This window comes from Humulus lupulus, chromosome 6, assembly GCF_963169125.1.
Source record: "Humulus lupulus chromosome 6, drHumLupu1.1, whole genome shotgun sequence".
NCBI lineage: Eukaryota > Viridiplantae > Streptophyta > Magnoliopsida > Rosales > Cannabaceae > Humulus > Humulus lupulus.
In genome coordinates, this window is record NC_084798.1 from 185,510,092 (window position 1) to 185,582,180 (window position 72,089).

Sequence of the window (72,089 nt, forward strand, 5' to 3'; positions counted from 1 at the left end):
TAATATCCCCAGACGTCGTTTCGTCCGGGGCGGGACGAGCCTTGGGCTTGGTCCCTTTTTTAATATACCCCCGGACACCATTTCGTTCGGGGCGGGACGAGCCTTGGCTAGGTCCCTTTTATTATATACCCCCGGACATCGTTCGTCCGGGGTGGGACCGGCCTTGGGCTCGGTCCTCTTTTTTAATATCCCCGGACGTCGTTTCGTCCGGGGCGGGACGAGCCTTGGGCTTGGTCCCTTTTTTAATATACCCCCGGACACCATTTCGTCCGGGGCGGGACGAGCCTTGGCTTGGTCCCTTTTATTATATACCCCCGGGCATCGTTCGTTCGGGGTGGGACCGGCCTTGGGCTCGGTCCTCTTTTTTAATATCCCCGGACGTCGTTTCGTCCGGGGCAGGACGAGCCTTGGGCTTGGTCCCTTTTTTAATATACCCCCGGACACCATTTCGTCTGGGGCGGGACGAGCCTTGGCTTGGTCCCTTTTATTATATACCCCCGGACATCGTTCGTCCGGGTTGGGACCGACCTTGGGCTCGGTCCTCTTTTTTAATATCCCCGGACGTCGTTTCGTCCGGGGCGGGACGAGCCTTGGGCTTGGTCCCTTTTTTAATATACCTCCGGACACCATTTCGTCCGGGGCAGGACGAGCCTTGGCTTGGTCCCTTTTATTATATACCCCCGGACATCGTTCGTCCGGGATGGGACCGGCCTTGGGCTCGGTCCTCTTTTTTAATATCCCCGAACGTCGTTTCGTCCGGGGCGGGACGAGCCTTGGGCTTGGTCCCTTTTTTAATATACCCCCGGACACCATTTCGTCCGAGGCGGGACGAGCCTTGGGCTCGGTCCTCTTTTTCGAATGTGCCTGGGATGATACCCCCCACAAGTGAGCGGAGACGGGACTGGGGTCACTTGGGAAAGAAATTCGAAAGGAATTCGCCCTGCGGCGTACATTTTCTTGGTGACGATAGCCCTTTACGACGTTTTACACACGTCGTTTTCATTGTTCAAAAGGGAATTAGCCCTGAGGCGTACATTGCTTACAATGTAAATACTAAACTGGGACAAGTCCTAGGACTACTGGTAGTATTTGCGGAGATGCTCCGCATTCCAAGCTCGCGGAACCTCGGAACCATCGAGCCGCTTCAAGCGGTACGTTCCGGGGCAGACCTCGTGCTGGATCTCATACGGCCCTTCCCAATTAGGGCCCAGAACCCCTACTCCCGGATCCTGAGTGGCAGGGAAGACCCTCCGCAGGACTAGATCGCCGGTTTTGAACTTGCGATTCTTGACTTTGGAGTTGAAATGCGGCGCGATCTTGCCCTGGTACATCTTCAACTGCACTTGCGATTCCTCCCGGATCTCCTCGATAAGATCCAGCGATTCCTGGAGGAAGGCGTGGTTCTGGGCAGGATCATATGTGTCGCGTCGATGGGACGGGACGGTCGTTTCAATTGGGATGATGGCTTCGCATCCATAAACCATTGAGTAGGGGGTGTGCCCGGTTGACGTCCTTTCGGTCGTCCGGTAGGCCCACAATACGCGTGGGAGTTCCTCAGGCCATTTGCTCTTACAGGCCTGGAGCTTTTTCTTCAGCGTCCCTTTTAGGATTTTGTTCACGGCTTCGGCCTGCCCGTTCGCTTGCGGTCTGGCGACTGCCGAGAAACTCTTCACTATACCATGTCTTTCGCAAAAATCCGTGAAGTGGAAGCTGTCAAACTGCTTCCCGTTGTCGGACACGATTTTGTAGGGGAGGCCATATCGACACACTATGTTGTTGACGACGAAATCTAGGGCCTTTTTGGATGTGATCGTGTTCATGGGCTCCGCCTCGACCCATTTCGTGAAATAGTCTACCGCCACAATGGCATATTTTACCCCTCCCTTCCCGGTCGGGAGAGATCCCACAAGATCGATCCCCCACACTGCAAACGGCCAGGGACTGTTCATCAAGGTTATCTCTGTCGGGGGGGCCCGAGGGATCTTCGCGTACCTCTGGCACTGCTCGAACTTACGGATGTAGTCTATGCAGTCTTTCTTCATGGTGGGCCAGAAGTATCCTTGGCGCAGAATCTTCTCGGACAGACTGGGCCCGGCCGCGTGATCTTCGCAAAAGCCTTCGTGGACCTCATGCATAATGGCTCCCAGTTCGGTCCCGGACACGCACCTGAGGTAAGGCATAGACAGTCCCCGGCGATAGAGTTTCCCGTCCATCATGACGTACCGGTGGGCCTGGTAGAGGAGTTTCCTGGCCGTGGCTCGATCATTCGGAACTTCCCCGGTGGACAGGTATCGGATCAGCGGCCCCATCCAGGAAGCGGAGTGGTCGACCGTATTGACGGTGGGAGCCCTGATGCTTGGGACGGGGAGATGGTTGACGGGAACCAGTCCGGCCAGTTCGGCCTCTACGTCGGTTGCCAGCTTCGCTAATGTATCCACGAACACGTTCTTCTCCCGGGGAATCTGGCGGATGGAATGCGCCACGAAGGTTTGGAGCATCTCCCTCGTTTGAGTCATGTATGCCGCCATCCGTTCTCCCTTGGTTTGATATTCCCCCGAAATCTGTCTGACTACCAGCTGAGAATCACTGTAAATTTCGAGGTTCGTTGCCCCTACTTCCCGGGCCAGACGCAGGCCGGCTAGGACAGCTTCATGCTCCGCCTCGTTGTTCGAGGCTTTGAACTGGAAACGGAGGGCATTTTGTAGCTGGTGCCCCTGCGGTGACACCAAGATGATCCCGGCGCCGATCCCGTTCTCGTTCGAGGCTCCGTCCACGAAGATTTTCCAAACGGGCGCCGCGGAAGATGCGGGGAGACTCTCTTCTGAGGGGATCCCGGAACATTCGACGATGAAATCGGCCAGGGCCTGTCCCTTAATGGACACCCGGGGCACGTAGGATATATCAAATTGGCTCAGCTCCATTGCCCATTTCAGGAGTCTCCCCGACGACTCAGGTTTCTGCAACACCTGCCGCAGGGGATGGTTGGTTAAGACCTTTATGGCGTGAGCCTGGAAGTAGGGTCGAAGCTTCTGGGATGTCATCAATAGGCAGAAAGTCATCTTTTCGATCAGCGAGTACCTAGATTCGGCGTCTAGTAGCCGCTTGCTCACGTAGTATACCGGGAGTTGTGTCCTTTCCTCTTCTCGTACCAACGCGGCGCTGATGGCATGCTCGGTCACGGCCAGGTATAGGTACAAAGGCTCTCCCTCGACTGGTTTCGCCAGGATGGGGGCCTTGGCCAAGTGTTCTTTCAGCTTCTGGAAGACTTCTTCGCACTCGGGTGACCATTCGAACCGCTGGCTTCCCTGAAGGACGTTGAAAAAAGGGACGCACTTGTCCGTGGCCTTGGAAACGAAACGGCTCAGGGCGGCCACTCGCCCCGTCAGGCTTTGAACGTCCTTGTGCTTCCGGGGAGAGGCCATGTCGATCAGTGCCTTGATCTTCTCTAGGTTGGCTTCGATCCCTCGGAAGCTCACTATGAAGCCCAGGAACTTCCCAGAAGCTACGCCGAAAGTGCACTTCTTAGGGTTCAGCTTCATTCCGTACTTACGGATAACCGCGAAAGCCTCCGCCAAATCCTCCGAATGGTCCCCCGACGTCTTGGACTTGACCAGCATATCGTCGATGTATACTTCCATGTTTCGCCCTAGCTGGGCCCGAAACATTCGATTGACGAGCCTCTGGTAAGTTGCTCCAGCATTTTTGAGTCCGAAAGGCATGACTATGTAGCAATAGATGCCCTTGTCGGTTTGGAAACTGGTGTGCTCCTGATCCGCCACGTGCATGGAGATCTGGTTGTAGCCCGAGTAGGCGTCCATGAAACTTAAGATCTCGTAACCGGACGTAGCGTCCACCATTTGATCTATTCGGGGGAGCGGGAAACAGTCCTTCGGGCACGCTTTGTTGAGGTCCGTGAAGTCGATGCAAGTTCTCCAGGTCCCGTTAGGTTTCGGCACCAAGACCGGATTGGCCAGCCACACGGGGTATACCACTTCGCGGATGAAATTGATGGAAGACAACTTCTCCACCTCCAGCTTGAGGGCCTCGGCCCTTTCCGTCCCCAAAGGTCTGCGTTTCTGGCGGACTGGATCGCGTTTGGGTCAATACTTAACGTGTGGCAGATGATATTGCGGTCGATCCCGGTCATATCGGAGTGGGACCACGCCAGAAGATCCTGGTTTTCCCGGACTCGGGCGATAATGGCGGCCCGAATGTCTGCCGGTAGGCTCTTTCCCACTTGGATGACCCTGGTCGGGTCGGTTTCGCTGATGCATACCTCTTCTATTTCATCCATTGGCTCCAGGACACGCTCGTCCCCTATTCGCGGGTCTAGATTGTCCTCATCCTGGACCACTTGCTCAACTGGGCGGAGGGCCGGCTCGACGGGCTCTTCCCGGACCATATATACGGGACGGGCAGAGACATGGTAACACTTACGAGCGCTTTTTTGGTCTCCGCGGACAGTCCCTATTCCTCCATTGCTGCACGGGAACTTCATGCATAGATGGCGGATGGAGGTGATGGCCCCGAACTCGACCAGGGCGGGTCGGCCAAAGATGACGTTGTAAGCGGTTGGGCAATCCACCACAACAAAGGTGCAGAACTTGAACGAGTGCTGCAACTCATCCCTCAGCGTCACCGGCAGCTGGACCTTTCCCATGGGGAGAAGCGCGTCTCCGTTGAAGCCGTAGATTTGGGTCGGGCAGGACGCCAAATCAGCCTCCGTCAGGCCAATGGCGGCAAAGGCAGGTTTGAACAGCAAGTTGACGGAGCTTCCGTCGTCCACCAACACGCGGGATACCAGCTTGTTGGAAATTTGGGCATCTACGACCAGCGGGTCGTGGTGCGGAAAATGGACGTTGCGGGCGTCGTCCTCCGTGAACGTGATGGGGAGGTTCATCAGTTTAGGGCGCTGAGCCGGGACCTGGACAAGGGCGCAAACTTCTTGGTCGTGGTCCAGCTCGCTCAGATAGCGCTTTTGGTCATTCTTCGTAGGTCCTCCTAGGTGGGGTCCGCCCGATATGGTCGCCACGTGCCCGTTCGCTCGAGGGGGCGCTGCTCCGGTAGGTTAGGGCATTCCAGGGCCGGGGGCCTGCGCGGCGATGGTCCCCTGAGGGGCCTGCGCTGAGGGTCCTGGTGCATACCCTCCCTGGGGCAGGTATGCACGAGTCGTCACCGGCGCCGTGGAATGTCCGGGGATTGCTGACACGCCCGGGACGCCCACGGGCACCCTTACCCACTGATGGAGGTGCCCCAGCTTGATGAGGTTCTCAATCTCATCTTTGAGCTGTCGACACTCGTCGGTGGTGTGACCCACATCTTTGTGATAGGCGCACTGTTTGCTGGTATCTCTGGGATTCCTTCCCCCCTTAAACATGGGGCTAGGCTTCCGGTAGTGGACTGCTCTTTCCGTAGCCAGGTAGATGTTTTCCCGGGTGTCCACCAAGTTGGTGTATTCTGAATATTGGGGCTCGTATCCCTTCTTCCCTTTTTTGGCCAGCTCTGTCCGGTTCTGGCCTTTGCCGGACCGCTTCCCCCGGGAGGGATTCACGCTTGCCTCAGTTACTCCAGTTTGCGATTGCTGGGCTACGATGGGGGCCATACTGTGCCCCGCCGGCGCGACGCCATAACCAGAGAAATGCGCTGATTGGGCCGGTGCGTACCCCGAAGCAGCAGGGTCGTATACCGTAGGCATGTAACTGGCACCGAGCGCAACAGCCATCCCCGGGACTATGGGGGGCGTTGCGTAGGACTGCGCAGGGAACTGCCCCGCACCACTCGGAATCTTCTGAGGGATGGGGTGAGGAGCCAGCGGCCATCCGAAGGCCTGGATCTGAGCTTCCTCCCAGTTGATGAATCCTTGGGCTCTCCTGATGAATTCTTCCAGAGTGGTGGCTTTACTGCGCTGCATGTCATCCCAGAGTGGGGACCCGGCCCGGATCCCAGACTGCAGCGCCACCAGGCGCTGTCCGTCATCGACCTTGGTCTTGGAGGCTTCTTCAGTGAAGCGCTGGATATAGGCTCTCAACGTCTCCGCGGGTAGTTGCTTAATATTGGCGAGGGCGCTGCTTTGCATGTCCATCCTCATGGCGGCCACGAATTGCTTCCGGAACGCCGACTGTAGCCCGGACCATGTTTGGATGGACCCCGGTTTAAGCCTTTTCCACCACTCTTCGGCGGGACCGCCCAACGTGATGGAGAAGCAGAGGCATTTTCCGTCGTCGCTGACGTGGGCCACGGTCATGAGTCGGTTGTACCGGGACAAATGATCCCTAGGATCCGTGCTTCCAGTGTAGGCGGTGAGGCTTGGCATCTTGAACCCCTTGGGCAGTACGGCGTCCAGGATGTGCCTCGCGCATGGCTCTTTATCCTCTTCGTCAGAGTCAGTGTCCGCGCATTCCTGCTTGCGGACCAAGCGGTCAGTGACCTTTTTTAATGCGGCCATTTGCTCCATGAGCTGCTTGGCCGTGCTATCATCCAGGGGGATTCTCTCGTTCCTCCTGTCATTAATGTCGTTCCTGAGGTCGCCGTCTCGAGGAAGGATTTTTTCCTTGCGGGCCCGCTCTTTCCGGGCATTCAGTCCGTCACGTAGATCTACCCGGGAAGTGTCGTCCCCTGAACTGAGAGCGTGGCGATCCTCGTGGCGAGACTTGTCCCGGCGGTTCTTGTTGACCGAGGCACTTGGATGCAAAGATCTTTCCCGCCCGTTCGCCCCTGGGGCGTGCCGGGGTTGATTGTTCCACGGCCGCTCTCCCTGCGGATTGATTGGGTGGCCTCGTCCTGGGACAGGGCGCACCTTCTCTTTCCTAGGTAACGGCCGTGAACGTGCCCCGGCTTTATTGACGGGGGTGGTCTTTTTCCGGGTCGTCCGTCGCTCCTTGTCCGGGACTTTCGTAGCCGTGTCGGGAAAAGGCTCTGGGGGACGGATCGGGCTGGCACCCCTGGGGCCCCCGGCTTGCGCTTGGGGAGCGGGTTGTTGCGTCTCTGGTTGCGGGCCAGCTGTGGGGTTGGCTGCCGGGCCCTGCTCGGCCATTAGTGCTTGCAGGGCTCGCAGAGACTCTTGCACCCGGCGGTGCGCCTCCGCCTGCTCAGCCATCCTGGCTTCCTGATCCAGGATCTGCTGCCTCAGTCTAGTCACCTCCGAGTCTTGCTGATCGTCGTGAGGGACCCCGGGGTCCGCGGCTTCGTCGTGATACATTCCCTCGTTCTCCTCCTCGTAGTACTCTTCTTCGTTTTCTACTTCATACTCTGCCTCACCCTCGTAGTCTTGCGACTCATCTTGGTGAGATGTCTGAGGAGGCACGTCTTCAGGCAGGTCTTGAGGAATGTGCTGAGAAGGCAGCGGGTCTCCGTTACCTTGCTCTGGGTTGGTAGGGTCGAAGGTGGTGTGACGCGTGTTCACCATCGTAGTAAAAGGCCTGACGTTGGCGCTAGCTTCCTTCAGCTCTCAATGAAAGCACCAAACTGTTAACCGAGATTTTCGGCAACTATATTAATGAATGATATTTACTAGTAATAATAACGAAAATGGAAGATCGACACGAGGTTTTTACGTGGTTGGGGCGTTAACTAGCCTTAGTCCACGAGTCCATATATTAGAGCTAGAAGAAGCTTTTACAATGGAGTTCTCTAATTATATCTGAACAAAGTTTCTGCCTTCTCCCTCCCCCCCTTTTACGTTGTTCTACAACTTATATTTATAAGCTGAGGGGGACACCGGGTCTGGGCCGGATCCGACCTGGGCCCATCAGAGGAATGTGCACCAGGGGCTTTTCTAGCGGAGGCCCAATATAAAAAGGTATACAATACACAAAATTCAAACCAGCTAAGGCCCAATTAGTTGATCTGTGACACAAGCCTTCGCCCGACAAAACGGCGCTTTGGCTCTGACCACTTCGAGTCACGAGGTCGATTCAGGAGATAAGACCGGTCAGGGTACTTGGCTGCGCAGTCCTGACACACTAGTGGGCAATCCCGAGGTGACCTTTTCTGTAGGCGAAAAGTGGGGGACAATGCCCACGCGAAATGAGGCGGTTTAAGGATTCTGGACGCCTGGCCCTTCAACTGGGGAGGAGGTGATCCAGGTCCGTTTACCATCGGCCCGCTCCGTTTACCTCGGGCCCGGACCATACCATGCTCCGGGATAGGGACGCATAGGCCGCGACGGTCAGGGCGCTCTGGACATCTCCGGGATCGTTCAAGGTGACGACGAACCCGGAGGTACGTCCCGGACCCCTCCAGATGGGCCCAGTCTAGAGTCCCCGGTACGTACCAATTCCCTTGGGCGATACTCAGACCAAGGGACCTTGGGCTAGGCCCATATGCCGAGTCGGACCTCTGACCGTGGGCCAGGGCGAAGGCCCAAAGCCCTTCCAGGAAATGGGGATAACAGTTATATATATAGAATACTCTGAAACCATCTTTCATTTATATATTAAAGTGGTACCAGAATCATAACTATATTACAATTTTCAAGCTTACAATTTTTAAAAAGAAAAGAAGTCCAGTTTTTATTAATTTTTAATAATATAAAATTAATTTATGAAAACAGATACAAACAATATAATTAAAAAATATTGCTTACTTGATAACAATAGTAAAGATTCTTCTAATAACTGTCATACTTATTATATTTCTAATAAAGATTGTGAGATAAATAAGTTAGCTAAATCTCAAAATCTTATGCAAGATAAGATCTATTATATTATAAGAATAATAAAAAAAAAATTTATAAAGATTAATAAAACTATTAAACCTAGTCTTAAAGACCAAGAGTTTCAAAATAAAATATTAGATAATCTATATATTAAAAAACAAATAACTAATACAAATAATAAAATATTTTGTTATTATTGTTTTGATTCAAATATTATGTTGATAAAAAAAAACAATGTTATTAAGTTTTACATTGGCGGGTCATGTTTGTATATAATTAATATATCTTCATCGAAGGCCTAATTTACACTATCATTATTATTTTAATCGGTATATATATATACTAGTTAATAGGTACGTGCCTACCCGGTAATTTAAAAAAAAAAAATTGTTAATTATTATTTTTTAATATATTTGTATTAGAAAATTGTCATTTTTATTTGTTTAGATTATATTAATTTAATTTTAATTCAATTTTTGAAAATGAGAAATTATAACAAACAAAATAAGTAATTATCTAAATAAATAATTAGCAATTCAATTATTACAATTTTTTCATGTTATTATTGATTTTATCTATTTATCATCTTTTATTATTAGTGTATTACTTATACTAATTACAAAATATATTATTCAAAATGTATATATCTCAAGTGTAAAGAATCAAAAATGTAATCACTTTATAATAAATTAGTAATGTAATTTATTAGGATATCTCTAATTTAATATTCAAATTATATAAAAAAACCTAAAAAATACTGGATAATAAAATGTAAAGTTTGTTGAATAATATATATTATACCATTATTTTAAATTTGGAATCAAAATGGTTAGTATTTTATAATTTTGTTCCCAGGATTTGAATTTGTTAATTGTTGTTGACATTTACTACCGTAATAAATATAAATCTAGGGTATATATATAATATATGACTCAGTACTCCATCAATCTCCAATAAAAAAAACAAAAAGCAAAAAATATAGAAAACAAAGTTAAAATGAAACAAATAATAATAATAAATCATATTTATTTTTCTATTTTGTTATAATTGGTATTATGTAGTCCACAACTTCATTCAAGCTAAGGATAATTATAACAGTCGATAAGGATAATGTGTGTTTACTAAAATTCCGTTCATCTACGAAAAATAGAAAACTAAATAAAAGGCACAGATAGCATAATAATAATAATCTAGAGAGAGATGGGTTCCAATTGGTGGCAGAAAAAGACAAAATAAGATAGGGAATATTCTTACTATATTGAACATCACGGCTTATATATATTACTATAGATATATATATTTCTTCTCTATTTATGTATATAATTATTTTATTAGTTGACTTTATAAAGAAAATAAAATTAGCGTGCATCAAGGTTCAAAATGCTTTTCAAAAGATGTAGACAGTACTAGTTTATAAAATGAACTCATTTTTACATCTATCCACGAACAAAATCATCATTCATGCAAAAAAAAGTTCTGTCTCTCATATCCAGTAGTTGTTTTATAACTCATCAAAATGACGGTACGTACGTACTATTATTAATTGATTAGCTATGCTTAGTTTTTCTCATCTTTTATTCTTCGTCATCAGCTCATGCATGCATATAATTAATACTACGTATAATAATGCATTTACGTATCTATCAGTATACATAAATATGATAATTTTGTATATATATTATATCTGTCCAGAAAACTAAGATGGTTATGAAGGTGAATATGACCCACTGTGAAAAGTGTAGAATTAAGGCCATGAAGACAGCATCTGATGGAACAGGTACAAAGATTATTATTCTATCGTTTGTAATTAAGGAGTATAGTATCCGTACGTCAATGTATTAATATGTATATGTTTATCTATATATATAATATAGGTGTGAGCTCTGTGAAGATATCAGATGGGGAGAAGATGGAAGTGATTGGAGAAGGGATCGATCCAGTTTGTATAACTCGTTCGCTAAGGAAAAAGTTTAGCTTAGTGAGGTTAGAAAGTGTGGAAGAAGTTAAAGATGAAGAGAAGAAGAAGAAGGAAGAAGAAGAGAAGAGGAAGAAAGAAGAAGAAGAACGTTTGAAATTTTGTCAAAAATTATGGAATGATTCTCCTATTTCTGACGTCTCTTACTATTATACTCCACACGATCAGAGTGGCTGCTCCATTATGTGATATTAATTTTGATATGTAATTTTGTTATTATTGTTTTTATTATAGGTTCGTTATATATGAACCTTTTAATGAGTACTTGCAATGGTGATCTTTTTCTATAATAGTCATCCATATATATATATGTTAATTATATAAATAATACCCTTTTACTTATTGTGCATGCAAGGTTTTTAATAAATAATTGTTCTTTCTTTTGAAAACTTAATTGACTAAAAAGAATAATAATAATAATAATAATAATCTCAATAACCCTATATACTTACATATGATATATACATACACTAGTGTCAGAATCACTCAAATTATATAGACAAGTAAACTAAGTACATAAGATATATAGAGAGCCAAAGCTCAAATCATTTTGATTTTTGTTTTCCATTTTTAGAAAGGTATGTGTATATATATAGAGGATTTTTCAACTCATAGATGGATAATTATGATGATGTGGCAATATAGTGACTTGGTATAACAAGTCACTGACAGATGAATATTTTTTTTCTACATTAATTTCAAATTTAGTTATTTTTTTTATCATAATAAATGTTGTTTCCAACTAAATGAGAGACACTAACTATGGTGCTGTTTGGTAACCATTAAAAAAAACAGTTTTTTGTTTAATTAATTAAAAATTTGACAATTAAACATAAAATAGTGTTTGGTAACTCTATTTTTTTTTTTTTTAAATTTTAAACAAAATTTATTAAATTATGAAAATAGAAAATTTTCACTTTCAAAATTTTTTTAAATTGTTTTCAACTTTTAGTTTTTTTTTCTAACAAAACATAAAAATAAAAGTTATCAAACGCATTTATTATTTTTTATTTTTAAAAACAAAAAACAAAAATAGTTATCAAACATATTTTTATTTTTTAAAAATAAAAAACAAAAATAAAAATAATATTTCCATTTTTGTGTTTAAAAAATTCAAAAATAAAAATTTTACCAAACACAACCTATATTTTCGAAATTGACATGCATTTGAAAAAAAAAAAGTTTACAATATTATATTTTCATAATAAATACACGTTTTTCATCAAGTAACCCTTCCAAAAATTTGAAAAAATCAAAATTTATTTTTAAAAATATTAATTAACAACTATAAATATGAACCATTAATTTTAATTCAATAGTTAATATTAATGTAATCATCAGGATAATAATTATTAAAAATACACTCATATATATATTAAGTAACCAGGACGAGTGCAATCATATATATTAAGTACTTAATTACCGCTTACTTAATCTTGTAAAAAGAAAAAAATTATAAATATCCACGGATCTTGATTCAAATAATAGTGATATATACAGAAGTATATATGATAAGTTTTTCATAACTTGCTGTATGGGATGGGGCATATTTTCACTTTCTGTATCAATTTCTCAGTGGAAAATGTTTACGAAACATACATATATATATTATATATATAAATGAAAGAATAATGATGTTCATATGTGGTCGTCAACATATACGACTTGGCCAAAGTCATCGTCGTATTTGACGAGAGTTCTTGTGGTGTGTAGTGATATATTGGACTTTTATTTTGGACTAAATGTTGCCGTGGTTGTAATGGCAATTATTTTGGACTTTTATTCCTATTTTTTTTCTTTTTTTTCTTTCTTCGGTTCTTTACTTAATTTCCACTTATGTTCCTACATCTATTTTGTCCTCTATGCAGCATTCGATTTATTAATTATAAAATAATGTGAATAATACTTTAACTAATTTGTTTAGACTAGAGCTGTCAAATTGAGTAGTCCTCCCTTAGGGTTAGGGTTAGCAAGATATAGATATACAGTAGTTAGTGTATATATATTGCTAGGACAAAAATATTGCATAATTAATTATAGGTGTTGTCTATAATATTATTTTAATAAATACACAATAATGTTCATTTGATACATATCATTTTGTATATTGAATTATATTATTCCATATATATATATATATATATCTTTTGAAACCTTTAAATGTAACTATAGTCTCCTCCCTGGACGGGTCTGAGGAAAGGACTACATCCTATCTCTTGAAAAAGCCTATGATATATAGTATATAGAGAAGAATTAATAATAAAAAAATAAAAGTAATTTGTACAATTAATCATAAGATTATATACACTCAATTATATATTAGCCATACGATAGTTATTATATATAGACCCGATATAGGGCTAGCACGTGGTTTCTACGTCTCTCTCCTTGTGTTTCGTACATTTCTTTTGATTTTTGAATCTATTTTTTTTCCTAAAACATATAATAAAAATTCCAATAAGCTAATTATTATCTTTAGAAGTGTCAAAATAGACTACACTAGACATATGGTAGAATTAATAAATTTAAGAGAAGTTGGTGGAAATAGATTCCTTTTATAGTGTATTTTGCACAATAACCTACTTTCAAAACATTTTAGTTAAATGACTTTTTTATTAATGAATTTTTTGTATTACTTATTTTACCCTTAAAATAAAATAATAATAAATTAAAATAAAAACCCTAATAACTATCATCTTATTCCTCTCACCCATCCACCCACACCCATCCACAACCACCCACTATCATCCCCCGCCGCCGCCGCCAACGACGACCACTGCCCCCTACTGCCGGCGAACACTGCTCATCACCAGATGCTGCCATGTCTCCACAAATCCAGCCACCACTCATTCAAAAAGTTATTGGTTTATAAATATTTTTTATATATATAAAATTGAGATTTTTTATATTGTTTTTGTAGATTTGAAATGCAAAATGATTATTTTAGTATATTGAAAGTATAAGTAAGGATTTAAGTTTATTTATGGTGTTTTATGGAGGTTAAAGCTTGAAAATCTGAAGAAAAAAAAATAATGGTGGTTTCAGCTATTTTCTAGATAGAGAAATCCATAATTTTTTGAAAGCTTGTCTAATTTTTCGACAATGAGTTTAATATTTTAGACCAGTTGTCTAAATTTCAGACCAGTAGTCGAATTTTTTCGACCACTTGTCTAAATTTTAGATCATCTGTCAAATTTAGACAGGTAGTCTAATTTTTAGACAGATCGTCATATATTTTCAACCACCTGTCGTTTGATTAATTTTGAACGAGTTATATAATTGTAATTGCTTTATGCATTTTGAAAAATAACCTACTTTCAAAGCTGTTCTACCCTACATCCATCTTCTCCTTGTAGTACAATATTCATGTATCAAACTCTTATAGTATGACTTGTATTGGATATTTATTAGCAAAGGCAATGGAATGGTATTTTGTTTATGTATCAAACTCTTATACTATGACTTGTATTGGATATTTATTAGCAAAGGAAATGGAATGGTATTTTGTTTATGTATAAAACTGTTCTGGTATACCACAAACTGTTATAGACTACTTCTGTTGGATGTTTCTGTTTTAGACCTCTTTGTGTTATATTTCGACAGCTTGTCTAAAACTTTCGACAGCTAGTCTGAAATTTCGACTGCCCGTCTAAAACTTTCGACGGCTAGTCTGAAATTTTGATTGCTTGTTTCAACATTTCGACAGCTAGTCTCTAATTTTGACGGCCTGTCTAAAACTTTCGATAGCGAGTCTAAAATTTCGTCTGCCTGTCTAAAAATTTCAACAGCTAGTGTGGAATTTCGACTGCTTGTCTAAAAATTTCGATATTTAGTCTAAAATTTTGATTGCCAGTCTAAAATTTTGACTGCCAGTTTAAAACTTTCGACAACTAGTCTCAAATTTCGACAAGTTGTCTAAAATGTTTGAAATGTCTAAAAAGGCTCCAATAACACAATAAAAGAACATATATCTCAATTAACATTTTATAAAGTTAAACAAGACTTAATATTTATGAGATTATGATGATTACAGATTGACTGGTACATATTTCAATCAAACTACTATGATGATCAATGATTGAGTGGTAGATAATCTATTAAGGTACTATTATGATGATTATGTTTATAGTATAAGAACAACACTTTATCATATAGAACACTTTATCATGTAGAATTGAATCTTAATTAATTATACTTTTTTGACAATTAGTCGTGAGTTTCGACAAATTGTTTAAAAATTTATAAAGTTAAACAAAACTTAATCTTTATGAGATTATGATGATTACAGATTGAGTGGTACATATTTCAATCAAACTACTATGATGATCAAGGATTGAGTGGTAGATAATCTATTGAGGTACTATTATGATGATTATGTTTATAGTATAAGAACAACACTTTATCATGTAGAATTGGATCTTAGTTAACATTTGTAGTAGAATCAATATTAGTAACAAGTTTATCCTTAATGAGCACATTTTCCATCTTCTTGATCAAACCAACACATAATGGAACCAAATCACGCTCTTGCCATGTAAAGAAACTAACAATGTCTCTACTATTTATTATAGCAATTGGTTCAATCTCCATCATTGTCGTTATCTTGTAAGTTAATTCTATATCGAAGAGGTTGCGATCAATTTCTGTAACTTCATAAATATGGTCAACTAACTCCTCATAAGTTAGGTTAGTTTGTACCAAACTTGATCTTGATCGTGAGCTATTTGAAATCCATTTCCACGAGTCCTCATCTTTTTTCACATTCAATCACATAATATTACAATATTTTTTAATGACATCTGAAAAAAAAATACAATAAACAAATATAAATTATTGGTATTACTTTGATTAAAAAGTTATATAAAAAAATGAAAATCAAGTTGAAAATCTAGAAATTCGACAACCCGTCTAAAAATTCGACAGGTGATTGAAAATATATGAAGATATGTCTAAATATTAGACTACCTGTCTAAATTTGACAGATGGTCTAAAATTTAGACAGGTGGTCGAAAAAATACGACTACTGGTTTGAAATTTAGACAACTGGTCTAAAGTATTAGATTCATTGTCGAAACATTAGACAAGCTGTCAAAAAATTCTGGATTTCTCTATCTCGAAAATAGCCGAAACCATCATTAATTTTTTCAGATTTTCAAGCTTGAACCTCCATAAAAACCCAGAAATAAACTTAAATCTTTATTACTTATACTTTCAATATACTAAAACAATCATTTTGCATTTTAAATCTACAAAAACAATATAAAAAATCTCATATTATATATATATAAAATATTTATAAACCAACCTTTTGAATGAGTAGTGGCTGGATTTGTGGAGACATAGCAGCATCCGGTGATGAGCAGTGTTCGCCGGCGATAGGGGGCAGTGCTCGCTAGTGGTGGTGGTGGCGGCGGGGGATGATAGTGGGTGGTTGTGGGTGAATGGGTGAGAGGAAGAAGATGATAGTTATTAGGGTTTTTATTTTAATTTAAGAGTAAAATGAGTAATACAAAAAATTCATTAATAAAAGAGCCCATTTAGCTGAAAATTATTGAAACTATGCCAAAATATAAATTGCACTATAAAAAAGGCCATTTTGCCAAGGACTTCTAAATTTAAATCTTAATTCAAGTGCCAAAAATAGATACTGATTAGTGTGAACCAAAATTCCTCATCAGGAAATTAATAAAAGAACTTGTTGTGATAATCGAAATCAAGTGGTCATCAATGGTGGATAGTCTAGTCTCCTTTTATATTATCTGCCAAACATGACATAAATATGTTATATATTTTCGTGTGAAAATTACATTTTATATGGGTTTTTCAATAAAGTTTTTTTTTTTATGAACAAAGAATTATATTGAAACACAAAAACAATTACAAAAACCAGCTCAAAAAGAGCCCCTCAATCCGAGGATTACAAGAGATTAAGCTTCTCAAGAAAAACTAAATCTTTACTTTTCAGCTTAGCTCTAGACAAATTAACAACTCTAGCTTTTAAACAACTTTGCACCTGAGAAACAACTTTGTTAACAGAAACAGAAAAGTAATTAAACAAACACTGATTCCTGTTCCACCAAACCAGATAGACTGAAGCTGCTAAACCAGCAGTTAAAACCTTCTACTGGATACCCTTCGGCTTCCCCACCATCCACTCAACCCAGTCATGAAATTGCACAGGCCAGACATTTCTGTCCAGCCAAGCAACAATTTGATTTCTCACTTGTTGAGAGAAATGACATTGAAAAAACAAATGTTCATGACACTCCTGCTGTAACTCACAAATTGGACAGAGGACAGAAGGCAACTGCAGATGACATCTTAATAAATTGTCTCTGGTTAACAAATGCCTCAAAGTAGCTTGCCAAAGTATAAATCTATGTTTAGGCAAGGTCAAATTGCACCAAACAACATGAGCAAAAGGAACTCTTTCCTTATTAACCAACTGAATATAAAGATTGCTGGTCCTCACCTTGTTGTTCACCAATGCTTTGTCTAACATCTCACCATTGATGACAGATTTCAGCTTAATTAGTTTGCGCCACTACCAGCTCATATCAGACTGAAGATTGTACTCCCAAATAGATTTCCCTTTAAGATAAACGACATCAATCCATTTCACCCAAAGAATATCCTGCTTAGTAGAAACAGCCCAGATATATTTAGCTAGAAGCACCATATTCCATTTGGCCCCTTCCCTGAAACCAATACCCCCCAAATGCTTAGGAAGGCAAACTTGATCCCAAGCCGTGAGGTAAAGTTTACTCCTGTTTTCATTCCAGCTGCTGGTCCCCCACAGAAACTTCCTACACATGTGATCAATCTCAGTAATAACACTCTTAGGGAGAAGAAAAATACTCATCCAAACGCTCTAATTCCCAATAAAGCAGAGTGTATAAGTTAAGCTTTTCCAGTAAAGGAAAGATGACGATTGGACCAATGATGTAATTTCAATTGAATCTTCTTTATTATATTAGCACAATCCCCTGCTTTCCATTTGGTAGGTCTCAGTGGGACTCCAAGATATTTTAGAGGGAATTCACCTTCAACAAAATGCAAATCCTTTAGGATATCTTTGGTCTCTGTCTCAGTTAAACCTCCAAAATACAATCAGGACTTCTCCAAATTGGCTGTTAAACCAGAAACAGCACTAAATGCTTGAAAGCACTCTTGAATAACCTGAACAGAAGCATTATTTCCCTTGCAAAAAATCACCAAGTCATCCGCAAAACATAGGCTCACCAAATTCAGATTTTTACATCTACGATGAAATTTAAAATCCTTATTCTGAGTAGCTTGAATGAACATCCTAGTAAAAAACTTTATAACAAGAACAAACAATAGAGGGGAAATCGGGTCCCCTTGTTTCAGCCCCCTCCTACTAGTAAAGCAACCATGCACTCTACCATTCATCAAAATTGAATAAGATGAATCTTTTAAACACATCATAATCCAGTTAATAAACTGGTTCGGGAAACAAAAGGCAGCAAGAATATCCTCTAAACAGTTCCAATCAATGGAATCATATGCCTTGCTTAGATCAATTTTCATCACACATCTAGGGGAAATATGCTTCCTCTTGTATCCTTTAAGGATATCCTGAAAAATAAGTATGTTATGAGCTAAAAGTCTATCCTTAATAAAAGCCCATTGATTTTGGTGTATTAACAGAGGAAGGACCACTTTCAATCTACCACACATCATCTTAGAAATACATTTATATAATGTATTGCAGCAAGCTATGGGCCTATAATCCACTGCCTTAGTTGGATTTGCAACTTTAGGAATCAAAGACAATATAACATTATTTAGGCCTTTAGGAAGAATACCTTGCTGAAAGAAACCCAATACAACAGCTGAAATATCATCACCAATCTCATTCTACATTGATTTGAAGAAACCCGCACCATACCCATCTGGACCTGGACTCTTGATTGACCTAATGCTAAACATAGCATTCTTTACATCCTTCTTAGTAAATGGTTTTATTAAAGCCAGCTGATGCTCTAAAGAAAGGATATTACCATGTATAAAGCAATCCTTAGGAATAGAACCCGAAGCCTTACTTTGGCTGCCCAAAACACTTCTAAAATGAAATAAAAAGTGAGCCACAACCTCCTCATAATTCTCAACTATCTGACCATTATCAGTCACAAACGAAGCTATTCGATTAACTTCCTTCCGCTGTTTCAAACAAGCATGGAAAAAAGATGTATTATCATCCCCAAACCTGAGCCAATTGACCTTGCTTTTTTGTCTCAGGAAACTGTCATATACTCTGGAATTCTGAATCAGATTATCAAGAGCTTGCTTTTCCTCAGCTTGAAAATCAGTAGAGTGAGGAGCTTGTTGAAGCTGAATTTGAGCCTGATTATAATTTTCCTTAGCCATCTGAAACTTTCGCTCAACATCACCTATCTCAGTCTTATTAAAGTACCTCAAAACGTGGCTAAGTCTCTTAAGTTTCACCAAAATACCATCAAACCCCTGAACAGAAACTGCTTTATTCCAACTTTGCATAACAGTGGGTTTGAACCTTTCATGTTCCATCCACATGTTGAAGAATCTAAAAGGCTTAAACCCAATATTCACCTCGCGGATTACCTTAATAAGGCAGTAGCAATGATCTGAGAATATGTCCCATTGTTTAACAGCAACCGAATCCGGGAAAACGTCTATCCACTCTTCATTTTTAAAAACACGATCTAATTTAGAGTAAATTCTAGCCCCATCAAATTGGTTATTAGTCCATGTAAAATGAGAACCAATCGATCTAAGCTCATCAGCCAAACCATATGCTTTCCACCGTTGAGCATCAACCAATTCAGCAGCAGCAACTGGACGACCCCGACATCTATCAGTACTTTCAAACACTGAGTTGAAGTCTCCTGCCATTAACCAAGGAGCAACTAGAAAATTAAGGCAAGATAAATCATGCCATAACTGAACTCTTTCAAGAACTGTGTTTCTCCCATAAACAAATGTCACACAATACTCCTTTTTAGACTGTAACTCCTTAATAAGAGTGTGAATATATTGGTCAATCTCTTGTAAAATATCCACAAACAAAAAATTACTCTTCCAAACCAGCAAGATTTTACCCTCATTATGAAATCCCTTATAATAGCTCCATCCATCAAAAAATCTGCCCATCATTTCCTCCACTTTCTCACCCCTTAATTTGGTCTCAAGAAAAGCACCCAAACCAATTTTATTAATCCTACAAAAAACACTGAGGGACCTCTGTTTTTCCCTCTTATTCAAACCTCGAACATTCCAGCTAAGAATTTGGAACTCCCCCATTTGATTTTTTGTTTGCACTGAAGTCCAATTTCGAACCATCCAGTCTCTTGTCCTGTAAGACATTATAAGTGTTTTTTAATTTGTTCTGAGCCTTGGTAGCCAACAAATTCTTCCCACCCACTTTCCTAGGGGTGACCCAGTCCCCCTCACGATCTAAATTGCTGTCTAAAACTTCTCTGTCAACAGCCACCTGATCTATCTTGGACACTTGATTAGTAGCTACATCAATAATATTTGTTTTCAGCTGATCATTTGAATTCTCCAGAGTATTATTAGTCGGTTTAGTCTTGAAACCAGATTCAATAGCTTGCTCTGAAGAACTTGCACCCTTCTGCATCTCCAATTTTCCCAGATTTGCTCCTTCAGCAGATTTATCTAAGTTAGCTCCTTCAGAGTTCTGTTCTTTTGGTCTCCAAATCACCTCCTTTTTCTTATTACAAGAAGATTCAGTATGGCCATACACCTTGCAGACCTTACACTGTGTTGGAAGCCATTCAAACTCAACAAATTGCTCCATCAATTGCCCTCTTTCATTCAAAAGCTGAATAGATTTCGGGACCTCATCAGCTATGTCAATCTCCACTAAAACCCTTGCAAATTGCATCATAGATCTATCCTTTGTAACCTTATCTACAAGAATTGGTTTCCCAAGAGTGCTAACCAAAGCACTCAAACACTTGGTTCCCCAATACTGTAACCCCAACCCAGGTAGTCTCACCCACACCGGTACAGATTTAACTAACCTCATATGATCTAATTCAGTGGTCCATGGTCTCACAATGACTGGTTTTCTATCAAAATGCAAAACCCCATTTTCTAACACCAAGTCTCTAGTAGCTTCATCTCTGAATTTAACCAGAGTATGACCTGCATTTAATCTCGCAATCCTCTCGATACCCAGTTTACCCCACATTCTCTTTATGAACCCTTCAAAGACTGTAAAAGGGGGATTAGCTCCTAAAACCATACATACCACAGCTGAGTTCCATATAGAAGCTTCAACAGCAATTTCTTCCAAATCCACTTGAGCAATTCGATGGCCATCTTGAATTAATGGTTCTTCAAATTGCAGTCGAGCACCCCCTTGTTTCGGCAACAAATCTTTAAACGATGACCACTTATCCTTGGCTTGATTTAGAAAATCGTTGTTGCACTCTTCTTGCTCACTCCATTTAAAACCAGAACGAGAAACCCCCGACCTATCCATGTTCAAATCCCCTTTCAACGAACCTCCAATCTCAGGGAAATCAGCCATGGTATCTTTGAAAATGTCCTCCATCTCAGTTGAAGGTTCTTCATTCTCAATTACCAGCGATTCTCCAACCACTTCCTCAGTCCCTAAATCTTCCCTACCCTTGTCAATCGTAGTAGGCTTCTGGTGGACTCTCTTACGTCTCGCCATGGAGCAGCTAGAGAGAACCCTCACGCCTCCAGATGAGCATTAATGGTTTTTCAAATAAAATATGGCTTTTTTTTACAAGTATTATTTTATGGCTTTTTAAAATTTGTATTCCCTTCTGTGGGATTTTTTTCCCATACTTTTGTAAAAAAATCATTATTATGCCATATTTTTTTTCCCATAATCTGTTTTTTTTTTTAATTAAATTTGTTCATACAAACCAAAAAAAGTTTAATTACCATATTTTTGCATATTAATGGCTAAAAATCCATATTTTCTTTCTCTTATTGGTAAAAGAGGAATGATATTGTGCAAATTAAAGTTGAAGAAAAATTATACTCCATATGTCCTTTTGATTTTTTTCTCATACTTCGTAGTTTTAACTCTTCTCTTATATTTATTCAAGAAGAATTTTAGAAGATTAATTAATACTGATTTTTTTTAAATAACTGTATATCAAGTTATTTTTGATAAATTAATTGTTATTTCATTTATAAGACGGGTAAAATATATAATGTTTTCAAAATGCTCTACTATACTTAAACTTTTTTTTATACTAAAAGTACTCAAATTTTTTAAAATGTAGTATTTGAAAACCTAAACTTGTATAGCTTAAGAAAAGGAAGACACATGAGTTGGTTATATTGTAGAGGCCATTCTGCATATTTAAATACAAATTTTATTTGTTTTGGACAACATAATATATTTAATCAGCAAAGATATTATATAATGTATAGAATTATGGAGCTAACGTTGCAACACGTCACATGTAAAAAAAAATCTTCGGATAAGTAACTAAATATATAAAGAATCATATGAACAATTAATTGGAGTTATTAACATTGATGATCATCATCTCACTCTTAATTCCACAAGTCTCCCACAAAAAATAATGGGCCCGTTTGGTAAAATTTTTGTTTTTGAATTTTTTAAACACAAAAATAGAAATTTTATTTTATTTTTATTTTTTATTTTTAAAAAATAAAAATATGTTTGGTAACTATTTTTGTTTTTTGTTTTTAAAAATAATAAACGCGTTTGATAACTTTTATTTTTATTTTGTTTAACAATATGAGGTGTTGATTTGAAAAAGAGAAGAAAAAAAAGAAAAATTGAAAACTATTCCAAAAAAATTTGAAAATGAAAAAAATTATATTTTCAAAATTTAATTATAATTTTAAAAAATAAAATAAAAATAGAGTTACCAAACACATTTTATGTTTAATTTTCAAATTTTTAATTAATTAAATAAAAACTATTTTTTTAAGTGTTGCCAAACAACACCAATAATGTTACAAACTGTATTTATTTAATTAATATTCTAATGTTCCAAGCTATGATTATTCTTCCATTATTATACCACACATTATTTGAAATAAAACACCAATCATGAAACATATTAAGGAATACGGCGCCCAAATTCCTATCCTTAACCCTAGTCTCTAGGAGTCTAACCAAACCAACTTCCCTAGTCAAAATAAGTTTTTTTTTTACTTCATATTGCTTCTGAGTTTGGTTCAAACCCCTCACATTCCACGAGAGAACACTACTACAAAAAAGGGCAATTGTGTCAGTCAGACGCGTCAGTCAACGCAGTTGACTGACGCTGTTGACCAAAAATTAACATTTGTGACAGTTAGTCACTGCCACAAATGATGGGGCCATTGCGTCATAACATACACTGACGCTGTTTAATGGGGCCGTTTGCGTCAGTGCCCCACTGACGCAAACGGGCCGTTAACAGCGTCAGTGAGGCACTGACGGTAACGACCTGTTTGCGTCATTGGGGCACTGACGCAAACGCCTAAGTGAAACGCGCGTTTCACTATGGAGCGTTTGCGTCAGTGCCCCATTGACGCAAACAGGCCGTTACCATCAGTGGGGCACTAACGCAAATGACCCGAATAACCTAAATAAACCCTCATCGTCCCGTGTACAGACCCATTTACCTAATGTTCAGAAACGAAAATGCTTGAAAAACCAGAGAAACCAGCGGCGCCTCCTTCCACATTTGCTCACCTAGGTACGTTTTTATCAATTTTTTTTTTTCAATTTTAATGTAAAAATAGTGATTTATATATGTTTATGTAACTTATATATAGTTTTTTTTTTAATTTTTTGTATAGATTTTGTATTTTTGAAGATTGTAGTTTGAAAACCCATAAACTTTCTTGGTTTTTTTGGGTTTTCTACATCAAGAACCCACATTGCTCAATTACCACAAGTAAGTGCAATTTTATTAATTTTTGTGATTTAAATTTAATTTTTGTGATTTTTTTTTATAAATTGACATAATTTCATATTTTTTAATTTTTGGATAGTTTTATATTAATGATTATGTAATTGTTTTAGGTTTAAACTTTGCATTTTAATATTTGATATTTTTAGAATTTTTTTATTATAATTTATTTTATTTTTATTAACTTTTTTTTTAAAATTTAATTTAATTTCGAATTTACTTATATAAATGAGTGTATATATATATTAACGAATATATTTTGTATAACTTTCATTTTGTTAATTGTTTAGTTTGATTATTATTAGTAAATTTTTGTTTATATTTTGTTAACTTTTTAAATTTATTTTTAAATTTTGGGTTTAATTGGTTAAATATGTATATATTAAAATTGTTTGTTTTTTTAAGTTATATTTTATTATTGATTTAGTTAGGATATTTATAGTCAATTTTTCTTTATGTGATTTGTTAAATTTTTTTTAAAAAAAAAACTTTATTTCTGCTTTAAGTATATAAATGAGTACATATAACAAATTATTTTTTTTCTTTAAGCACGTTATTGTTTATTTAGTTACAATATAGCTTTAATATAATTTTCTTTATATTTTGTTAACTTTTTTATTATTTTTTTGTTTATTGTTATATTTGAGTAGGTATTTTGTTGACAACTTTGTTGGTGAGATCAAGCTTTTGGAGGATTTTATATTAGAGGTAATATTTTAAACCTTAATGTATAATTAAGATATTGAACTTAGTAGATTGTACGAATTATAAAATAGTGGAGATAGGATCTGGGACTGTGTGCTGCGGTGATATAAGGTTGTAATTGTGCATGTTTGATTGATTACTTGATTTGTTGTATTTATGTGATGAATATAGGTTTATTTAATTTTTGGGAAATATGATAGAAATAAGAGAAATGCTGCCCAATTTTTTGTAAGATTTAGTAATTTGAGCAAGTTGGTGAGGAAATTTTAGTTTAAGTAGGTTTAATACATAGAAATTTAGAACACACAAGAGTACATATATTAACTTTGATATCTGAATTACTTTTATAGTTTTGATCACAAATGTTAACTCTAGATAAATGTTTTAAAAAAATTATATTGTTGTTTTTCTGTTCATACTGCTGTTTTTCTGTTTCTGCTGCTGTTTTTTTGTTTCTGGTGCTGATTTTTTTTTTTTTATCAAAATAGGCCAGGGAAATTGGCATAAACATTTGCAATTTCCCTGGTTAATACTTTATGTGAGAGTGCCCAACTGACGCAAAAAATACTCATTTTTAACATTTGTAGCAGTGCCCCACTGTCGCAAACCAGAGTTTCATTTGCGTCAGTGGGGCACTGCCACAAACTGGCATTTGTGGCAGTGCCCCACTGACGCAAATGACACTCTGGTTTGCGTCATGGGCAATTGCGTCACATATCAAACTGACGCAAAAAATCAATTATGGCAGTTATAAACTGACGCAAATGACCTTTTTTGTTGTAGTGGAATTTTATCCATTCACCATAGGAGGATCTCCCCCTCCTCAGTGACAGCAATCTCTTGATCTTCATTATTTGCCCACTTATTTGATTCTCCCAAGACTTGAAAAGTATTGGTCAGATCTTCAGGCGGTTTCTCCTTGTATCCATCATTTCCAAATCCTTTTCTCCCTTTTCCTTTGACTACACAGAACCCCTCTGCATCTACAATAACTTGTTTGCTAGCTGTTTTAACTTGATCCTTAGGTATCGAAACCTCAGACCCCAGTTGTTTCTTGCACATAAGTGTCTCATGCCCCAACCCTTTGCACTGTAAACAGATAATCAATTTCCATTCATAATGCACCATCACATCCATTTGTCTGTCCTTCTCATTGATAAAACTGATAATGCTAGGAAAGGATTGTGTGATAGAAACCTCAATCATTATCCTTGCAAAATTAAGTTTCTCCTTTGTTTTTGTAACTAGATCTACTTTTAGAGGTTTCCCGATTTGAGACACTAGCTTGTACAATGTCTTCTAGCCCCCCAATACTTCAATTCTAAATTTGTTAACTGAATCCAAATGGGCACTCTCTACATGTCTTCTCTTTGAAATTCTTCATGAGCATTCCAAGGTTTCATGATAAGCGGTTTCTTGTCAAATAACATAATTCCATTACTCAGAACAATATCCCTCTGTTCAACCGAATTAAACCTCACTATAAAGCTCTCTCTATAAATTATTTCTGGGCACTAGACACATTTCTTATATTTTATTTAGCTCTAAAAAATCTTCTCAATATTATTCTTTGAGTGTTAGACGAGTTAACGAAAAAAACAAACTAACATAAATAATTAAAAAAAATTAAAATATGATATTTTTTAGATATTTTACAATGCTAATTATTTAAAAATAATAAATAAATAATGAAATAAATTAAAATATGATATTTTTGAGATATTTTACAATGATAATTATTTAAAAATAATAAAATCATATGTTTTATAACTTAAATAAAATTTAATTAAACTTAAACTTATAAGAATAATATCATATTAAACATACAATATGATCTATTGTCAACTTGCAATAAGTTGCTTTAAAAAAAACTAGCAAGAAACATAAATTTAAAATTCACGTATAATATTTAATATTACATTAAACATATAATATATACTTTCTTGTTGTCACTCTCATATTAAAAAATTAGAACAAACATAAACTTACACAAAATAAATAAATTATTTAATTAAAATAGGATATTTATTTAAAATTTATATGACATTAATATAAATTTAATAAAAATAATTAATAAATTCTATAAATAAAACTAAGGAAATGTACATTGCACCTTAGTTGTATCTAGTATAAAGAAATATGTGTATAACCCTCGAATTAATTTCAATATGTATGCATATATATATAAACTATAAATTCTAACAACTAAAATATTCAAAACATATATATGAACAAAAATATAATCAAACATACTAAAATAGTAATTAACAATAAGTCCATTAAAACGAAATGCATTTTTTGCACAGTAAAAAAAATGAACGCATAGATTTGAGGTTTAATAAGAGAGTCCCAAAGGAACTTTGAAAAAGCTAGGGGGAGCAGGCTCAACAAAATCTAGATTGGCAATATTAATTGATCATCCCAAAGTAAGCCTCAAAAAATTGAAGATTAATAGTAAGGAAGTTGATGATTACTTATTGGAATGAACAATAGGGTACGCAGCATAGACATTACATGTGAAAGGGGTGAACATAATATTTTAACGTTTTTTTGATTACCCGTTCATATTAAAGAGTAAAATATTTAGTAAAATGAATAAATAAAAATATTTGGTCATATTTATAAATTTAAATACATTTTATGCCATTTAATAACAAATCCAACTTTTGTTACTTGTGATGTGATTGTTTGTTTAAAAAGATGACTTGTTCAAAACGTTGTATATACGCAGTACTAGCTAGTACTTTGACTGACTTTGTCTACGTTTTGTTTTTCTTGGAGAGTTGATGCAACCTTTTAAATAGACTTTTCTTTGATCGAAACAGTTCACGTGACCTGTTTTCTTAGGCGTACGTTAGGGAGTGAAAATTCATGACGCTTACCTTTGGTACTAACGAACATAAATAGGAGACTATGAAAATTGACAGCGAATAAGAAGTTGTTTCGCTCCTTGATTAAAAACCTGTCTTTTATTTTTAAAAGTTAAAAGAATTATTTTTTGAAAACAAGTTGGGGGTATTTTCCTTGTTTTTCAGAAAATAATTTTTAAAAATAAAATTACAAAAAATATAAGAGGGTGTTTGACATTGTTTTATGTTTTCAAAATTGTGTTTTAAAAAATGAGAATAGATAACAGTTTTTGTAGTTTTCAAAATATAATGGTGTTTGGCTATTGTTTTCTAAAAACAGTTTTCAAAAACCAAAAATCCAAAAACATGTTTGGATGATAAAAAAAAAAGCAGTTTTTAAAAAACATATTTTTTTTACAATAATTGTTTTAATACTTATTATTATGATTTTTTTTTAATAAAAATGCATTATGTGACATACATATTTAATCTAACTTAGTTATAATATTGCTAATTTTCATATAAATTAACAATATATCATATTTTTTGAAAAAATATATAATCTAAAAAATATATAAATAATTTTTACAAGTAAAATATCAATAAAATATTATAATGCTTCAAAAATATGAGAAATTTTAAATTTTAAATAAAATATTTAATCTAAAGTATATAGAAAATCACCATTAATCTACAATATGTCCCCATAAACTCAATTTGAATACTAAAATTATTTTATAGTAATAAAATATAGTTGACTAATTTATATTTTTATAAGTTGTCCACATAGCTTGAGCAATACGATCTCGACATCTTGCCATTGCAGCAGCAGATTCATCAGATAAATTGACTTCACATCTTGACACACTAGTGTTAGCTTCCTCTAAGTTGTCTTCACCCTCAAGTTCTTTCTCTTTCCATTCTCTAAACATATGATCATGCTGTGTGCGTTGACGAATAAAATTATGAAGAGTGCAGCAAGCAATAACTATCAAAGGTTGTCTACTCAATTTGTAAGGTGGCATCATCTTCAATATAGGAAAACGTGCTTTTAGTACACCAAAGCACTGTTCAATGACATTCCTAAGAGAAGAATGCCTATAATTGAATAGTTCTTTCATACCACATGGTCGATTACGTCCATTATTGTATTCTTGCAAATGATATCTTTCACCACGATATGGTGGGAGAAAACCTTTTGTGCATGGAAACCCAGAATCCAAAACATAGTATTCACCTACATAATAAAACATGTCAAAAAGAAAAATTAGTTTTCTATATGCACCATCACATAAATTATAAAATAATAATTCAATCCTAGGCTTTCAATACCTTCTTTAGGCAAGGGAAACTTATATTTAGGTTTCGTAATTGCATCTATAAACACCCTGGAATCATTTGTGGTGCCCTCCCAACCAGCAGATACAAAAGTAAAGAACATTTCAAAGTTACAAGCACACAAGACATTTTGTGTTACCACGTTTTTTCGGCCTCTGTAACTGACTTGTTTATCTGTGGGGACACATGCACTCACATGTGTTCCATCAATGGCACCGATGCAATTCTGATAGTACAAAAATCCAAAACCATTATAAGCATTTATCGAAGAAAAATGTAAACTAAAAATATGTGAAAATATAATTTATATATAAAGTTATAATACATTGGATGTATATTAAGTACCTGAAACCATGGGTAGTATTTTGAGGAGTTGACAATATGAGAAGGTAACGAAGATTGAGTTGGTCGAATGATATCCTGTCCTAATTTACATATTGCCTTTAATGTTAAATGGAAGTGCCTATCAATAGTTTTAAGCGAATGTTGAAATCGGTCAGCTATAAGTCTCATTCCCACATTTTGACCAACAATTATAAGAAAAATGGCAACTGCTTCTTCAACTTTAATCTCTCGTATGTCCTTAATGTATTCCTTTTGTTTTAAACAAGTACAAAGCTTGATGAATACATTTTTATCCATTCGCAATAATTCATAGCATGTTCTCTCATGACCACCTGATAACTCTCTCACAAAATCTTCTCCACATAAAGAAGATTTTCTTTGAGGGATTTTCTCGATAAACTTTTCATTGTAATCACTTAAAAAGTTTAGCATCAAAAAATCTGAAAAATCATCAAAATCACTATCTACAGAAGATGAACTAGAATCATCCATTTGATTACTCCGAATCCTACAAATTATTTGACATGCATAATAAACTTAGAAAAAAACAATACGTATTTGAAACTAATAACAAAGTCTCCACTGTATTATCTTAACATAACATACTATAATAATGTCAAGCACACATAAAGTAAAACTCAAAGCCTACACAGTCAAACATATCACAGTATAGTCAAAGCCTATCTAACCAAGCTCTCTTTCTAATAGTACACATATTAGTAAAAATCTCTCTCCAATCTGGATCCTTAAATTTCTCAACAGCTTTCATGTAGGCAACATCACTGACTTCTTCCATTCCTTCGAGGATTTGCATACAATTTGTGAGAGAAAACTCATGATTTTGGCTTCCTCCCCCTTCGGTTGTACTCTTGTATTTTTCAGCTTTAGCTAAAGTGGCATTTGCTCTTACTTTAGCTACCTCAGTCCATGCAACAATTGCATCACTCATTTGTTGTGATCTTTGTCTCTTAGCTCTTCGCTCTGTACTTGTAGTTGTTGAATTTTTTGTTGAACGTTTGAAAACATCATCAACAAGTCGAGAGCAACTAGTAGAATCATTCTCATCAATATCATGGGCGTCTATGCGATCAAATTCATTCTCTATTTCCCTTTCATCATCCGTGTTGGGCGGACCTGAAGCAGCAGAACAATGGAACTAACTAGTGGCAGTTGACTTACTAAAAATTAGTTCCAACAATACAAAATGATCACATCCTTTCTTGCGATATTGTGTTGCCTTTGGGTGTGCCTAAAATAAAAAAGAAAACTAGTTTCATCACTTAATTTGATTCAAGACTAATTTTTTTATATAAATAATAGACTTAGTTTGTTCTTACCCTTAGATAATTCTGCCATATTTCCTCAGAAGCAACCACAGTATTGGTTTCATGATCCCATCCAAATCCAGTTTGTTTCAACAACTCAGCAAACTCGCAATACTTAGTGCGCAACCTATTGAACTATTGCTTAATTTGTTTAATTAAGTATTTCCGCTTACTTTTAATTTGCAACTCCTCAAGAATTTTCGCCCATGTTTTTGAGCCAAATTGACCACTTGCCATATTTCCTTTATTCACTTCATCAACCATGATATCGATGAAAATCTTCTCTTCAGTTGGTCCCCATAAACATGCATCATCAACATCTGTGATCTCAATGGCCATATTTCAAATCTAGCAATATTCCACTCCATAAATTATCTTAGAGCATAGCCAATATAAGACATTAAACACAAATATTATTATCAATAAATCCTATTTATTTCCTATTAGCTTATAACCTCACTCCTTGAGATCAGCCCCTGTCATTGCCTACACAATCCTATGATAAGGGAAAGGTCTCTAATGAGGCAATAGTCACACAAAACACTTCAACTTTGGCCATTGCACATTGCCCAATGCCTAATGCCATATAGAAGAGCAATCTAGCATGTCAACCTAGAAAATCAACATTGTTATGTCTTCTCTTTCCAAAATCCATTCCAAGAAAATCCATTGCACTGGACAACTCCCTACTCTCAACAGAAGCATCTTTATGTAATGAAAAAAAATATAAATCCTTACAAATTTACACACATAGAAATTTTTTACAGTCAAATATGATTACTCTAGAATGCAATCTTGACTATTCATTTATGCTAATAGGCAATGTTGATAAATAAGTAGAAATGTTGCATATATATACCCTAATATATATCACAGTAAAATTTTATGTAACATAGGATTAATAAATGTGATCAAAGTAGTTTATATTTTAGTGTAACGGTGAACTTATGAACTTCAAGTTGAGACAAACACATAATAATACCAATTATACACTGATAAACCTTTCATGACCAAAAGAATAACATAAATTAAAATAAGATTGTCAAGCAATACATTGATATAATAATCAATTCAATTGAAAAATTAGAGAAAAATAATGCAATAATTACAAATTTTACCTGCAATAAGAACACCCACTTTACTCAATGTTCCACATTTGTCAGACAAGTACTTTCGGGGGTTGCATCTTGAACCTAGAACTGGAAGTGAATCTGAAACACGACAACGAAACAATGATTAGTAACATAAGGAACTTGAAGTTGCAGAGGTTTAATTTAGATTGAAATAAAAATGTATCTGATGCTTTAACCACCAGAGTTAGGATTGGTATCGTAAATGAGAAAGAATGCTTCTTCTGCAATGAACATGAGGAGAATACACTACATTTATTTAAGGAGTGCTCAGTCTTATGCGCCTTATGGTTTGGTGGACAATATTAGATTATAACATCCCAAGTGCAATCAACCTCCTTGCTGAAATTTTTGGAAGAGGTTACCTCCAACCTAAACGACAAAGACAGTAGTAAATTCTTGACTTATGTAGGTTGTTTATTTGAATCAGTTTGGAAGCAAAGAAACAATATACTTTTCAAGGAAGAAAAACTCCCACTATGCTCATGGTGCAGCTGATAGACTAAATATGGAGAGAGTTCGCTGAAAACAAGACAGACTATTTTAGTTTGGTTGACCAAAGTACAGGACTAAGTTCTCCCCATTCAATTCCGTCTGAGGTATCGAAAATGATCTTTTGTGATGCCTCTTGCAAAGAAAATGTGGCTGGATTGGCTGTTGTGATGATGGATGAGGAACTGGGAGAATCAAGGCAAGTTTTAAAGAGAGTGGAGGCTCAGACTCCAATGGAGGCAAAGATTAAGGCCATTAACTTGGTTGTAAAGTGGGCAGTTGCTAGAAGTTGGACAAAAATAGTGGTTCTATTGCATGCAAAACTTATAATTAGTAACATAAGGAACTTGAAGTTGCAGAGGTTTAATTTAGATTTAAAAATTGCATATCAGGTGGAGCAAAATCTAGCAGAGATAGCCTTCACAATATTTACAGCAGAGGTCAACATTTTTTTAGCAAATGATCACCACTACTACATACTAACCTAATACTCTTTACATATGATCTCTATTCATGATTTTACCTATTTTTGCAGTTATTTATACAAAGTTCAGCATTATTTCACAGGTGATTTTTTCATCTCAGTGGTCTTTCTGAAGGTTGGCAAGTTAACTTAAGGTAAATGATTTGATTAGGGTCTATTTAAGTTTTCTTAGTATTCACCATTGCCTTTCTCTTCCACCTATTAAATGGTATGTTCTTTAATATTTAATTATTCCTTATTTCAATTGTATGCCTTCCTAAACATGAGGGCAGTTGGTTCATTATTACTGAATTGTAGATAAAGTCTCACATAAGAAATCTACCTATCATGTGTGCATATTTTTCTTTGATACCAAACTTGAGAAATATCTATAAGAGATGTCAAGTAATGACCACTACTTTTCCAAGAATAAACTGAGGAGTCTAGCTCACCTAAAGAACAGAGTATATATATACCCAACACCCATAAAGAACAAAGTATATATATATATAAACAGAGTATATATATACCCAACACCCATAAAGGAATTATACAACTATACTAACTGAATTTCCTCAGTAAACCAAACAGATTTCCCACTCCTTCAACTAATATATGTGTTGGTGATTCAAGTGGAAAGAAAATCAGATAGAAATAGTTGAAAGAAACATAACCCAGTAATATATACAATAAATGAGACATACATGAAGTGAAATCATCTAGACATCTGATGAGGAATTTCTTCGAACAGTTGGCGTGCAAATTGAACCATGAACATAACAATAAATACAAGAACAAAACGAAAAAGAAACAGATATATATATGCAAGAGTTGCAGTACCAAAATAATCTATACACGTTCTATATAGAAAACTTCCACATGTAATCATCCAAATACAACAATACCTATAAACACACTCAAAGGGTCTTTCATCAATCAACACTATTAAAAAAAAGAACTTAGACTTGAGGTTTACCAAAACAAGAGCAACAAAAAATATATAGAACCAGGCGAATATATATAAATATATAGATGATACTTGTGCATGTGTGTATATGTATATATAAATATATAGAAGGAGATACCTTAAAGAACCAGGCGAATGGCAGAGTAAGGGTCTAGCAAGCGTGCAACATCAAGATATGATCTGCAAGAGAGGATTAGAGACCTTTTCTATGCGAGGAGATGTTAAATCAGAAGAGAGAAAAAAATTAGGGCACAAAAGTGTGTAAGATAAGAAGAACACACAATTAAAATGTTGAGAGAATTTGTTTCAGTTAGCAGTATAGAAGAGAACAATTGATTTGTGCGTGGAGAATGTACTCAGAGACGGAGAGATGGAGGAGAAGGAGCTCAGAGCTCCATTAAAGTTCATTGACTGCTTCTTCTATTTTCATCGAGAGAGAAAAATGAGAGAACTGAGAACAACTTTTGAAAACATAAATAAGGTGTTTTCTAAATTCTTGTCTTTTTTAACTCAGTTTTTTAAAAACTGTTCTCAAAAAACAAAACCAAACACATCATTTGTTTTCCAAAAACAATTTTCTATTTTTTAGAACAGAAAACTGTTTCTGAGTTAAGGTGCCAAATAGGCCCTAAAATTTTCAGAATAACATAAAGTTGTTTTCTGGTGTTCTCAAATTTTTTTTGTGTATCTTTTTTTTTCTCACATAATTTTTTTAATTATTATTATCTAACATCATTTGTTGTCACATCATTTTCTCTCTTATTAGTTTCTCTCACATCACTTTCTCTCTCATCACTTTTTATCTGCTTATTTTCTCTCTTATCACTTTCTCTCTCTCTCTCTCCTTTTTCTCTCTTCTCACTTTCTATCTTTTCATTTTCTCTTTTATCATTTTTTATCTCCTTATTTTTTCTTGCATCACTTATTATGTCATCATTTTCTATTTCATCACTTACTATATCATCACTTTCTCTCTCATAACTTAATATATCATCATTTTCTCTCTCTTCATTTTTTTCTCTCGCCGTTTCCTATATCATCACTTTCTCTCTACTCACTTCCCTCTCTTCACTTTTTTTCTTATCACCTTCTCTCTCATTTTTTCTTTGATCAATTTCTCTCTTCTCCATTTTTATTTCTTCAAATTTTCTCTCCTTACTTTCTCACTCCTTAGTTTTAATCATTTTTTCTTTCAAATTATTTTATCTCATTATTTATTAAAAACTTTTTAACAAAATTTCTCTTTGTAAATATATTTGTAAATTTTTTACTTAAGATTTAAAAAAAAACTAAAAAATTGTTTTTAGAAAATATTAACCAAACACTTCTTGTTTTTTGAAAACTACAAAAACAGTTTTTTGTTCTCATTTCTGAGAACACAACTTTGAAAATAAAAAACTGAAAACAATGCAAAACATACCCTAAGTTTGTCCCGTTAGGTGTTGTATCCTATAGATTAATTGGTGGATTGATAAGACAGTTGTTGACAAAAATGTGGTGTTTGCTATATTTTATTATATTTTTTAAATATTAATCTAATGGTATTATAAAAAAAGTGTGTATGCCCTGATTTTCCCACGGGCTGATTAGCTAGCCGAGCTGCGAACTAATCATGATTATCTCATGGACATCCCCCAAGACCGGGGCTCCCGTCAAGAGGTCGTACCTCTTGAGCTCGTGGTAGCCCAAGGGTCTGCCAAGATTTCCTAGGACCTACGTTCGGACTCTGAAGGCCGAAGGTCGAGTTAGATATCCAGCTCGTGGTACGATCTAGATATGGAGGCTATGACCCTTTGTAAAGTCTGCACACGCAAGATAAACGTGCATATATCAGACATCACGTGTCTAATATCCCCCTGACTTCTCGGACACGCATCAGGAACGTGCGTATTCAGACACCCACGACTGGGTTGGGCCGTGCGGCCCATTATCTCCTTACCTATTGATTTGACCACACTTATGTGTCAGGTTTAGGAATTAATCATGAATGTCACAGAGTTGATACGATAGGTAAGAGGGTCACGGGATGACTTTCTTACCAACTCCCAGGTGCCTTCTCCTATAAATATGGAGACCCTGGGAGATGGTAGGGGTTGGACTCTCGGTTGTAAAAAAGGCTCTGTAATCAAATGCCCAATATATATCAATAATACTGACTAGTGGAGTAGAAGGATTTTAACCTTTGAACCACTTAAAAAACGTGTCTTGAGTCACCTCTTTCATTCTCTAAGATCATATATCTGGTACGGTTCATTATTAGCACTAATCTCTTTCTCTTCTTCTTCTAATTACCTGTTGGCGAAGAACCGCGTCAACAGTTTGGTGCTTTCATTGAGAGCAAGTTCGATTAGTGCTGTTACAGACATCCAACTATGTGACTACTCGGTCCAGGCATGGTAACGAGGTAGAACAACATGATGGGTAGGAGGCTCATCATACTACCATCCCTGGTGAATAAGTTCTTGAAGCCCAGCAGCGGCTAGGAAAGCAGCCGGCAGGTCAAGATGATACTGGTAGTTCGGCGCCCCGACCGCCTAATCTGAACCCATGCTATTATACTGCGGTGGAGATGGAGAACGCCCAGCTGAGGAGCCAGTTAGCAATAGCTAGTCAGCAAATCCAGGATATGCTGGCCCGACTACCCCCTCACAACCGGCGTTAACGTTGGAGAGAGGCAAGGCGAGGCTCCTAAGTCTCACCGGGGTAACTGGTCCAGGCATAGCCATTCGGATAGACTTCCAGCAGCCAACTCCACCCCTTCATCACACCAACAAGAGCCAAACTTCGAGGAAATGCCTAGGGCCGGACAACAGCAATACAGCCGTTCGGTCAGGACATCGACTCCTAGCTCCCAACCATCCTCGAGAACGCCCAGGGGAGCTCGAGGAAATTCTCGAAGGAGATCTGGGGAGGGTTCGCGACGTCGGCCCGTCCCCGACGACTGTCCTGCGCCTCGTCCAGATCGCCCGGCGCGGGACCAGCAGGTTGGCAGGGCCGAAAGGCCCCCACCAAACTTGATCCGTCCAGACGGAACTAGGATCGCCTCCCCAGTCAGGCATCCTCCTTCTCCAATCAGATATCCGTCTCCTCCTCGGCCCATCTGAGACATCCCAGCCTATGGGAGTAGTAGGAGAAACCCGCAATCAGCTGGACCTTCCCGGCGTAGTAGGGCACCAGGGGAAAGCTCAGGTCATCACCACCAAAGGCGAACTCCAAGCCTATCAAGCAGGACCCACTGGACTGGCAGTCGCCGGAGCGATCTCTCTGGGGGAGATCTGCGGCAGCGTTTAAGTTTGGCACAAAGTCACCAGACCACCCAGGGAGGTGACCTGTGAGATCACCTCAACTCTCATAGAGGGGACAGAGCAGGAGGAGATGGCCAGGCTCGCTCAGGGGGGGTCCTGTCCGAAGTACGTAACGGAGGGAATGTCCCAAATAACCTATCTCAAGATAGGAGGGGCAATAACCCACCAAATATGTACAACGGATCCGGAGCTGTTGAACAGCCCCGGAATAACCAAGGACATCAGGACCAAACCCTCGAGCGCCTGACACAGATGGAGGAGCTGATGAGGAAGCTCCTATCAGAAAAAGAAAAAGACGAATATGATTTAGGGGACGAGATGGAACTCTTCGCCCCCAATATAGCAGCGACGGCATACCCATCTGGTTTCCGTATGCCTCACTTGTCAAAGTTCAATGGGGACGGAGACCCCTTAGACCACTTAGGGATGTTCAACACCCTAATGATGGCCCATAACATTGGCCCTGAGCTGAGATGCTTGATCTTCCCTTCCACACTGATTGGACCTGCCAGGCAGTGGTTCAAGCAAAATAAAAGACAGTCAATCAGTTCCTGGAAGACTTTCTCAGCCGACTTCAAAAGGGCATTCCGAGCTTCCCAGGCCGCCCGTGTTCAGGCCGACTCCCTGGCTAACGTGAGACAGCAGCCTGGTGAGACTCTAAAAGCCTACCTGAGCAAATTCGCGAACGTCGCTGCTCGGGCTAGAGACGCGGATGATAGCTCCAAGCTCATGGCCATGAGAACCGGAATCCTTGTCGGAGGAGACCTCTGGAAGGATATTCAAAGAAAGGGAGTCAGCTCGGTCAACGAATTCCTCAACAGGGCCCAAGAATGGATAAACTTGGAAGAAGCCGAAGCCTCAGCCGCGGGAACCAGCCAGGTTCCCGACCAGCTCGCTGGAGTAGGAACGGAGGTCGTGGAAGCGACCCAAAACGTCACACAGAACAACCAGCCCGGTGGAGGCAAAAGAAAGGGAAATGGCGAAAACAGTCAGCACGGCCAAAAGAAGAATAAGTCCGTGGACAAGTTTAAACCCGTTTTCACGACGTATGCCAAGCTCACCCAGTCCAGGGAGAGTATCTTCCTGGCCAACTCTACTCGAGTCCCCTGGAAGAGGCCGGAGCCATTGAAGCACCACAAGGGAAAGAGAGACACTTCCAAATTTTGCCATTTTCATAACGATGTGGGCCACAATACTGACGATTGTAGGCATTTAAAAGACGAGATCGAGACTCTCATCCGAGCCAGCCCCTTGGCTCAATACTCACGGAACAGGGTTCCAGCGAGTCGACCTGCTCCAGAAGCCCCAGCCAGTCAGCCCGGGCCTCGGGTAGATCAGGATGTCCCTCCTCCCGTGGTCGGAGGAGAGATATCCACCATCTCTGGAGGTCCGCACATGGCTGGCACAAGCAGAGGTGCCCAAAAGAGATATGTGAATGAACTAAAGGCTCATAACGGAGTGGAGATCGTCCCGGAGCAGCGTCAGTCAAAGCAGCAGTGATTGGAGAGGCAACCAATCATTTTTATGGAGGAAGATGCAGGCCATGTCCAGTTCCCTCACAATGACTCCTTGGTTGTAGCAGTCCAGCTCGCCAACCGGAGAGTTAGGAGGGTACTAATAGACAACGGGAGTTCGGTGAACCTCCTATTCCGATCCACCTTAGAGAAGATGGGTTTGACTGTTGCCGATCTAAAGGCAACCTCCATGATGCTGTATGGTTTTTCGGGAGAAGGATCAGCGGCGATAGGGACGATCGAGCTGGTGATCACCCTAGGAGAGGAATCTCGGACAGTCTCCAAACTACTCGAGTTCGTGGTCATAGACTGCTCCGCTGCCTACAACGCTATTTTGGGCCGACCTACGCTCATAGCCTTCGAGGCCGTCACGTCCATTCGACACCTCTCCATGAAGTTCCCTACTTCAACAGGAATCTGCACTATCCAGGGCGATCAGCTCGCTGCCAGGGAATGCTACAGCATTTCCATGAAGGGAAAATCTAAACCCGGGCAGCTGGCAATGGCCATTCGGAGTGAAGAGGAATCTCAGGAACCCTTAGTAGATCCTGAGATTGAAAAACCTCAAAGCGCCAAGGGGGAAATTGTCATCTTAAGTGAGGATATTGACCCCTGAATAAGCGAGGATAGATCCGAACTCCAGGCGATTGAGGACCTCGAGGAAGTGAATATTGACCCGCAGAATCCTTCACGGGTGGTCAAGCTCGGGAAAAACCTCTGTAGCAAGAGGAAGGCGGAGCTGACTACGTTTCTGCAGGATAACTTGGACGTATTCGCATGGTCGCACGAGGACATGGTGGGGATTAGCCCGAGTGTCATCATGCACACACTTCATCTGGATAAAAGCATCCCTGCCAAGTCTCAGAAGCAAAGACGTTTAGGAACAACCCGGGCTGAAGCCCTAGAAGAAGAAGTAGCCCGACTAAAAAAATGTGGCTTTATCCGAGAAGCCAAGTTTCCAGTGTGGGTCGCAAACCCCGTGCTAGTTCCAAAGCCTAACGGGAAATGGCGGACCTGCATTGATTTCTCCGACCTGAATAAAGCCTGCCCCAAGGATTGTTTTCCATTGCCAAGGATTGACCAGTTGGTGGATGCCACGGCGGGGCACGAGCTCATGTCCTTTATGGACGCGTACTCAGGCTACAATCAGATCGTGATGAATCCAGTGGACCAGGAACACACCAGCTTCATGACCCCGACTAACGTCTACTATTACAAGGTCATGCCGTTCGGTCTGAAGAACGCCAGAGCTACCTATCAAAGGCTAGTAAATAGAATGTTTGCGAACCAGATCGGAAAAAACATGGAAGTGTACGTTGATGACATGCTCGTCAAATCAAAGACTGCCGATAACCACGTTTCCAACCTGGAAGAATGTTTTAAGATACTGCGGGAATATGGCATGAGGCTCAATCCACAGAAGTGCACTTTTGGAGTCGCGTCAGGAAAATTCCTGGGGTTCATAGTCAATACCCGAGGAATCGAGGAAAACCCCGACAAGATCAAATCACTGCTCGAGCTTCCTTCGCCCAGGTCGCGGAAAGATGTCCAAGGCCTGACAGGAAGGGTGGCAGCCCTGAACCGGTTTATTTCCAAGTCCACCGATAAGTGTTTGCCCTTCTACAACCTGCTCCGCAGAAACAAGAAATTTGAATGGACGATAGAGTGCAAAAGCGCATTCCTTGACTTGAAGGCACATCTGGCCCAGCCGCCCATGCTATCCAAACCCAAGGCAGGAGAGCCTCTTTTTCTCTATCTGGCTGTCACTGAGGATGCAGCTAGTGCCGTACTGGTACAAGAAGAGGACCAGGTTCAGAAGCCAGTCTACTACATCAGCAAGAGACTTCTCGGGGCAGAATCACGATACCCACTAATGGAAAAACTGGCGTTCTGCCTAATCACGGCCTCGCGAAAGCTCAGGCCATACTTCCAGTCCCATTCAATACACATCATGACCGATCAGCCTCTAAGGCAGATTTTGCAAAAACCTGAAGCATCGGGACGTTTGTTAAAATGGGCGATCAAACTCAGTCAGTTCGAGATCTTCTACACTCCATGAACTGCTATAAAAAGTCAGGCCCTGGCCGATTTTGTGGCTGAATGCACGAGATTCCAGGAGGACCCAGCAGAGGACTCATCCCGGGTCACCTCGCTCCAATCATTGTGGAGGATCTTCGTAGACGGTTCATCCAACGAAAGTGGGTCCGGGGCTGGAATCATCTTGATATCCCCCAAGGGACATAGGTTCCACTCGGCGCTGAGGTTCGGGTTCAAGGCCTCCAACAACGAGGCCGAATACGAAGCTTTGTTAGCCGGGCTAAGGATAGCCCAGGAGTTGAAGGCGAGCTTCGTTCAGTGCTTCAGTGACTCCCAGCTCGTGGTAAACCAGGTCCTGGGCGAATATCAAGCATGGGGACCCAAGATGGCCGCCTATCTGGCAAAGGTAAAAGCTGAGTTGTCCGCATTTGAGGGGGGATCGATCGAACAGATACCTTGGGAACAAAATGCTAATGCAGATGCTCTAGCCAAGCTCGCCACCTCCAAAGAGACGGAGACCTTGGGGTTGGTACCAATATAATTCCTAGAAAAACCAAGTATAGAAGAAGACAGGACAGGGGTCGAGATGATCGACACCAGGTCGACCTGAGTAACCCCCATCCTTGAAAATCTCGTCAAAGGTAAGCTGACTGAAGGACGTAATGATGCACAGCGAGTCTTGTATCAAGCTTTGAGATATACGATAGTCGATGGTGTGTTGTACCGACGCGGGCACTCCTTACCTCTCCTCCGGTGTGTTCTTCCAGGTGAGGCAAAGGCCATCCTGCAGGAGATGCACGAAGGATTCTGCGGAGACCACACTGGGGGGCAAAGTTTGGCCTTAAAGGTTCTCAGGCAAGGGTATTACTGGCCAACTCTGTCCAAAGACTCGATCTCATACGTGAAGAAGTGCGACAAGTGCCAGAGATTCGCCGCAGTTGCCCGAGCTCCCCCAGTCGAGCTGAAGATGATCTCGCCCCCATGGCCGTTTGCCGTTTGGGGGATAGACTTGGTCGGCGCCCTCCCCACTGGAAAAGGGGGGGTCCGTTACGCCATGATAGCCATCAACTACTTTACTAAGTGGGCTGAGGCAGAGCCGTTGGCAATGATAACGCCCAAAAAAGTGCTTGACTTCGTGGTTAAGAGCATCATTTGTCGATTCGGCCTGTCCAAGAAAATCATCTCCGATAACGGCACTCAGTTCGACAGCAACCTGTTCACCGAGTTTTGTGAAAGATATGGAATTGTAAAAAGTTTCTCCTCCGTGGCCTATCCTCAGGCTAATGGCCAGGTTGAAGCTGTCAACAAGACCCTAAAGGCGAGCCTCAAGAAGAGATTAGATGAAGCGAAGGGGGTCTGGCCAAAACAGCTCCCCCAGGTCCTATGGGCTTACCGGACCTCGCATCGAACTCCTACGGGTCACACTCCCTTTTCCCTATCCTTTGGGAGTGAGGCAGTCCTCCCCGTGGAGATAAAGGTTCTTTCGCATAGAGTCTAGTCTTACGACCAAGATTGAAACCACGAACTCCTGCGTCATTCCCTTGATCTAGTTGATGAAAGGCGAGAGGATTCGCAACTCCAGCTCGCCCATTATCAGCAGAAAATCACTCGCTACTTCAACACCAAAGTCAAAAAACACGCCTTTAGCGTGGGTGACTTGGTCCTAAGGAGAGTTTTCCTCACCGGAAAAGATCCTAAAGACGGAGTTTTGGGACCAAACTGGGAAGGACCATACCAGGTCATCGAAGTCATCAAGGATGGAACTTATAAGCTAGCTCGACTTGATGGAGGGGTGGTCCCGCGAACTTGGAACGCCATCCACTTAAAGAAATATTATCAGTGATTCACTTGTAAGGCTTGGAAGGCCACCTTTTACGTATTAATGAAAATGAACTTTTTATGCATATTTGCAAGTGTAATATAAAGTAACCACGAAAGACCCTTTCCCAGTTACTTGGGGGGCATATGGTACCTGGATATAACCAGGTCTCCTTAACGACTTAGAAGTTGATTCATATCGATTGACCGTTGTTTTCTAAAAAACGCGAGATATTGATAAGGGTCAACCATAACTAAGTCCCATCCTGGTTTTAACCAGGTCATAAAACTTTGAAGTTAATTTAAATCTATTGATCGTTGTTCTTCTTAAAGAGCTCAAGATATGGATAAAAGTTAACGCGAACTAAGTTTTCAAAATAAGTTCCTGGTTTTAAACCAGGTCATAAAACTTAGAAGTTAATTTAAATCTATTGATCGTTGTTCTTCCTAAAAGAGCTCGAGATATGGATAAAAGTTAACGCAAACTAAGTTTTCAAAATAAGTTCCTGGTTTTAAACCAGGTCATAAAACTTAGAAGTTAATTTAAATCTATTGATCGTTGTTCTTCTTAAAGAGCTCGAGATATGGATAAAAGTTAACGCGAACTAAGTTTTCAAAATAAGTTCCTAGTTTTAACCAGATCATAAAACTTAGAAGTTAATTTAAATATATTGATCGTTGTTCTTCTTAAAGAGCTCGAGATATGGATAAAAGTTAACGCGAACTAAGTTTTCAAAATAAGTTCATGGTTTTAAACCAGGTCATAAAACTTAGAAGTTAATTTAAATCTAGTGATCGTTGCTCTTCTTAAAGAGCTCGAGATATGGATAAAAGTTAACGCGAACTAAGTTTTCAAATTAAGCTCCTGTACCTAACCAGGTCGGAAAACTTAGAAGTGGATTTAAATCTATTGATCATTCTTCTTCTTAAAGAGGTCGAGATATGGATAAAGATCATCATAAACTAAGTTTTTGAAAAGATTGTAATCGAAATACGTAAAGGCAAAAAAAAAAAAAAAGAAGAGATCAATTAAAAGCGTTAAATCAAACTGTCTCGAGGTGAAAGCACCTTATGCAAAGGTTACATCAAAAATACTTAAAAATATAGAAGGGCACAAGAAAAAAGACGCCCTAGGCTCCATCAGATGACCCCTGGGAGGTCGCCATCTCGCCTTGCTCAGCCGCATCAGAAGCTTCCCCAGTCTTCGAAGGTGCCTCTTTATCAAGGCGAGCTTGGAACTTCACCAGCAAGCGCGCCCAGAGATTCACTGACATGAAGGAAAAGTCAGCGTCCGTGTTGTAGACCCAGCAGTGATAGAAAAGGTCTTCCATGGACTGTTCCGAGGTGGTCCGCTCGGCCTTCAGGGCAGCCTGGGCGGCCTGGATCTCAACCTGGGTGGCCTGGGTCTCAGCATTTGCGGCATCAAGGTCTGTCCGCGAGGTGGCAAGGGAGGACTTGAGCTCTTGGATCTTCGAGCGGGATTTCTCCAACTCGACCTGAGAGGCCGCCAAGGCATCCTTGGCCGCTTTCAGGGTAGTCTGATGCTCGTCCCTCATGTCCCTGAGCTGAGTTTTGGTCTTGACGATGCTCTGGTGAAGGGGGACAATGCTCTGCAAAGACGGAAAGGCAATCGTCTTAGGAAAAAGCAGGGCAAAGAATAACAAAGTAAAAAACCACAAAAGTTAAGGTTGGCTTACCGTCATGGCCATGCCTAGTGAAGACTCCAGCACGCCCACCGGGCTCATTGTCTCGATGGCCTGGAGCTCCTTCTCGGTGAACTTGTATATATGGCTGACGGCGTAGTTCACCGACTCATACACCGTTCCCCGAAAGGCCTCAGGGATCTTCTCCAGGTCCTGGGGATTGACTGGTATGCGCACATCGGATGGTACGACGGCCGAAGTTCCGACCTCCGTTACTGCATCCCGGGCGGCGAGTGGAGCTCGCGGAGTCGGTGGAGGCATATTGCTTCCCCCTGTAGCAGGAAGGATCGCCCCCGCGACCTGTGCAGCTGGGGTCTGATTCTTCTCCTTTGTAGGAGACTTGGTGGGGGTCCCGGTGGCGTTCTTGGACGTCCGGAGCCTCTTCATTCTTGGCCCAGCTGAGGGGTTCCCCCCAAAGACCGCACCTCGCAGGCTCTCCTCGGGCTGAGACATCTCGTCTGTCAAAACAAAAGCATGGTTAGTAAGAGTTAGCAACCATACAGACCCAAAAACCAAGGGGTAAAAAAAAAAGTATGAATACTAAGGGAATCCTACCCCCCGAGCTCGAGGAAGAATCTAAGTCGATCACTTCCCGAGCTGGCGCAAGTTCTGGGCCCGAGTCTGACTCAGGGCTAGATTTGTCTACATACTGCCTAAGCCCCGGAGCTACGGCACCCCTCCGGAGTGATGGCCATGAGCGAAGGTTGGTCCCATACTCCTCGAATAAGATCGACCTAAAGGCTAAGGTGTTATCTACTACTACGGTACCCCTAGGTCGGCTATCTTGGTAATCCAGCACAAGCCGGTCGACAAAGTGGAGCAGGGTCATGTTCAGGTCCAGATCCCTTCGGTGACGATGGACGATCTGCCTAGGATTGAACCTAGCTAGCCGGGGGTCTGCTGTGGCCCTATCTAGACTCCTAAACAAATAAGGGTTACCTTGGCCAGAAGGACCCGCGGCTGCTCCGGATTGGATCCTCTCCTCGCCCGTCACCGGGACGATCTCCAAGGTTCGCTTCTTGTTCCTCACGAGCGGAACCTCGTCGCCCTCGTCCTCCTCATCTTCGTCTTCCGCGACCTCCTCCAAAATGATGGGTCTGGTGTCGCGGGTTGGGGGAGGCCCCCGGGGCCTCCTAAGGTTTAAAGTCTGATTCGGGAAAATCAGCTTGCAGGCTATCATCGTCTCATCTGTTATGAGCATGCGATAGTCCTTCTCGCTGGGGGGTAAGCCCGCCAGCGTCTCGTATTGGGCCCCGAGGGTCACGGATTTCTCCGTCCTCGCAAAGATGGCTGCAGGAATAGCCTAAGTCAGAAAGGGGCACGAGAGGAGCTAAAACGACACTTAACTTACGAGCTAAGGAGAAAAGATACTTACGAGGACGATTGAAGTAGTGGAGCTCGCAGTTCCTGAACCCCGTCGACATGAAGAATTGGTCCTTGAAGTCGTTGGGGGTGGCTGGGCAGCTCGATGACCGCAGCCGTATTGGGAAATCGGGTTAAGTAGTAAAACCCGTCGCCTCGCCCCCGCTGGTCCGGGCTGGCTTTGAGGCAGAAAAAATAAAAAATATCCGCAGGAGTGGGGACCTCCCACTCGTGCTTCCGAAACAAATACTTCAGCCCTGCCAGCAAGCGATAGGAGTTGGGCGGGAGCTAAAACGGTGCCAACCTCACATAATTAAGAAAATCAACAAAGTACTGATCCAGGGGGAGGAAGGCCCCCGCCTTAAAATGTTCGTCGCTCCTGGCTGCGAACGTTTCGTCGAGCGGCGCGCAGCTCCGCTCGCCGTCTGCAGCAGGTCGGGCCACCACGGACGCCCTCCCCAGCGCGATGTTGTGGGAAAGGAAGATCTTGTTGATCTTCGTCTGGTTGGTCATTTTTGAGACGATCCTCTCCGCCTCAAAGAATGCATCAGGATCCACCTCGAGCTCCTTCTCTACTGCCGGCCCAAAGCGGGGGATTGGAGTGTCCGGCATCACCGCTTTGCCTTTGTCCTGCTGGGAGGCCGAGCTTCCGACGGTCTTCTGTGGGGCATTCCTTTTTGGTGCCATCTGGTCGCCTAGTGAACAAAAGAAAACATTTCAGAAAAGGCGACCCAAGCATGAGGGAAAAAATCAAATGTTATTTGCACGAGCTGAGGTAAGCCCAGCCCGTGGAGAGTGAGACCACGCGGTTCTATGAACACGCGCCTGTGCTCCCAACAGATCCCCGATTACTCGGAATTCGTGTGTCAGGAGGGTCAGGATAGAATTTTCCTTGGGGGGAAAGTTTCAGTAGGCAAAAATTGCAAAACCGCCTGTGAGGCGTGTTCCTTAAGCTACCCGGTTTTGCACCCCAAAGTTCCAAAACTCATACCCAGAAATTTTCCCCAGAAAAAGCATCCTAAAAACCATACTCTTAAGTAATTTCCTACAGCAAAGATCCCCTAACCAAAAAAGGGCTTTCACCCTCCGTGTCCACAAAACCCAGTAAACCCTTGCATGCGGCTACAGTAATTTTTTTTTACCTAAGCTACAGTGACATATATTTTCAAAATGCACATGGTCAGAAAGCTTACAGTGTATGGCTGGGAGGTGGATAAAGGTATCGCCTTGATGAAAGCTACGTCGGTGCGTTGGCTTCCAAAGCTTTGAAGAAATCCGTGCACCTGAGCTTCTTGAACGCTGAAAGTAACAGTCACAGAGGAGAGGGTTTTTTCTTCTGAAATGAAGAGAGAAGAAGGAGAGAAGTTTGGAAAAATTTCGAATGAAAGGGTGGCCCGTGCGTAGGGTGGCCACCCCCTTTATATACCTGAAGGACCACGTGTAGATGGTCGTTGGATGACCCTGGTGAGGGACCCAAGGCCCTTCACTCGAAATACGAAACGACGGCTGGGCCTAGGCTAGGCCATTAAATGCGGTTCTCATAAGACGTACCGTCACCAACCACGATTTTCCACGTATCAAGCACCTGCGTAGGGAGTGGAATACGATGAGTTCATGGGGAAGCCTAAAATCTCCTACTGTGGTCTTATATACGACGTAGTATACCACGAGCAGGAGCTTGGGGGGCAGATGTACGCCCTGATTTTCCCACGGGCTGATTAGCTAGCCGAGCTGCGGACTAATCATGATTATCTCATGGACATCCCCCAAGACCGGGGCTCCCGTCAAGAGGTCGTACCTCTTGAGCTCGCGGTAGCCCAAGGGTCTGCCAAGATTGCCTAGGACCTACGTTCGGACTCTGAAGGCCGAAGGTCGAGTTAGATATCCAGCTCGTGGTACGATCTAGATATGGAGGCTATGACCCTTTGTAAAGTCTGCACACGCAAGATAAACGTGCATATATCAGACATCACGTGTCTAATATCCCCCTGACTTCTCGGACACGCATCAGGAACGTGCGTATTCAGACACCCACGACTGGGTTGGGCCGTGCGGCCCATTATCTCCTTACCTATTGATTTGACCACACTTATGTGTCAGGTTTAGGAATTAATCATGAATGTCACAGAGTTGATACGATAGGTAAGAGGGTCACGGGATGACTTTCTTACCAACTCCCAGGTGCCTTCTCCTATAAATATGGAGACCCTGGGAGATGGTAGGGGTTGGACTCTCGGTTGTAAAAAAGGCTCTGTAATCAAATGCCCAATATATATCAATAATACTGACTAGTGGAGTAGAAGGATTTTAACCTTTGAACCACTTAAAAAACGTGTCTTGAGTCACCTCTTTCATTCTCTAAGATCATATATCTGGTACGGTTCATTATTAGCACTAATCTCTTTCTCTTCTTCTTCTTCTTCTAATTACCTGTTGGTGAAGAACCGCGTCAACAAAGTGTTTCAAATATGGCATGTGCTAAACTTTGTGTCAAATTTAACAAATTCATAGTTTGTATCACTAATTATTATGATTTATTGACAACTAATGAGTATTTGTTTGAGCAGATGCAATATTGCAGCAACAATGACTATAAGACAAGTTATATGGATGAAAAGAATACTTGAAAACATGAGAGAATCACAAGTGGAAGCTACAAAGATCTATTGCGATAGCAAATCAACTATAACAATGGGACCAAGCATATAGACATCAAGTATCACTTCATGAGAGAAGTTGAAGCAAACAAAGAAATAAAACTCAAGCACTGAAGGACTGAAGAGCAGTTAGTAGATATATTCACAATGGCACTACCAAAAGGAAAGTTCGATCTACTACAAGACATGATTAGAGTTACTGAAATGTGTATCAAGGAGGAGTGTTAGAAGTTGCTACACATTTCTTGAATACTCTAGACATTTATAGAATAATTTACTCTAGAATTTTCTAGATATTTGTGTTTACCCAAAAACGGACTACCTGATGACGTGGCAGGATTGATCTACACGTGGGATGCACGTGACAATTTTAAATGAGCGTATTCTGCACGACCATCGACCTGGAGATCATTGGCTTATCAAGTATTATAATTATGGGCGACCAACCTGACCACATATACTCATTTATTTCCTTCAAATATGCAATCTTGTAATTGCGTATTAATTGTAATTTTCATTATTATTTAGATACGCATGTATTAAGTGTGATTAATGCCCATTGGCCCATGTAGACCTCCTTGAGCCTATAAATAAGAATCAAAGGGCTCAAGAGAGGGGACCTTTTGACTTTCGAACAGTTAGCTTGAGAACGCTTGAGCTGAGAGATTGTAAGAGAGAAAAAGAGTGTTGTTGTCCATCACAATTGTATTTATCTGAGATTTAGTGAAACTCGTGAACCCTAGTTCATTGATTACTATTCTTGGAATACTACATCAATAAGAACATTAAGTGGATGTAGGTTATTACCATTCTATTGGGGCCGAGCCACTATAAATTGTTTGTGTTGTTTATCTTTTCGCCTGGAGTTCTTCTCATTTTCATCTTATTTTATACCGTTTATCTGACTCTGTGTCGTTGACCAATTCGACGGTCAACATTTTGGTGCTTTCATTGAGAGCTGAACTTAAGACTTCCAATAAAATCAAATGGCGAAAACATCCAGAAAGACGGGAGTGCTACATCCTCCCAGCCTCCTCCACAAAATGTGGCGGAAGATGAACCACAGTTGGATTTCGAAGAGGAGGAAATGGATTCTGAGACCTTGAGGACAACACTGATTGTGTTGCAGGAGGAGTTAGCCAATCTGAGGGCTAATCAGGAAAATGTGGCTGAGACGATGGCATTGGAACAAAGGGAAATTGATCGACAATGTCAAGAGTTGAGTGAACGACAGACTAAGTTGGCCCGTCGACAGAGAGATGCCACTGTCGCCCTGGAAGCAACCATTCAGTTGGCCCGGGGATAACCTACGCCAACTTCTCAACCGGATTAGCCACCAAGTGTACCACCACAACAAGGCCCAAACCCAAGTCCTCCACCTCAGCCTGCAAGCCCTCAGAGGCCAGAGCAACCTCTTGCTGCTCAACAGGATATTCCATTTCAAAATCCTAAGCAGCAACCACCTTCTCGTGCTGGTTGAGATAATCCCCAGCATCAAAGGTAGAATAGGGCTGGAGAGCCTCCCAAAAGCCCTAGACTCCAAACTGTTGAGGAAACGAATCCACCGAACAGGGGACAATGTCCTTCTGCTAGCAAAAGACAAGTTGAGTCAGGCTCTGTGGTCAGGGCCCCCCCACAAAATAATAATGCACGGGGACCCACCGACCAACGCAGGCCTCCCCTTGATGCTCGGGACATGCCAACAAGAGGAGGTGATAATGCGATCAGCAGGTTGCGACACAATCGGTCGCAATTTAGGGATGGGCATGACTATAGTGAAGCTGATTCCGGCAGAGGAAATGCTGGTCGAAGACAAGGAGAGAGGGGGGAGAACGGAATCCCCCACCAAGGGAAAATAAGCCTGCGAGCTAGAATGCTGGGGGGCAGCCTAGGAAACCTAACATCTTTGATTGATTGGGCGCTAGCGAGCAAAGGCGTATAGATGATGACTTGAGGGATGTGCTCAACGATAGGTGAGAAAGGCACGATGAGTATGCTCCTCCAGTACCGGTCGCCCCAGCGAAACCAGACGCTGTACAAGCTTAGATTGATGCGCTGAATCAGGTCGTCCAGCAGATAGTGGGGAGTCGAACATCCCACATTGAGTATGATCGAAGAAGAGACACTCCATTCATACAAAGAATAGCGATGGCAGAAACCCCAAGCAAATTTAAGATGCCACTATTGCCCAACTTCGATGGTTATGGGGACCTAGTACCTCATGTGAATAAATTTGAGATACAGATGGACATCTAGAAGGTGTCGGATGATGCTCGGTGCATAATTTTTCTGGCCACCTTATCCAATACTGCTCAGGAATGATTTTTCAAATTCCCTACTGCTAGCATAGTGTCATGGGAGATGTTTGTAAAGGAGTTCTATGGGAAATTCTACACTGGTTGAGTACATTCGATTGAAGCCAACCAATTGGTCAAGATACGCCAGAAGGAGGGAGAGTCCTTAAAGGAACATGTCCAACATTTTTTGCGTGCGACAACTGGAGTTAAGATGGTTGGCGATGAGGGGAAAATGATGGCACTTACTGCTGGAGTGCGGCGCCACTCACCCATCTGGAACAATTTAAGGAAGAATAGGGTGAAGAGTACCTAATAATTCCTAGATCGAGCAGACTGGTACATCAAGCTTGAAGAGGCGATTGCTAACGAAGGGAAGTTGTTTGCAGGAGACAAGGGACCAAAGGAAGATCCCGCCAAAGCCACCAACGGGCCAGATAAACCCAATGGCAATGGAAAAAACAACAGGAAAAATGGTGGAAAAGGGGCAAACAATGAGCCATCAACGTCTGAGAATAAGCGCCCTAAGGGTAACAGATACGAGTCAAGATTCACCAATTAAACGGCCGTAGTCGAAAGCAGGGCGGAGGTGTACCAGGCGACTAGCACCAATGTCCCTTACAAGCGACCAACATCGATAAGGAAAGATATCTCTAAAAGAGATACAACCAGGTTTTTTCATTTTCACAACGACTATGGTCATGACACCAATGAGTGCAACTAGCTGAAAGAAGAAATTGAGTTCCTTATCAGACAAGGACACCTGAGGAGATATGTACGAGCCACTAAAGGTTCTCAGCGAGAGGCTCAAGGAGGCAATGAGCAGGCACCTGTACGCCAACGCTCGCCCCTTTATAGCCAGCTCCTATGGCGGGTACATTGCTAACCATTTGTGGCGACCCACACCTAGCAAAAGATAGTGGGAAGGCAAGGGAGCGATACGCCCGAACCTTACGCCATGACCAGGACATTGAAATGCTGAATGTGGAGGAGCGAACTCCCAAGAAAGCTCGAACGGAGAAAGAACTGATAACTTTCTTTGAGCTTGACGCTCAGCATGTCCGGTTCCCTCATTCGGACCCTTTGGTCGTGGACATCCAAATCGTCAATATGATGGTTAAGCGGGTGTTAGTGGACACAGGGAGCTCAGTAAATATTCTATACAAGTCTTCACTGGAAAGGATGAAGTTGTCAGTGAAGGATTTGGAGCCATGCAACCAAACCATTTATGGTTTTTCTGGCAAAGGGCTCGTGCCAACATGGTCGATCAAGCTTCCGGTAACAGCAGGAACTGCACCTACGAACATGAAATTACTCATTACTTTTATAGAATTTGATTGTCCTTCTGCATATAATGTTGTGATTAGAAGGCATATTCTAGTCGATCTGCGAGCCGTAACCTCGGTCTGGCACCTCGCCATGAAGTTTCCAACTGACACAGGGATAGGATGCGTGTTGGGAAACCAGCGAGAAGTGAGGGAATGCTACAATTCCTCGATTACTAAAGCGAAAAAGGGTGGATCGCAGGAAGGAGCCGAAAAAGGGTTGCAATTGGCCAATGAGATACAAGCCCACAGGTGAGCACGTTGCCAAATAGGGTGTTGCCCAAAGTGAGGATAGGGATTTAGATCCTCGCTTTGTGGATTTTGAGGAAGATGTAAGACCAGTCGAGGACCTCGAGGAGGTCCAACTCGATGAGTCAGATCTGACCAGGATTGTGAAAGTCGGTAAAAACTTGAAGACAACAACAAAACAAAAACTGGTGAAATTTTTGAAGAAGAACCAGGAGGTCTTTGCCTGGTCGCACAAAGATATGGTTGGGATTGACCCAGTAGTTATCAGCCATGTCTTGAACATAGATAAAATTTTTCCACCAGTACAACAGAAAAGGAGGCTGCTCGACAAAGATAAATCGAAAGCATTAAAAGAAGAAGTCGAGAAGCTAAAGGAGAACGGATTCATCAGGGTAGCGTTTTATCCTTCGTGGGTCTCTAATCTTGTATTGGGTCCCAAGCCAAATGGCAAGTGGAGAACATGCATGGATTTCACAGACCTCAATAAAGTCTGCCCAAAGGATTGTTTCCCACTCCTAAGGATCGACCAGCTGGTCGATGCCACTTCAGGGCACGAGATCCTATCATTCATGGAGGCATACTCTGGGTACAATCAGATCAGTATGCACCCAGCTGATGAGGATCACACTAGCTTTCGAACCAATACAGGGCTTTACTGTTACAAAGTAATGCCTTTCGGTTTGAAAAACGTTGGTGCGACTTACCAGCGACTAGTCAATCACATGTTCAAAGAGCTGATTGGTGTAAACATTGAGGTATATGTTGATGACATGCTGGTTAAGTCGAAGAAGGCAGAAGAACACATCGGGGACCTACAAGAGTGCTTCAATGTCTTAAACAAATATCAGATGAAGCTGAACCCCCTTAAGTGTTCCATCAGAGTTGGATCAAGGAAATTCTTGGGATTTATAGTGAACTCACGAGGTATCGAAGCTAATCCCAAAAAATCAAGGCCCTAGTCGAGATGAAGTCGCCAACAAATATAAAAGATGTTCAAAGCTTAACCAGGAGGATTGCCGCTTTAAGTAGATTTATCTCCAAATCTACAGACAAATGCGTCCCATTTTTTAATCTACTTAGGGGCAATAAGAAATTTGAGTGGACGGAGAGTGTGAGCAAGCCTTCCAGGCTCTCAAATCTTATATGGCGCAGCCACCGATTCTATCCACGCCGGTTGAAAAGGAAACTTTGTTCATCTATTTGGCGGTCACAGAATATGCTGCTAGTGATGTCCTGGTAAGAGAGGAGGAACATGTGAAAAAAGTTGTGTATTATATAAGCAATAGGCTAATAGGGGTAGAACTGCGATATCCACCCATTGAGAAATTAGCCTATTGCTTGATCTTAGCCTCCAAAAAGCTACAACCATACTTCCAAGCTCACCCCATCGCAGTACTCACCGACCAGCCACTACGGCAAGTCCTGCAGAAATCGGAAGCCACTGATCGATTATTGAAATGGGCTATTGAACTTGGATAGTTTGATATTTCTTACTTGCCACGAGAAGCTGTGAAGGGATAAGCTCTAGCAGATTTTGTCGCAGAACTTACTGGGCTCCAGGACATTGAGCCGACAGAAGAGCCTGAACCTCAAAGCCAAACTCCCTCTTGGAAGTTATTCGTAGATGGCTCTTCTAACGAGCACAACACTGGAGCAGGTGTGATTTTCGTCATGCCTGAAGGACATCGATTCCACTGGGTAATCAGATTCGACTTCACATCATACAATAATGAAGCCAAGTACGAAGCTTTGCTCGCATGATTAAGATTAGCCAAGGATATGAACATAAAGTTGCTTGAAATCTATAATGACTCCCAGTTAGTGGTTAATCAAATTACTGGAGAATATCAAGCTCGGGGTCTGAAGATGGTTGCTTATTTAAACAAAGCAAAGGATTTGTTGGCACAATTTGAAAAATATACTCGCCAACAGGTACCTCGCGACCAGAATTCAAACGCTGATACTTTGGCCAAGTTAGCAAGTGTAAAGGATGCTGACACCTTAAATATAGTGCCTATTGAACGATTGTCCGCACCAAGCATCCAAGTAGAAGAGTCCTCCCTGGTAATCCAAGCAACAGACACGTGGATGGCACCTTTCATCGAGTACTTGAAGCATGGAGTACTGCTGACGAATAGAAACAAAGCAAGAGCCCTCCAAAGGCAATCAACTCAGTTTATCCTAGTCGACGGAATTTTATACAGAAGGGGGTACTCAATGCCACTCTTAAGGTGTATTACAAAGGAAAAAGCCAAAGAATTAATGCGAGAAGTCCATGAGGGTTTCTGCGGGGATCATGCTAGGGGCAGAGTTTATTGTAAAAGATCCTAAGGCAAGGATACTTCTGGCCAATGATGAATGAAGACTCTGTGGATTTTATTCGAAAGTGCGACAAGTGCCAAAGATTCTCCAAGATACCACGACTAGCCCCTAATGAGCTAAAACAGATGCAAAGCCCTTGACCATTCGCAGTATGGGGGATAGATCTGATCGGGTCTTTGCCCACGGGAAAAGGCAACGTCAAGTATGTCGTGGTTGCTGTTGATTACTTCATGAAGTGGGTCGAAGCTGAGCCACTTGCAACAATAACGACCAAGAAGGATCTAGATTTTGTGGTCAAGAACATTGTGTGTCGCTATGGGTTGCCAAGAAAAATTGTCTCAGATAATGGCACATAGTTTGATAGCGATCTGTTCACAGATTTTTGCGACAGGCATGGGATTATAAAGAGTTTTTCTTCAGTAGCTCATCCATAAGAAAACAGATAGGTTGAGGTTCTCAACAAGACACTAAAGGATACACTGAAGATTAGGCTCAAAGAAGCAAAGGGAGCATGACCAGAACAGTTACCTGAAGTCCTTTGGTCGTATAGAACATCCCACCAAACCGCAATAGGCCATACTCCATTTTCCTTGGCCTATGGGTATGAATCTATGTTTCCTGTTGAATTAGATCCGCCATCACATCGAATGTTGGCATACAATCAATACGTTAATAGTCAATTATTGATGGAATCTCTGGATTTGGTCGATGAAAAGCGCGAGCAATCTCAACTTTGAGTAGCAGCTTACCAGCAAAAGGTCGCTCGGTATTTCAACTCTAAAGTACGCAAAAGAAAGTTTAATGTGGGGGATTTGGTACTTAGAAGAGTTTTCCTCAACACCCGCGATCAAGCTGCTAGAGTACTTGGACCTAACTAGGAAGGGTAATACCAAATCGAAGAAGTCCTTCAACCAGGCACCTATAAACTTTCTCGCTTAAATGGAGATCTCATTCCTCATTATTGGAATGGAGAACACCTGCGCAAGTATTATCAATAAACAGTTCTTTTTAAAGAATTGTCTTGTATTAATTTCACTTTTTACAAGTTTATGAACAAGGGTTAGTCAGCTATATGACTAATCGCTTATAAGTGTAAGATCAAATTTTTGATCACTCGTACATACACGATTGTCCATTATTATGAGACATAAAAGGAACTGTGTGCAGCCAGTTATTCTTGCCAATTAATGTATTTATTACAAGTATTTTCTCATTACGTGTGTTGTTTTGCTCTATTATCATTTTTATAAGTATTTATTACGAGCAGTAATGTTCAAACAGGTCTTGGTCAAGGCAAGTGACCGAGGACCTTAAGCTCCTCAATCACTTGGGGGGCATATAAGGTACTAAGTAAGCAAAGCATATCAACAAGTATATGTAAACCCACGAGCAAAATAAGGGAAAACATGCTACGGTACTTAGAGTATTTTTCAATTTTTTTTTTAAATTTTGTTAAATCATAACAAAGTGCTATGCTAAGTTCAGTCATGCCAACGAATGTTATAATAAAGTGCAAATATTATAATATCAAAAGTAAAATCCTTTACACCACGAGCAGTTGCTGCTCGGATGTAATTTTCAATTAAAAGAAAAAGCTGCCCATGCAGCAATAAAATAAATTGTCTTGACAACACGAACCGTAGATCGTGTGTCCTGAGTTACAAATTAAAATAAAAAAAAATTATGAAGCAGCAGAAGGATCCTACTAAGGCTCTTGTGGTTGCTGGTCGACTATGGCCCGAACATCTTCATTGACTTCCTCAATGCATGTTGCCAAAGATATCTCAAGGGATCCCTGAGCCTTCTCCTCCTCTTCTAGGTGAGCAATACACTTTGCCAACTCATCCTGCTTAATAAGGTCTGGTAGATATGTAAAGTCCACCTTGGGGTTGCTTTTCTAGAACATATAGAAGTACTAGAATGCCTCTCCCTCATACTTCTCTAGGTTGCGGGTGTTGGTTTCCTCAAGGTCGGCAGTCTCTTTACGGCTGATGTCCAACTTTGTTTGAAGTTTGTTTGCTTCTAGATAGTTTGTCAGTGAGGCCTCCTTGTACCTCTCCTTGGAGGAACTGATTCTGGCAACTGACTCCTGCTTCTTCTTCAGTTCATCCTCAAGCTTGGCGATCTTAATCTCATCTGGTCGCACCTCCTCAGCATGCTTGGCCTCGACCACCTTGTGCTACTCGATGAGCCTTTCCTCGGTCGCCTTGATCTCTTCAGCATGCTTGGAGACCATCTCCTCCGAGCGACACCAACCGGTACTCACGGTCAGAATCCCCTACGATCAGAGAAAAAAAAAGTTGTTAGTATTAATCAAAGAGATAAGCAATCAAACCACAGTGAAAGCGACGACTTATAGTGAGTAGGTTGTTCAGCGCGCGACTAAAGAGCTGGTTGATCGGCATGGTGGGAGCACTGCTAAAGGATTTCAAACTGCATCGGTGTCTGGACAGTTTCTTCAGCCTGTCGCTGGCCGAAGTGCATGCAGAGTTCAGCATAGTCTCAACTAGAGTTTTATCTGGCCGAGTAGGAGGACTTGGGTCGACGGAGGCTGGAGGATTCTGGTCCGCGGGAGCTGGAGGATTCTGGTCGTCAGGACCTGGAGGAGGAGTTGTCTCTTTTGAGGGAGTTGGTACAGGAGGGTCCTCCGTCCGAGCCCTTTTTTTGGAAGGGTCACTGCAGCCTTCTCTGAGCTGATGTCAGTTTGATTTTTTCCTGTTTGCACAAGTTGTGGTAGTGGGATTGGTGTACAAATCGAACGCCTTCTCAGCAGGCATGTCAGCAGAAAAGAAGCATACGATTAGTCAGAACAAGTTGTCATGCTAAAAAGACAAGGAGATGGAGAGAAAAGAAATTATAAGTAAAATACCCGAGCTATAACTACTAGTCGTTACATTATCTATTTACTACTGCTACATTCACTATCTGCCTTGAAGAAGTCTGAATTTAAACTAGTCACGTAATTAAAGATGTCGTCCCCGTCAAATAAATGACAGGGAATAGGCAAACTGTCTAAGAGTGAGAAGTCAGTATCGTTCTCATCCGAGGACTCAAGCGGGGTGTGCAGGAAGTTTTTGCTTGCCTTTACCATGTTGGGCAGGGACAACAGCTGCTCGCGGAGTGCTAGAAGGTTCTCTGATGGTCACTCCTGCAGCCCTCCTCCTCGGGGGTTGTGACATATCCTGGTGCTGCTTGAGAACTTCTGCCCCGGTAGCACTTCTCGCTGTCGATTCCCTGACATCCTGGTGAGGTGCAAGAAGGTCGATCAGCCTTAGGTTGCTCTCCGTGACCAGCTCTTTGACACTCTTTTCAATGTCTGTCATGTTGGCCAGGGTTGCTGCCCTTATCTCCATTTCTGGAGTGGGGACTGGTCAATGCCATGGACCTGAACGACATCGAAGTTCTAAAGAATGTATAGAAAAGCTAAAAGAAATCGAATGATCAATTAGTAAATGATTTACCTCTTTCAGTGAAGGCCAGGTTGTTGGTGACTAGTTATGGTGTTAAAAAGTACTCCTGGAAGTACTTCCCTACGTTGGACTTGTGGGTAACGTCACTCAGGAAGGTGCAAGCAGATTCCTGGTGATAGAAATTGAAGAACCCCGTATTGTTGTGGTTGGGGTTAGATTTGAGATCAAACAAATAATTGATCTCATGTGGCGTAGGAACGTGCCACTTCTTATGGTTGTAGAGGATATAAAGGGCAGAAAGTACCATATATCCATTGGGAGTGATTTGGAAAGGGGCGACCTCAAAATAATTGGCCACCCCCTGGAAGAATGGATACAGAGGCAAGGTTGCCCCTGCTTCAATGTGATACCTCGATCAGGTGCTGAAGGCACCCCCAAGCAGGTGTGCCCGCTAGTCGATTGAAGGCTTGATGAGGGTTATCTCAGGAAGGTCGTACTTCTTGAGACAATTCCCTATGATCCTAGCTATAATAATACTAGGAGGCACTACGTACCATTCGACCTCTGGTCGAAGGATGTCGCGAGGTTGGGCTTTGGTTTAAATTTCCGGCGGGAAAGTGTTTGCAGGTTGGGGGTTGGTCAGAGGAGTTTCTGGCCGAGGAGTAGGCTGATTAGTAGGATGCTTAGTTTTTTTCTCTTTTCTTTGTGCAATGGATTTTACGCGACCCATATTGGTTGGGCTAGTCGAAGGTCTATTTGTGGGGTTGTGTTGAGAAAATGGAATTTCTGAGAATGCCAGCGATGACTGTTCTTGATCTTCGAACAATAATGCGAGCAAGTCGTCGTCGATCGGCCTCTCACCTCCCCACGGGTCGTGCATGAAAATCTGCGAACAGAGAAGGGGAGATGAGAATCTACGACCAATAGACAAAAAAAGTGGAAATGGTATGCGAATAGTTTGGAAAACTGATTAAAAAGCAGAAGTGAAAAGTTTTTCAGGAAAAACTATTCGACTCTGAGAAAAGGCAGGAAAAACCCTGTTTTTTCCGAATGCCTAAAAATCAAATTTTTACTTCGATTTTGCGCAGTGAATCAGTAATCCCAACTCCCAAGCCAATTCCTAAACCTCATTTAGTTTTTTTTTCCTTATCCTATCATGTTAATACCTACTAGCCCGATTACCCAAATCATTTTTTCAAGAACAGTCATAAACTCAGATACCAACAAATCAGAAAACTCAAGGGATAACTATTGCAGGACATCTCAGAGACAAATAAGTTCAAGAAACTTGGATAAAATTTGATGCGAATTCACGAACGTTGATTCGAGTTGCTGGAAAGATACTCCACGGATCACCGAAGTCGTTTGAGTTTTCTGGGTTCGTCGTCTTTCGTTCTTCAGTGTTCTTGAGGAAAAAAGGGGAGAGTAAAAAGTAAAAAGTGAAATTGAAGGATTATTTATATTGATCGAGGCACGGTTAATAAGGTAATGATGGGGGATGATTTTTCAAGGCGTGGAAAAATGTGTGAACCGTCAAATTACTTTTTGGGAAACTGCAATGACATGATTGGTTACCTTTTTCGAAAAGGCATTGACGACTCTAACAGGTCTGACAGGTCACGCGGAAGGTCGATCTTTTAAGTTTACTTTATGCTGGTCGCAGAAAAATTAACTTGGGGGGCAAATGTTTACCCAAAAATGGACTTCTTGATGACATGGCAGGATTGATCTATACATGGGATGCACATGGCAGTTTTTAAGTGAGCGTATCTTGCTCGGCCATCGACCAGGAGATCATTGGCTTATCAAGTATCATAATTATGGGCGACCAACCTGGTCGCATATACTCAGTTATTTCCTTCAAATATGAAATCTTGTAATTATGTATTAATTGTAATTTTCATTATTATTTAGATACGTATGTATTAAGTGTGATTAAGGCCCATTGGCCCATGCAGACCTCCTTGAGCCTATAAATAAGAATCAAAGGGCTCAAGAGAGGGGACTTTTTCACTTTCGAACATTTAGCTTGAGAACGCTAGAGCTGAGAGATTCTAAGAGAGAAAAAGAGTGTTGTTATCCATCACATTTTTATTTATCTAAGATTTAGTGAAACTCGTGAACCCTAGTTTATTGATCACTGTTCTTGGAATACTACATCAATAAGAAAACTAAGTGGACGTAGGTTATTACCATTCTATTGGGGCCGAACCACTATAAATTGTTTGTGTCGTTTATTTTTTCATCTGGATTACTTCTCATTTTCATCTTATTTTATATTGTTTATTTGATTCCGTGTCATTGACCAATTCGAGGGTCAACAATTTGTAGAATAGAATAACTTCAAAAATATTTTCTAGAATACTTTATAGTCTAGATAGAACTTTCTAGAAGCTATATGCTTGTTAAAAAAGAATAGTCTAGACTTTTAATAGTGTAGATTAGTCTAGAAGTTGTATTTGTGAATCAAATACATAAGAAAAATCTAGAATAGATAATTCTAGCCACAAATGTAAAGTGGGCTAGCCACTATGAATATATCATCATTGGTAGCAAATGGTGTATCAGAGCCATACTTCATCCTATCCTACCGACGAATCTCTATTTCGGATCATGGAAAACGAAACTTCATCTACAAGTTCTGCAAACTCTAGTGCTCCTATAATATCACCCTTGTCACTTACTCATTCTCCATCTTTCTGCAAGTCCACAGCCAACAAACTTGACTTTCTTTAAGAACTATCATATGTTCCTGAAGAAAACAAGATTACCAATAACAAACTTCCTTTGATTAACCCATACCGAATTTTCCCAAAATCCATTACTCCTTTTACCCGGTGCATTAAAGCTCTCATCAAACCATCCTACAAAGCCCCAAAAGAATATATTGAAGCTTCTAAATTATACAAGTGTCAATTAAGACCTACTCCTGTGTGTTACTTTACAAATCCCTCCTGAATTTATTCCCCAGTGGATTGCGCAGGGATTCATCCATATTCATTTTGGTGCCATTCGCTTAGCTATTTTCCTTCATGGCCGAAAGGGCCTTCTAATCGGTTGTCGAATGGGTTTGCTCAACACTCGAATGAGGAAATACCAACATGCAAGCATTGCAACCATAGAAACTACATTAAACGCAGGAACAGTAATAGCTACACTGTTTCCTAACTTTAATATGTCTCTCAAAGATAATCGCTTGACTGATGCTTTCAAAGCTGAGGTCCAACTGGCTGGAATCGACCAAGATCTTACTTCCATTGGAGCTACTCTTCACTACCAGATGGCATACAGACTCCAAGATCACGCTCTGGATCTTTCTTTGCCAACAGTTGAAGAAGCATTACTGGTCTCGTTAGACTCTACCCAAGTTCCAACATGCACTCATATTCCAAGGCAAATCTTTACGGATGATCTTATGAATAATTTTCCCAGTTCATGGATAACAAACTATGAGATGCTCCATTAACCTCAAAAAGTTGTCCATACTCTTACTGAACCATCTTATCACAAGAAATAAGATGGCTCTGTCGAAATAGTCTTTGACAGAACTCAAACAAAGTCTCCTAGTTGCTTTACCACCAAGTACATGAAAACTTCTGTCATACCAACTAATGTGGAAATCCAATCCTTTGATTCTCAAGGAAACCCTATTTATGCTTTCGAATCTTTGGATGGACATAAGTATTGGGATGTTTGCGACTGCAAAAGCTTCCTAAAAATAGAAGAAGACCTCCCAAAGCCAAAGCGACGTCCTAGCTCAGAAAAACGACTTAAGTAACAACTATATAAAGGAGAAAAAGGAATAGGATTATTAGGCCAACCCTCTGGAAAGTTTGACTATATAGTCAAATATTCTGCTCCCAATGACTTACTTGAATCTCCTCTAGAACCAATTGGATGGGACATTGAGCTTCCTCCAATATACTCCCAAGAGCCTCCACTTTCGGCTCCTCAACAGAACATTTGGACATACTACAAAAAAGCAGCAAAATGGATGCGACATCATGGAGAAGCTTTTCCTGCTTAAAATCAGTTCCAAAAAATTCTACAAGTATGTATGATGACTACTGCTGATTATGAGTCAGATTTTCTTCCTCTCAAGAAATTTGATAAACAAGAAGACCAAAGTACGATTTCTCACCAACGAAAGGATCAAAACCCGAAAACCAGGAACATGGATAGGTCTCTCAAAAAAAGCATCTCCGGCCGACGAAGTTCTCAACTGGAAATCAGAAAATATGATTGCCCAAAACAAGGTCTTAAAGCAAGTCGAGTTACAAGATACCAGAATAGAGACATCAATAAAACAATCTCAGACTATTATCATCGATAAACTCACTGCAAAAATCCAACAAACTCATGAAGAGCTTCTAGCCATGTTCCCCTAAAACGAAAGAGTAAAAGTTCAAACTTTCAAACTTTTACTTTGGATGACCTCCCTCCATCAAAATGGCACGACTGGCTTAGCCTAGAATCACAAAGACTAGAAGCAGAGACAGGAACGGTTCTCCTCAACTTTGTCTCCCATTTTACAGGCACCCTACAAGACTGGTGGACAAGTTTGGGCGATTATAGATAGATGAAGATTTTACAACTTCCATCTGTCACCAATGCCCTAACCTATCTGTACATTGAATTATGCGGAAAAGACGCTCAAGTTGCTGAAAGACTACGCGCAGAATTCTTTAAACTAAAATGTTGTTAAATGGATAAGAGAGGTTTGGAGAAGCATTACAAAAAGATGACTCAACGGTTCTACCAAATAGGTGGAATTGATGATCCAAACCTAAAACAGGCTTTCCTATATTCCATACCAATACCACTAGGAGAAGAAACCTTCATATTTCTCTCGGGAATAGGATGAACCCTCGCTGATGCTACGATTGGAGAAATCTATCAGTTAGTTCTAAAGGCATTAGAAAAGATGTGCTCTCAGCACAAATTTATCCACGAATTCATGAAACAATCTAAGAAGCTCGGAAAGGTTTGCAACCAAAAGGACCTACGAATAAAATGTCCATCAGGATCAGCATGTTCTTGTCTTCCAGAAAAAAGGAAACACAACAAAAGGTTTAAAACCTTTAAGACCTTTAAATCCTCAAAGGAAAAAGGACGCCGCTCATTCAACTTTCTAAGGAGGAAGCACTCTTTCAGGAAGAAGTCCGACAGATGTTTCATTTGTGGCGACAAAGGACATTGTGCCAAACAATGCCCCAAAGGGAAAACTACCAAACTGATCTCCGACATTCAACAAACAACTAACATATCTCTCGAAGAAAATGACCTAGAATCCATCTTCACTACTGATGACGAGATAAATCAAGAGTCCCTCTGTGCATTCGAACAACAGAAGGCTTCAGATGAATTCTACCACATGGCAGCTATCAATACAATACACTCATCACCAATCATCTCCATGCAGATCCTCTCTACAAAATATGCTCGGCCAGTCAAAGTAGCAACCTTCTTTGATACGGGAGCATTATACACCATGATGAACACTGATGTTCTCCCTCCAGAATATTGGAGGAAAGAAAAACAATTCTTCCATGCTGCAACAAAGCTCATTAGTAAACCAATTAAATTACAGTTCTTCCCAAGATGCTCTATCATTCATAGAGTAATTGGCTCAAAATTACCAGGGGAGGATCTAATTATTGGTCTTGATGTCTACACCAAGAAAAAGGGTTTACGAATCCTTCCTAGTGGCCTTGGCTACAAACAACATTTTGCTCCATGGGAATCCATACCAAACTTTTTTCTTAAGCCTCCTGATCCATTCTCCAAGGTCAGACAACAGCTCATAGAAAATTCTTGTGCCACAAGTCATGTCGAGTTCCTCCAAAAATGTGAACGCCTTTTATGGAAAAATCATCAGTTCTTCATCAGTTTACCATTCAAGCTCAATGAAGAAATTAGCCCTACCAAGGCAAGTCACCCAGGCATGAACCCAGAGCATCAGAAAATGGAAACCGAGGAATGCAAAGAACTACAACAACAAGGATTGATTGAACCTACCACCTCTTCATGGGCATGCTATGCTTTCTACGTGAATAAGAGATCAGAGCAGGCTCGGGAAAAACAAAGGTTGGTCATCAATTACAAGCCCTTGAACGAATTTTTGGCAGATGATAAATTCCCCTTACCAAACAAGAATTCCCTATTTGTAAGCCTGTCAAAGGCTCAAATATTTTTGAAATTCGATCTAAAGGCGGGATTTTCGCAGTTGGGTATCAAACAGAAAGATAGGCCCAAAACGACCTTCTGCATTCCAAATCACCACTATCAATGGACTGCCCTTCCTTTTGGTTTCAAAACAGCCCCATCACTGTTCCAAAAGGCGATGAATAAAATCTACGGCCCCATTCTAGATAAGGCCTTGATCTACATTGATGATATATTGCTCTTCTCAGAAGATGAACAAGCCCATCACAATCTACTAGCCCAGTTCATCTATCTCACAGAAGCTCATGGGGTCATGTTATCCGAAAAAGGAGATGATCATTGGACAAGCCCAAATTGATTTTCTGGGGATGAAGCTTATTAAAGGCCAATTTGAGGCCCAACCTCACATAGCCCAAGAATTGTTGAAGTTTCCCGAAAAGGACTTCACAAAGGTCCAAATCCAACAGTTCTTAGGAATTGTAAACTATTTACGGGATTTTGTCTCGCGACTTTCGAAAATGACATGTAACGCCCTGGGTAGCCAAGACGTTACACTGTGTGTTTATAAAGGTGCAAGACTTGCTAATCAAGTCATTTAGTTAGACATGTGTCACTGAAACTATAATTGAACTAGGGTTAAAAGATTTTGGTCATAAAAGATACATTTCATTTAAATAAACATTTAGTACATGGGATCCCAAAAGAAATAGAATTTAAAGGACAGTTTACAAAATTCCAGGGTATATACAACTACTGGCCACTCTAAGATCAAAATAGACATTTAAGGTTCTCCTGTTCCTGTCCATCCCTCGACTGTGGTGGCCGAGCAGCTGACTATGTACATTCCGCCTCTAGAGCTCTCCAAATCAGGACTGATCAAGCTTACCCTTGCCTTTAACTCCACCATGTAGCACCCGTGAGCCAAGGCCCAGCACGAAAACAATAATATCACAGCACAATTAATGACAATAATCATATAACTCATAAAGCAAAACCATATACTCAGCAACCCATAGCGTTCACATAATCAGACATTCAGCATAACAAATTCATTAAATTGACATCAATAACCAAGTCATATAACAATCAGGGTCGATGCCCTTAGGTCACACCCTCTGTTTACCCCACTGACTCCGGTCCGCTTAAACCGAGCTCAATGAATATTAAGTTGTCCTCAGCTACCAATGGCTGAGGCACGTCCTGTGCGCCAATATTAACTCCGACACTATTAGGCCGTTTGTTTCATATTCACATGGCATAATACCATCATACAATAATGCATACAAGTATAGGGAACCCTTAGTCCCATTATAGACTCACAACCGAGTGCAGTTTTCTTACCTTTAATTCCAAGAGTTCTGATTACGAGAAATGACCTTTGAGCATGATACCTTTTCCAAGCCCTAGCATACACCTAGTCATAACCAAGATAAAGGATTACATCAATAATAAATGAATAAAGGTTTTTTGTCCAAATTCTAGCCTTTGGAAGATCGAATTCCACCAAACACGGTTGTGGAATTGGTCTCGAGAACTCTAGGTTAGGTTCCCGCACCTAAAACCTCCTCAATGCCAAAAATGCCCTTAGGAGCCACAGCCCTAAGCTCCCTATGCCGCGGCCCGCCTCCTACTAGAGGCCCAGCCTCCACAAACAGCAGACATGGGCCGCAGCCCAACACTCCCAATGTCGCGGCCTGCCCTTCACTTCGGCTCCCATTTGTTTTAGAGGGTCGCGGCACACCAAGAACAGAGCCGCGGCCCGACCCCTTAGAACCCAGAAAACTCACCATTTCCAGCAGCCAAACCTCACTCAATTCAACCCAAAACCATCCCAATAACATACTTTAATTATCACAATAGTTCTAAGATACTCCCAGCAACAAAACCCAAAAGCTCATAAACTTCTTAAAATAGCCAACAGTTCCCAGAATTTACATGCTAAACCATAATTAAAAGCTTACATTTATTGAAGAACAAATCCACCAAGTAGTTGGTGAGCTAATTCCCAAGTCCTTAGCCTCAATTTAGGAAATTCCCAGCCCAAAATCCCTCCTTAGCTTCAAGGGTTAGCTTGAGAAAGAGAGTGTCTAGAGGAAGCTAAAGTGAGAGAGAGGAAAGAGTCGGTTTATCTAAGTTCTACTGTTTTCCTTGGTTCTGCTTTTATCTAACCTTGGTTAATTAAGTTAATCCCGAGGCTCGGGGTACCAAAAACGCCCCCGAGGCCAAAATGGTAAATTTACCCAATATTCCCTCCTAAACTCTCCAACTTCAAATATATCTCCAATTATTTATTTTCATAACCTGATAAGCCAAATAAATATCTAATATCTAAAATAACCCTTGACTCGCCCCGAGTCAAGTATTGGGTCCTGTTGTGACTTTCCCGCTAACTGGCTCCCTAGGGTCACCTCGAGCCGCATGCTACAAATATATCCACATAATAATGTGGCCTTACAATTAAAACACATAATCACATTTATGCCCTCAATAGGCCAAGATTACATATATGCCCCTCTAAGCTAAGCAGGGCCTACATGCATACTAGAACTCATAGACATGCATTTCATATATCCATATAATCATATAAGAATGCTTATCACATAATCATCCATTAAAATAATTTAAATCACATATAAACCAATTACGCCCTCCCAGCACACTAATCAAGGCCCTTAAGCCTTATTAGTAATTTTTGGTCGTTACATGACAAGACCACTCAGTGACATGCTTAAAATGCAAACTCCACCATGGTCACAAGAGCAAATTGTAGTAGTCAAAATACTAAAGAAGATAATGCAGACACTACCACCTTTGCAAATTCCTTCTGATGGAAAGAGAATCTTGCAAACAGACGCTAGTGATCGGTATTGGGGAGCCATCCTACTTGAACAAGACAAGGTAGGGAAAAGAAAAATATGTGGATACAAGAGTGACCACTTCAAAGACTCTCAACTTCACTATCACTCTACCCTAAAAGAATTATTGGCGATAAAGATGGGTATTACAAAATTTGAATTCCATCTGATAGGTCATCATTTCTTAGAAGAAACGAACTTTGCCGCGTCAAAAGGAATGATTGGTCTAAAAAAGAGCAAAACGAAAAATGCCCAACTTTTGATATTGGCAGTCTGGTTTGACGACTACTCTTTTGACATTAAACACATCCAAGGCAAAGACAATATTGTGGCTGATTTCTTATCCAGATCACCCCTTGCTATAAATCTAGCCTTAGGATATTCACCAAGAACCATCCCCATCGTCTTCCAAAAACCATCACACACCATCCCATTCATACTCATGTTGGCTTCTTCAACTTTTGTAAAAAACAATCAATCTTTTCCTCGGGATGCAAAAAAATATCCTTTCGAAGACGTCGAACAAATTAGCCAGAGAAAGAGCAACTCAGAGAGCAATTTTTCTTCAGAATTTTATGATTTCCACACTTGGACCTTCTATACAAAATGACTTTGGAATCCATCCAAAGTATCAATTTTCCCAAATCCTACCTCTTCGAGATGCTATTTTCACACCTAAACCAGTAGCTCCCTTTTTCTGGTATTTGGCCAGTGTTTTTATCATAGCTGTCGATGTACAAACTATGGCTTTGCACACATCTATAAAATCATTCTTGGACCAAGAAAGGTTCAAACCAGCTAACCAAGTCCAAATGGACATTCTATCCTGGTTCGCTCCATTGGAAAAATGGAAAAAGGTCCTATCGGCTGAATGGAAAAAGGTCTAGAATAACAGGCCCATATAACTCTACTATACTCTACTCTCTAAATACAAACTTTACTATTTAGAATTCGAATTCTTTCACTTGTACACTCAACAACATTAACTACAACATCCTAACCTATCAAACTTACTCTAGCCACTACTACTTCTCATCAAATATTCTAAACTACAACAAATCATCACTATTTTCTTTATCCAAAATTCTCAAATCACCAATTTTCATATTGGATACGAATTCTATTAAACACAATAAATATTGATAGACATCTTTTTTATACAAAGATTTATTTTGTCTTTCTGTTTTATTTATTCATAATCTTAAATACTTAAACATTTTCCACATTAACTATCATCCTATTTATATTTCATCTACTTTCATACTAACGTATGTATATATCTCTTCTATATAATATATACGTGGATAACAAAAATTCTTGGTTTTAACAGTTTGTTTGGTTAAAACAGAATATTCTAAATATTTAATGGAATATACTTTAAAAACTGTTGACGCCGTTTTTCATCAACTTAAAATGTAGAGCACGTAAACAGTAATAACTATGGCAAAGAAGAATAATACAGTAGAACAATGAGAGTTCTTTATGTGGTTTAGCAGTTAACTCTGCCTAGTCCACGAGTCAATTTTATTAGGACTTTGGGATTTTCTGGAAATTCTTCAGGGATCAATTCTCCATAATTTCTCTCCATATTACAAAAATTCGGTCCTTTACAAAGGTACATGACATCTCTATTTATAGAGGAGATCTCAGAACCCAATCCCACACGTTTCGGGAAGTTATTCTGTAAATCAATAAATTTAATTACTTTAAAGTTTGTAACTCCCATATACAAGGAAACGTCCCCTGAAGACCAGGGGGCATATAACAGACTAGTTAATATCCCTTTAATGTAGGGGAGTTACAACAATAAATATCTTTTAAACGCATGGACCGCGTCTCATCAGATGACCCATTACGTTGTTCGAGATCGGTAATCAGTATCATGCCGGACCAGGTCTTTAGGTAAATTATGAGTTGGCCACTTTACCTCAAGACCATCTCGGAGTGGGTGAATACCACCGAGGCCATTATACTTCGAGCTTATACCCTTGCCGAGCTCGGGCTACTTTATCCGAAGACACCCGACAACGGATATACTCCGACGCTACGTCTTTCGAGCTTAGATATCATTCCGAGGTTACATATCTTTGAGGTTGCCACCTTGCTTCGAGAGTTTGAAACCTGGATTACGAACATTCACTTTAGACATCACAAGCTTACACCTGACGAGTCCAGCTTTCGAGGTCACATCCTCAGGTCTCGAAATCTGGGTGTAACATTTTGCCCCCTCAAAAGTATTAGTTCGAATCCTATGAGAAGGAAACTTTTGAACTACTTTCTTCGGGAACCGTACCGTCACACATACTCGAGTATGGACACGTGTCAGCTGGGTATTGCTCACTCATGTACTTGAGTACCTTGGAAACTTGGCCACAATCGTTCGCCTGCCACCTTTTCGGTACCATCATGTCACTTATCCCTAGCTGTCGAATTTGATACGGAATCTGGCCAATGGCCCAAATTAATTTGACCCTTTATACTCCCTCGGACCTATAAATAAGACTCTAGTCATCTTCCTCCTTTCATTTTTACGTTTATCAGAGGGAAAAAAGGAGAGAAAACCAGAGGCAAGCCCAGAAAGAATTTGCTTTGTTTTTGCATGTTCTCTCAGCCAAAGAACCATCGGCCTGCTCGAGACCGTGAGAATACACTTGTAACCTCATCTTCAGTCATCTATTTCTCTGCAACCACCATCTTCAGTGTGTAATTATCTGTTCTTGGCTTTATATATATATTTTATGTGCGCTTCTGCCACTGTTGCTTTTTAGTTTCTGGGACTGTGCTGGTTCATTCTTTAGTTTAATGCACTAGGATGCTTCGATTAATTGGCATTAGATTTAGGTTTCGTCACTTAGTTCATGTCTAGGAAGACCCAAATATGGTCTTTTTTCTGGGTTTCCCAATTTTTGGAGGACATATCTTGTATACCAAGATATTGGGTACAAAATCTGGGTTTTAAAGAACGCACGATTCCCAAAAATACCACTTTTGAATAACTGCCACCTTTTTTCCCTGATATTTCAGGATTTTCAAAAATTAAATCCACTTTCCTCCCTTTTTCGTGAAATACACGTCATGACACTAATCGGGTCCCCATGATTGAGCTTATTTCGTATCCAAGCATTTTCGATCTTGAACCATCGAGATCGTTATTCTTGATTCTTTGTGTGCATGGCCCTCACCATTTTCTCTTTCTTGCTAGATGTCATAGAATCTGGAAAGAGGGTGGGGGTTGTTGCTTGCCATCCCGTATTCGCTAAAAACTCTGAGCTCAGAGTCGTTGTTTACCCGGAACCAGCGTCTGATTCGCGAACACGAGCTAGCTCGTGAACAAGAAAAAACCCGAGCTGTTTACCGACGTCAAATCATCGAGGTCATAGAGAAGAAGAGAAAAATCCTTCGAGAGGCTCTTTATTTGGATTTTGACTCCGAGCCTAGATCGATCCCCCTTGATCCCAGACTGAAAGTGACAGTCGCGTACAAGCTGGGAGATCTTCTATTCTCACTGATGGGGGAACCCTCCACTTCGCAGTCGAACACTACTGGAGTTCGGTCACGTCGCTGGGATAGATATCTGATATTCTGGCCCTGCACGGCTTAGGGCTGTCGGGCTTGCTTAGGTGCTGAGCTCCAACTGCACACGAGCGGAGCTGCCGTGCTCCGGGGGATGGAAACCCTGACAGCAGGCTGAGGTATGCAGCTTGGAGCCAGGAGCACATGAAGGCGGGAGCTGTCCTTCCCTTGAAGTCCTTCTTTAAAGGCTTCTTGGACTATGTTGGGCTGGCTCCCTTCCAACTCAATACCAATTCTTATAGGGTTCTGTCTGCCCTAAGGTCGCTTTACCACGAGCTGAAGTGGGAAGGGCCTTCGCCTGAAGATATCTTATATCTCTTTTGTTTGAAAAGCAATCCCTCCCGAGCTCGGGGAGGAGATGGCTTCTACTATCTCTCGAGCTATCCCAAGGAGAAGAAGATGTTCGAGGATCTTCCCAATCATCCTTCTGACTTCAAGAAGGCCTTCTTCTGGACAGATGGCCTAGCCTCGTCTCGATACTACTCATTCAGACGGATTCGTAAGTATCTCAACCTCCTTCTTTTCTGTGCTCAAACTTTGTTTTTAGGCCCGTACTTAGTTGAAATGCGTTTGATTTTCCAGCCAACTATCATCGCCCTGCTCCCACCGATAAGATGAAGGAGCATAGAGAAACTCTGCTCCGACTTCCTTACGGCAGGAGATCCCTATCCTATCTCCTGCATGAAGACAAGCTCCGGGCATGTGGGCTCTTAGTGGAGGATCAGTCTACAGCGGACTGGTCCAATAAGAAATACACCCGATGGGAGCTCGGTCCTCTGCCAACCGGCTGCGAAGACAGAGATGGGGGCTAAAACAGCCGAGCTTGAAAAGGTGAACGCTTGGGTTGCGGAGTTGGAGAAGGCCAATGCCAAGCTTGAGGAGGAGAAGGCTGCCACTTTCGAGATAATAGAGAATGAAAAGGCTCGTCTCCTCACCGAGTTTAAAGAGAAGAAGGACAAGGCGGTTGATCTAGCCATGTATAGGATCTGGGCTAGCAACGCCGACCTCAACACCAGCTTCCTAGGTTCTTTCGAGGCAGGATTCGTGGCCAAATGGGATGCTCGGCTTGAAGCGGAGGAGGGTGCTTGCGAGGCTCAGAAGGGTAGTCATGTTATTCTTCCTAGTGAGTCTAGTGCTGCTGATGCTGAGAAGGCTAAGGAGACTGCTCCTTCATAAATCTTACCTCGGGGCTGCGTCCCTTTATTTTATTTTTTTTGTAATTGTTTTAATTAATGCCCATAGGGCTAGTACAATTTTTCTTTCTTTTTGACTTCCTTTTAATATATATGCTTTACATTTCTCGGTTTGAAATATTTTTGCACATTTTATATTAAAGAGCCATATATGCTTGTTTAATCACACAAACATAATTTGGACTTAAGCTCGAGGTTCAGTACATTTATGCATAGTTTGCTCGAATTATCTGCTTCCGATCTCGTTATTTATCAAGGTCGGATATTACTTTAACCATGCACCCGAAAGTACTTGTATGGTGTGTAATGCAAACAGTTTAGTTATATCTTACTTTTTAGTTACTTTTTCTTGTCTTCGGTTAGTTCTCCGAAGTTATGAGGTCGAAACTATTGTTTTGTAAGATATTCCAGCCTCGATCTCGGCTTAACACGAAGTGGGTTATGCTCCCACTTACTTCTAATTAGTTTTAGCTGGTTTGTTCCAAACCTATTAAGGTCGTGTTAGGTTTGAAATCCATACACTTACATTTTAATGTAGTTTGCATATTTGGTTACATCAAAACATTTTATCTTTTTGCTAGCTTGGTTATATCCAAACTGTCTTAGCTCGCGTATTTGGTTACGTCCAAACACTTGTACGTTTTTATTTTTATATATATTTTTTTGTTTGATAGCTTGGTTACATCCAAACTATCTTAGCTCGCGCATTTGGTTATATCCAAACACTTGTATGTATTTCATATATGTTATTTTTTTTCAAGCTGATGGTATATATACCACTAATGCCCCCTTAATATCCTATGAGTGTGACCATAGGTTATTAAATTAAGAGAGATTGCAAAAAATATAGCATATTAAACGAAACCAACCTTTATTTGATGGAATCCAATAATAGAAAAATAGTACAGATAAACAAGCATGGTTACAGGCAACATCTTTCCTATACTATTGATAGTACGGTCGTAGGTGTTCGCCATTCCATGCTCGCGGAACTAGATTTCCATCCAATTTCGCCAAATTGTAAACACCGGGTCGGATGACTGATTCTATCTGGTAGGGTCCTTCCCAATTTTGCCCGAGCACGCCAGTTGCTGGATCCCGCGTTGCCAAGAATACACGCC

The 72,089-nt window shown here is 40.7% G+C and overlaps 3 protein-coding genes across 3 annotated transcripts; 1 reads left to right on the forward strand and 2 right to left on the reverse strand.

Annotated features, from left to right (window-relative positions):
* Window positions 1-10,023: 10,023 nt before the first annotated feature.
* Window positions 10,024-10,921, forward strand: LOC133784348 (heavy metal-associated isoprenylated plant protein 47-like). Its single transcript, XM_062223727.1, has 3 exons — window positions 10,024-10,178; window positions 10,349-10,433; window positions 10,531-10,921. Exons 1-3 carry the CDS (start codon window positions 10,173-10,175, stop codon window positions 10,818-10,820), a joined length of 381 nt encoding a protein of 126 aa, XP_062079711.1. The 5' UTR covers window positions 10,024-10,172; the 3' UTR covers window positions 10,821-10,921.
* A 6,820-nt stretch (window positions 10,922-17,741) lies between these two features.
* On the reverse strand, window positions 17,742-19,784 carry LOC133785740 (uncharacterized). Its single transcript, XM_062224955.1, has 3 exons — window positions 18,544-19,784; window positions 18,461-18,464; window positions 17,742-18,230 (listed from the first exon to the last, which is right to left on the reverse strand). Exons 1-3 carry the CDS (start codon window positions 19,782-19,784, stop codon window positions 17,742-17,744), a joined length of 1,734 nt encoding a protein of 577 aa, XP_062080939.1.
* Window positions 19,785-19,911: 127 nt separating this feature from the next.
* LOC133785741 (uncharacterized) lies at window positions 19,912-21,336 on the reverse strand. The gene has a single exon (XM_062224956.1). It carries the CDS (start codon window positions 21,334-21,336, stop codon window positions 19,912-19,914), a length of 1,425 nt encoding a protein of 474 aa, XP_062080940.1.
* Between the last annotated feature and the right edge of the window lie 50,753 nt (window positions 21,337-72,089).

What these genes read in the sequence shown, in the direction of transcription:
- LOC133785740 (XM_062224955.1), bottom strand. Translation starts at nt 19,784, where the DNA reads ATGGGCAGATTTTTTGATGGATGGAGCTATTATAAGGGATTTCATAAT.
- LOC133785741 (XM_062224956.1), bottom strand. Translation starts at nt 21,336, where the DNA reads ATGGCGAGACGTAAGAGAGTCCACCAGAAGCCTACTACGATTGACAAG.
- LOC133784348 (XM_062223727.1), top strand. An exon ending in GACAGCATCTGATGGAACAG is followed by an intron (nt 10,434 to 10,530) that starts GTACAAAGATTA and finishes TATATAATATAG; the next exon opens with GTGTGAGCTCTGTGAAGATA.